This window comes from Urocitellus parryii, chromosome 7 (assembly GCF_045843805.1).
Source record: "Urocitellus parryii isolate mUroPar1 chromosome 7, mUroPar1.hap1, whole genome shotgun sequence".
NCBI lineage: Eukaryota > Metazoa > Chordata > Mammalia > Rodentia > Sciuridae > Urocitellus > Urocitellus parryii.
Window position 1 is genome coordinate 120,701,683 of NC_135537.1, and position 72,089 is coordinate 120,773,771.

A 72,089-nucleotide genomic window follows, 5' to 3' on the forward strand; every position below is an offset into this window, starting at 1 on the left:
TTATCAGTAAAAGAGAACAAAATCCTGGCATTTGGAGTCAAATGAATGAAATTGGATATTATAATGCTAAGTGAATTTAGCACATCCCAAAAAAACAAATGCCAAATATTTTCTCTGACATAGGGAGGCTGATTAATGTTGGCGTTAGGAAGGGGAACATGGGAGGATTAGATGAACTCTAGATAGGGCAAAGGAGTAGGAAGGAAAGGGAGGAGGCCCAGGGGTCGAAAAGACAGTGGAATGAGATGGACATCATTACCCTAAATACATGTATGAAGACATGAATGGTGTGAATATACTTTGTATACAACAATAAATATGAAAAAATGTGCTCTATATGTGTAACTTGAATTGTAATGCATTCTTCTGTCATTTATAAGAAATTAGAATGAAAAATTTTAAATAAGTTTGCACACTTAGCAGCTTCTGTTGTACAATACTAGTTAAGAAAAACATTCCTCTGGGGATGTGGCTCAAGCGGTAGCGCGCTTGCCTGGCATGCGTGCGGCCCGGGTTCGATCCTCAGCACCACATACCAACAAAGATGTTGTGTCCGCCGAGAACTAAAAAATAAATATTAAAAATTAAAAAAAAAAGAAAAAAAAAAGAAAAACATTCCTCAAACAGTATCCAGCTCCATAAAACACTCAATTCAATGAAACACAATATTTTCATGAAGAATTTAAAACATTTGTTTTCATCCACAACTTTCCTTTAATTCCATCAAGCCTTGCAGATCTCTATCCTCTCAAGCTAACTATATTCTAATTAGTTATTCCTCAGTGGGTTTGGTAACATGGGTCATGTGGATCCTGTGTGAAAGAGTCCCAGAAATATCTATTCTCAATCTTTGGACCGTTTTTCACTCTTTTGTGTATATAAGAGACTTTTTCCTTTCTATTAGGCCTTGTGCTGATCAGATTGTGGGACTATTTTCCCAGGAGACTTAGGGTTAAGTTTTCTGGATTCAAATCAACTAGGATGGACAAAGTAGATTATTTCTTGGGACACTCTGGGAGATCTTATGAGGCCACACAACTTCTGGGAGTCTTGTACTAAGCTTTGGTATTTACTCCATCAATATCTGATTTGTTCATCCCATTTATTAAGAATTGTTTAAAGCCTGCTGAGATGAGCCCCTTGAGTCTCCTCTGTCCTTGCTTATTCTCTTGGGAATTTGCCTAGCCTTCTTCTGTCTGTGAAGTTTCAGCATAGTTTCCCCTTTGGAAAGGATTCTGAAGCTAAGAGTTTCATGTAAAGTTTTCTGGAAGAGAAACAGCCCACTGTGAGCATCTTTCCCCACACTCTCCTTTGGTAGGGGTTCTCAGTTAAAGGCTAGATTTTGCTTGGGTCATCATATAAGCTTGGTCCATCCCTTTCTTCCACTGAAGACATGACAAGTATCAATAACCAAAGCATTTTATATTTAACTCTTGTTCCTTTGTATTTCCTTATGCATCCAGCAGGCCAACCTCAGGTGTTGGATTTGTCAAAAGCTATTTATCTATGGAAGGATTAAATAGAGACCTACTGTGAACAGTAGAGGAAATTATAATTTACTAACTTAGAATCTTCAAACACACAACAATTAATAAGGAAAACAAGTAGCTATAGCTTTGATCCTACTTAAACAGAAAGCTTTCATGCTGATGATAGGAGCTTTGTGGGCAGCAATGAGGTAATTCCTGCTGCAAATCCACCAGTGCTTTTTGATCTAGAGAGTGGTGATATACCCTGGAAACAATCTCCAAGACCTCCTAAAGAGACAGGTTGCTTCTCAGCAGTGAGAAGGCACTGTCCTCCAGCTGAATGGCTCTTTGGGTGCATCCCCTGAGAATGACTGACCTTGTTCCCTCCTCCAACACAGGTGCCCACACCATTCAGACTCTTGGATACTGTTTTTGTTAATACTGTTGTTGAAGTGTAACTGTGAAATTAAATTTGTACACATTGATGTTCAAAACATGATGTTTGGATACACTGTGAAATGATCACCACAAACTAATGAACTTAGATCTATCAACTCAGTCACCATTTTCTTCTGAGTGTGTGTGTGTGTGTGTGTGTGTGTGTGTGTGTGTTGAGAATACCTAAGATCTATCCCCTTAGCAAATTTTAAAGAGCCCATATTATTAACTGTATTCACCATGCTATTCATTAGCTCTTTAGAAATTCTCCATCGTGTATAATCTTTACAACCTTTAACCAACATCACCTATCCCTTTTCCCCTCTCAATAGCCCTCATGCCCACCATGGACTCTCTGCTTCTATGAGTTTGACCCTTTTAGGTTCACACAGAAGTGAGCTCAAGCTTTATCTCTCTTTCTGTGTCTGCTGATCTCACTAGCATGTTGTCCTCAGGAATCCATGCTGTTACAAAGAGAGGATTTTCTTTTTTAAGATTGAATAATAAGTAAGTGTGCTTGCTCACTCTTATAATCCCATAAGCTTTGAAGGCTGAGGCAGGAGGATCATGAGTTCAAAGCCAGCCTCAGCAACTTAGCAAGAATCTAAGTGACTTAGGGAGTCTCTGTCTCTAACTAAAATATTTAATAAGAGCTGAGGAAGTGGCTAATGGGTTAAATGCCTTTGGGATAAATCCCCACTATGAAGGAAAAATAAAGAATGAATAATATTCTCATTATCACTCTCAATACCCACCCCCATCATACACACACACACACACACACACACACACACACTCTTCACATTCTTTATTCATCCACAAACAAATGGGGGGGGTTGCTAGATTAATTATATGGTAATAGTTCTTTCAAGTTTTTGAAAAAAAATTATACTGTTTTCTATTATGACTTAGGAACTTCTCTAAGAGAGGAATGCACCAGGACCTATGTCTAGCCCTGCAGTAGTTTGCTTAAAGTCATTATTTCTTCATTTTGTTGTTGTTGCTGTTGTTAGAACACAAACAACAATTTAGAATCTGGTGTGTTTATCCTAAATACAGAAGTTCCCTTGATTTCTCTTGGTGGATAGTCTAGTCTACAGCAAATCCTACTTTAAATACAACAAGCATGTATTTAGAAGTTTAGTATTTGTTAATGTATTTACTATGAAATATAGTAATTTATTTATACATATCTATATAACAAATGTAACACTGAAACAATCATTAGCCCCACAGATCTTTCATTTTCTCATTACTATGATATCAATGATATCTACTTCTACTCATGCATAGATCTGCATGCAAACAAATCAAATTAAGTTTGAAATGAAAATCAGATTACTGACACACTAAGTCTAACAATTCCACATGAATTTTAAAGACAGAAGTACTGTTGCTGTGTGATGGAATGCTTAGCTATCATGTGCATGGCCCTGGGTTCCATTCTCAGCACTTCCAAAGCAAAAACCAGAATCAGTGCTGCTAAATGTCTAGGGCTGACTAATGTTCCTCCTATTCAAGACAGTTTTGCACCTTAACTATTAACCTCTGCTTACATTTTGACCCAGTTCCAATGTTTCATCTTGGGAGATCAAATTTTTGCTGATGAGTTGGAGAGACAGGGTTGAGCCCTGACATTTCTAAAGTTGCAAAATTCATCACAAAAGCACCAGAACCTGCAGCCAGAAAACTGCAGTGCCTTTGAGAGTAAGAGGAAACATGTCTTCTTTTTCTGGAGGTCCCATGAGGTACATGGAGACACTCTGCCTCAGGCAAGAGATCTGAGTATGTGAACAAGCCTAAGAAAATAAGGAAAAGAAAGAGGGCTGTGATTCCTTCTCTCAGAATACTCAAGTTGGAATAACCCTCCATCAGCTCTCTGCTGTCACAGATCCAAGCCCTGGCCAAGCCCTCATGATGAACCTCAGCTCAGGAAGCTCATTCCTTGCTAAGGCAAGGAGGAGGCCAAGGGATATGCTGGGTTCTTCTCAACTGCACCTTACTATTTCAAGTTACCTTTTCCTGGAAGCCCCTGTTCTGGCCTTACCTGCCACTTGTGTTCTGTGAGACTTCTAACAACTCATGAGATTTCCACTGCTAACTTACCCCAGGAGCTGGATGGCTTCAGTCCCCTCCCAGACTGGCATCTTTGGTGCATTATCAAGAAGCTACAAGACTTGAATATCCAAGGACTGAAGGTGTCTCACTGCTGCAGCTCTGAAAAAGAATGGGAGGAAACTGGCATTGGACTCCTCTACTTTCAGTGTCAGGCACAGTTGTTTCTTACTGATCCACTGGACTTGGGAACATTGATTGACTGACAGACACATGGTTATTATTTTTGTTCATTTATCCTTTTCCTGTTTGGAAGTATTGATGATCCTTATAACTGAAAAAAAATGTATTGGTATGCCTCCTAGGAGGCATCTTTTAGGACCTGCCCCTGAGATCCTGTGAGAAAGAAGAAAGCAGCCTGGACCTCCAGCAGTTGGCCTGTCTATCAGTGGGGCCTGCTGTTGCCAGGACCAGGTTTGACACTCACAGCCTGGCCCTGAAATCCTAGTGAAGCCTAAGCAATTCATGAAGCATCAACATGCACCAAATTCAATGTGAAATGAGTAATCAGGACCAAAAATGAAGTCTGATCTCTAACCATGTCTGAACACAGATGAAAGGTGAACATAGATTAATTCACAGACGTGACTAAACATCCCCGATCTGGTGAACTTAGGTGACTGCTGCTTTGCCCCCAATTAACATTCACCTCCCTCCATTCTTCCCTTTTCTGGATAAGATGTAAGACTACCACCAATAGAATTCTCTGCTTCCTGACAGTGTCCACTCTTTAAAAAAAGAGCCCCTCTCTCCTTAAAATGTCCCTCAAGCTCCAAATCTTTGTAACGCTCCTTACCAAAACCTGCTGTTTTCCCTGACTGCTGTGAGGACTACACCAAAGTGATGTTAAACACAGCCATGTTCTTTGGTTTGGTTTTGGTTCTGTCTGCAGGGCCTGCACAGGATGCATGATAACAGAATGAGATTTCAATGCAGGATGATGAATTTTGCCAGGGAAATTGAGGAATGCAGTTATTCAATGTAGTAAGAACTGAGCTGAACCTAACAAGTGAGAAGCAGCCTTGGCCACATAAAAAATAGGTTAATTTCAGAGAAAAAGTTCTTGTCAGGGCCAGGGATCAAGGGCTAGAGCAGGTCCACAGAGGGAGATAAGAACATCCCCCACTTGGTGCACCAGGCTGTCAAGAGAGAGGAGCCAGAGCCAGGAAAGGCCCCCAGAGGAGCGCTCCTCTGCAGGCCAGCAACTCCCCTCAAGGGTGCAGTGGCTATTCCCACTGGAAAGATTGCTCTGTGTATGGACTGACCCTGCCCTACCCGGCACACATCCAGTGGGGTCCAGCCACTGTGATCATGAGAACCAAGCTTGATATTGTTAACACATGCACAAGGTGTGGGGACAATGTTCTCACAGAGATGACATGTTCAGATCTGCAAAGTCACGAAGATAGATGGGACACCGCAGGGCCACGCTATGCTTTGCCCCTTCTGTTTCTAAGGATCCCTAGAGAAGCTTCTCAGGGATATGGGGAAGAGTAAGGATGTCACAGAAGGTGCTGAGGACCCTAGATCCCCAATTCTGCCTTCAACGAAGTAGATCCACTGGTAAATGATTTCTCTGGAAATGCTCAGGGGCTGGGGTGGGGGGGCTGCAAACAAAAGGATCCAATCAAAACAGAACCTAGAGGCCTGAAATCAGGGTGCAACGGATCAGTGAGGGTGTTTCAGGAGAATTCAGGAAACCCTGGACTGAGGAACCTGACTCTGAGGACAGAGGAGGAGCCAGACCCCACGGGGACAACAGGTGAATTGGGCAAGCCTGAGTGACCAGGCACTAAGAGGGAGGGTCCCCTCCCCAGCCTCCTGCAAGACCTCTGGCACTCACTGGGGCTGGACAGCAGCACCTGGCTCCAGGGCGCTCCTGCGGTGCTCACCAGGTGCTGACAAGGCGCTGACTGAGCCCAGGGCTGGGGAACTGCCACACAGCGAGTCCTCAACGGCTCTCTGCGCTCCTGCAGGGCCGTTGCCAGCCTCAGCCAATCAGCGCTCAGCCCCACCGGCTGGACCAATAGCAGTTCCTTTTGCTCCCCATTCAAAATTGTGGGCGTGGAGCGTGGATGCGCGCGACTTCTCAGGCCAGAGCAGAGCCAGGGAGGAAGGGGAGTTCAGGGAAGGTCCCATGATTGGGGCTTTCCTCAGCTCTTCTACTCTTTGGGACCGAGGTGGGATCTTCAGAGACCCCTTCATTACAGCAGCTAGGGCACCCTCCTGGCTTCCTGTTGACATGCACACATATCAGTGGGACAAGGTAAAAGGAGACCTGGCAGATGCCATTATGTGAGCTAGAAGACCCAGGGAAGGCTGGCATGACAGACTCCCATTGTTTCCTCCTTAATCACATATTTATGGAGCACCAGCCTGAGACAGTGAGAGCAACGCACACAGAAGGTACCCCTTCCCTTTCCTCCTGGGGTTGGGAGGTCAGGTGGGGAAGGAGCAGACAGTGTCAAGCTTCCCTGAAGAAGGATGAGGTGATCATACCATTGATCCAGGACTTCCACCCATTGGGACATTATATCAGCATCTCTTCAGTGACCAGAGCTATCTGGGTCAAGGTTGCCATGTTGGGGTTGGCATATGATGGGCCTGACCTCTTGACAGGCAGGGGAAGCAGGCCCAGGAGCTCAGCCATGCAGGGTCGCCCTTCGAGGGCAGCATGGGAAACAAGGCCAGGCCTCTCACTCAGGTGCTGACCCTCCTTTGCCCAGCAATGAAGCAGGACAGGGACCCCCACCCAGAGGACCCTTACCATCATTAAGCAGAAACCCCCACTGTATTTGTGGCATATAATTCCTCTTTTTATCAGTTTTTTCACAGGACATCAGCTATCAGCAAAATCTGCAGAAGACATTGTGGTTTGTAGCTCCCTCTTTGTTCATAAATGCTAGGTTTGCAGAAAAAAACTTGTGAAACCCATATCTGTCTAGAGGGCAGAATGAAACACATTTGTGGTATGAACCTCCTAATCCCCTCCCCCCACACCCTGGGTATAAATATATATATACACTCATTTTTTAGAGGAAGAATGCTTAGGCAAGAACCACCTCTGAATTCTGCAGTCAATAAACCTGCTTTCTGAACATTCCTTAGGTCCTCTTCTGTCCTACTTCAGTACCACCTCCTCCATCACCGGCTCCTGTAGTAAACCCTGTGGACCAGGCCCAGGAAGCCCTTACCCAATGTGTTAATCTGCTTGAAGCACAACACCCCTGGCTCCACCTGTAACACTGAGGTCCCTACTCAGGGCCTTGTGGAAGCCCCTGAAACCCACTGAGTTTCAAGGGAAGGAGGACTGGGGTTGGGGTCTGTGAGCACTGGAAATGAGATGGAGCTGGGTATGCAGAGCAGAGCTTCCAGAAGCTGAGAGGAGCAGGATAATTACAAACAGAGCAAACTCTCTAGGTTTGCTCTGTTTGTAATTCCAGTGGTGGCTTTGTATATAGAGTTTCCTCTGAATGGCAGTGAGAAATAATTTGCCACTGAAAAGAACGTGGTCATTGGGTGATTGTTTCTCTTCTTGCAACTGCAGGGTCACTTTTGATATTTGTGGCACTTCCATCCTCACCTCAAGCCCCAGAGGGAGAGCCAGGACCCCAAACTCCTTCACTATCACCTCCAGCTCTAGAGCTCCTAGTGGCCCCATAGCCAATGCCAGCTCCTGAGCGCCACCTTGGACCTGCTAATGCCCAAGGGAGGCCCCTGTGCTCCCTTACTGTTTCACTAGTTTCCCTATTTTCATTGTTGGATTTTGTTTTTACTATTAATTTTGAATAAAAATGAATATTGTACTTATTTTGAAATGTTTTTCAGCAGTTAATTGCATTTTTGCTGTTGTACAGCCATCACCACTGATTCCAGAACATGTCCCCCAGTCTCACCCCTCCCCCTCACTTTCTCCCCATCCCCAGCAACCACTCATTATTCTATCCTGTGGTTTGCCTACTGTGGATTTATCACATCATTGCATCATATTTCAGTTTGTCCATATAATATTGGAAGGGACAAACCAAGTTTAATTTCTGCTAGAAGGGAACATCCGAGACAGGTCCAAGTCTCCAAGTAAAAAGTAAAGTTTCCTAGGAAATGCCTTCAAAACACAAAGAAAGGGCATGTGGTACAGACTAAAATCCCAGCTGGTTGGTAAATTAAAGCAGGGGGATCAAAAGTTTGAGGCCAGCCAGGGGAATTTAGCCAGACCTTGTCTCAAAATTTAAAATAATAATAATAAAGGGCCAGGCATGGTGGCACACACCTGTAATCCCAGTACCTCTAGAGGCTGAGGCAGGAGGATCATGAGTTCAAAGCCAGCCTCAGCAACTTACTAAGGCCCAAAGCAACTCAGAGAAATCCTGTCTCAAAATAAAAAAGAAGAATCTTTGCTGTAGTTGGATACAAGCTTTTCAGCAGTGTAATGAGACAGAATGATTGTTCTCCTTCAAATGATTGTTGCAATGAAAAGAACAGGCACAAGGCTGACCCAGTAGGACCAGGGTCAGCACCCTGTCTCTCCTCTTACAGAAATGAGCTCCTACAGATACCAGCAATTCTCTGAGACTTCAGTTTCCTCAACTGAAAATGGTCACTCATGTTGGTGACAAGGAAACTCAATCCTCTTCTCTGAATTTCATTCAATAACGAAGACTAAGTTTTGAGAAAAGGGAAAAAGAAGTTTTATTGTTTTGCTAGCAAAAGAGAAAGAAGACTCATGCCAAAGGAGGAATAGAGGGCTTTTAAAGGGGGATACAAGGGCTGTTCTCCAAGTTATCTCTCTCTGTGGAAGTAATTAATGTTTAACTTCTATCATTGGAAGAGCAATTAGTAGGTCTCCAGTTTCCTTATTCATTGAATGGAAGGAAGGGAAGATAACTCAGCTTAGGACATAAAGAACATTCCTCTTGCTTCCCCTTTGCTCGGGAGGGGATAAGGGAGAAGAGGAAGGGGAAAAACATGTCAATTTTAAAATAAGCCACCTGTGTTTGAGCAGCAAGGTTATATTCAAAGTGTATGAAGTAGACCCCTGTTACAGCAAAGGGCCCTGTTACAAGATCACAGATTTCTTCACCACCAGTGCCTTTCCCCATGCTTTCAATCATCTTGCTGCTTTTTTATTTAGCTTACTTTATTTTCATTTTTTTACTTTAATTTGTTATATACCACAAGAGAAAACCAAGGTACAATGAAATTCTATCTATCTATCTATGAAGTACCAGGAAGCCAACCCAGGGCTTTGCAATGAGAGGCAAGAACTCTGTCACTGAACCCTACCTCAACCCCCCCAATGAGTTTTGTTTACACTAAGATGTTGGCATGATCAAAAAGTTCACACTAAATGAAGGTGAACAGAGGAAATCAAAATAATGATAAAAGCATAGTTTTGCTTTACCCAGTTTAGGAGTGTTTTCTAGTGTATTTCTCAGCATGGTTTTTGTTGCAGAGTTCTGTTGAAATGACATCCTTATATGTGATGCTTATTTATCACTGGATGGAGGAGGAGAAGGAGGAGTGTATCTACTGTGCATCTATAACCTCCTTTCACATTCTTTTCTCTGTTACATGTTTTCTCTGCATTTTGGGGGCCTCTTCTCAGATGTGTCCACTGTCTTGGGAGTATTTTTTTTTTGCAATTTCAGTTCTGTTCTTTATGACTACAACTTGGTAATTCTAATTTTAGCTTCCTTATGATGTTTATATGTTTTATTCATCTAGCTTTTAAATTTAGTTGTGCCATAGGATTTTTTTAAATAGATTTTCTTTCTTAGAAAAGTTTTGGGATCATAGTAAAACTGAGCAGAAGGCAAAAAGATATCCCATAAACCAGCTACCCCACATATACACAATTGGCCCATTATCAACACCTCTCACCAAATTTGACATATTTATTATAATTGGTGAATGGAAAAACCACTATCTCTAGTGTAAATTCTTTTACATAGGACTCGATCTTAATATTATATGGGTTTGGACAAATGTGTAATAAACACATATCCACCATTAGAGTATCCCACAGGATAATTTCACTAACCAAATTCAAATAAGGTTCTCCAACCTGTCAGACCATGGATCTCAAGTAAGTGTATTCATTCATCAGTATTCAGCAACTACTCTTGAGATAAAATTGGAACTAAGGCATAGACTCTGCTCTGAGGTCACTGTCTGGAAGGGACACCAAGGATCATAATACAATGGAGAGTGATAAACTCTTGTATAAAAAGTGATTAAAATCATAAATTTCTCTCTCTCTCTCAAATAGTTATCACCAACCTCATTATTCTGACCTGACGTTCTTTCAGAACATAAAGGATTTTAGCAAAACTTTCCCAGGGAAAAGAAAGCTCAGAGCTTTGAGGATAGTGGACAGTGTGTGCCACACCTCAACCATGCTAACCATGAGATCTACCATTTGACAAAGATCCAATGAGAACTCTTGCAGAGGACCCATGGTAGGACCTCGTCATTTCTGTTACATTCCGTCTCTGAGGATAGACCACATTGCACTGAAGATTCCCATCATAAAAAAGAACAACGACAGAAGAAATGTGTGATACTCAACATCTAACTGTGACGAGATGTTTTACATGGATGTTGGTACATGATGGATGGAGAAAGAAGGGAGATGCGACAGAGATGTGGGGTGGACCCATCATTTTTCATGTCTTCATGTGACACGGGTACATCTTCCAACTAGTGGATAACCATGTGTTTGTTTCTTGTAGAGAATTTTCATCAGCTTCCAAATCATAATGAAGAATAAAAGCAAGTAAGTATATGTTAAACAAATGATCTACACTATTAAATGTGTTCTGTAGATGACAAAAATTGCAAACCTTCTCCAATGGGCAGTGTCATGAAGGCAGGAAGTCAGGCACTACCCCCTGGTGGCCACATGAGAAAATGACATGAGAGTGCAGAGCTCCTGGATTGTCAGCAAAAATACACAAGCACACTCAGACTTCTTCAGAGGCCTTTAATTCTGGTGGTTTAAAAAATACATTAGTTGGATCCAAGATGATGGAATAGAGGAGCCAAATATTGGGTGGGTTTTTTTTCTTTGGCCTTTTAAATTTAATTTTTTTAGGTCTTGATCTTAAACATCTAGCCAATCAATTTTACCAGTCTTACCATTTTGGGCTGCTCTGTGGCATGAAACCAAGAAAGCAGACAGGAAGCATCTGTTAGACCATGATGCAAAGAAAAGACCACCAACTCCAACTGAAATCAAATTACTGCAACCTTATAATCTCCCAACAAAAACTGCGGGAACAAAAGACAGCCCCACAGCTCTCTTGGAGCACAGCTTTATAGCACAGAAAGTTACACAAAGCGGGTTTGAGAACTTACAGATAACAAAATTTTGACAAAATTTGCCTTTGTGGCAAGATGGCTCCCAATCTTAAGAGGGAATTAGGCTGGGTTTATTATTCCCCCCTTTTCTTATGTGTCCCTTTCAAATCTTTGATAGGGTAGGGGAAGAGCGCTGAGAGAATTTTAATCCCTCAGGTAACAGTCTCCAACTTTTTGAACTCACCCAAAACCGGTCTCCCTGATCTGACCTACTTAATTTACCCATTTATATTGACTGTCTATCTATTTTTGGCTCCATTGTTGTAAGAAGAGGGGCAGTGCTCATTTTTGCTTCTTTTGAGATGAGGGGGGGCAACATGAGGGACATGAGTTCCTTTTTAGAAGTCAGTTCAGTTTGAAGTCTGGTTGGGGAAGAACAGGTTGTAAAGTCATCTGGGAATGGGTGCTTCAATGAGAGAAACAAAAACCATGAGTACTGAATAAATGTTGCAGCAGCTGTATAATGGAAGTTTCTTCACCAGGCTTTAACATCCCCAGTTACCAGGAATGTAAACATAACATTTAACTTTTAATGTTACAGATGTCCTTTCCCATAAGATATAGTTAAATAATTTAATGTCATCTGATCTTGCAAAATTTTTTACTAGTATGACCTCTGTGTCTAATAGAGAAACCTTTAATTTTGTTACTTAAGGCTGGATAATTGTACTAGCAAACATCAAGCCTACCTGTGTAAGTTAGGAATATCTGTAGGCCTTAAATTAACTAAAAACTTTTTACTCTGGCAGTTTCTCTTGATAATATTTTTGATAGTTATCAGGCATTTCTGCCTGAGAATCTTTGACACAGGTACATCTTCCAACTAGTCTTACTTATTTTGGGGAGTTGACACAAGGTATATACCTTAAGTTTTTATTATTATTATTATTATTAAAATGTCCAGGAATGGCTGTCTTGGCTTTAACTGTTTTTGCTAAGTATTTAAGATGAAGCAGTCAAACTGACTTTTGTTTCTATCTATTGTTAACAGTCAGCTGAGTTTCCATGGGAGTCATTCCTGGGGGAACTTGAGAGCAGCCTTTTAGTTCTGCTAGTGCCACTTGCTCTGGGATGGGTCCAAGTCTTGCTGATCGTGTGGCTTCCCTTGGAAGCATCAGGGATGTCTTCCTTCTCCAATGATCCTCCTCTTTAGAGCAAATGCACTGATTGGCTTTCTGTTCTCTAGGGGTCTCATTAATCTTCTTGATCAGGAGGTTATGTGGCCCAGAGTTGCAAAGCTCTTTACAGAAGTCCCCTGTTCCCTGGATTTAGACTGACTCAAAGGGCAAGAGCCAAATATTGGGTGGGTTTTTTTTTTTGCCTTTTTAATTTAATTTTAATTTTTTTAAGTCTTGATCTTAAACATCTAGGAAATCAGTTTTACCAGTCTTAAATTAAAAGTACTGGGCTTTGGGCTGGGGCTGGGGCTGTGTCTCAGTGGTAGAGCACTCACCTAGCATGCGTGAGGCACTGGGTTCGATCCTCAACACCACATAAAAATAAAATGAAGATATTGTATCCACCTAAAACTAAAATACATAAATATTTTTTAAAAAAAGTATTGGGTTTTAATGTCTACAACTTTACAATCATTTACCTTTTATTAATTGGGGTCTGTATTATCCTATCTGTCCTATAAGTGATGGTTTATTATCTTAAATTAACCCAGCTTGTATGTTCTTAAAGCAATACCTCTGTAAAACATTAACAGGCAATTTTTAGACCATTTATGAGGAAACTACAAAATAAAATTAACAAGAGTAAAAACACATTTAGTTTGTGTAATGGTTACCTTGAATATTGGCTGAGTTATACATTTATATCCCCTGAGATCCTAGTAATCTTGACAAAAAACAACTTTTGAACACAACTTTAAATGAACTGAAATCTGGCCTCATGTGGAGTTATTCTGACATATAGTAAGATGGGACACAGAGCCTTATCTCAGGTAAGGCAGGGCTCTTTATAAATCTTAAGTAAAGTGTTCTAGTTTTGAAAAAGAAAAAAACAAAGCTGATCTTTGTTTTTTAAACATTATTTTACAAAGTTTACATAAATTGTTTGAGGTTACCTGAATATTATATAACACAGGACTGATGCAGTTTATTTAGTAGGGTAAATGCCATACAGGTCTTAAGTTTATTCTTTTTTATTTAAAATTTTTTTGTTGCTGGGTGTTGAACCCTGGGGCACTTTACAGCTGAGTTATATCCCTGGTCCTTTTCCTTTTGAATTTTGAGAAAGGGTTTGCTCAATTGCTGAGGATCTGAGTTTCTAGGGCTTCCCACAAACCTACAATCATTTTGCTGAAACCAGTATTATTTTGAAATAAAAAAATCCTCTATATTCAATGTCTAGAGAACAGATTAAATCAGGTGTGTTACAATTATACCAGGGAATATAATACAACAGTGAAAAATAGTAATGTCCTCCTCCATGTCATTGAGCCAGTAAATCTCAACAATAGTACTGAACTAAAGAGCACACAGAGAAATCATTTGTGATAACAGCAACAAGAAGCCAAGCAAAAATAATAAAGCACCAAGAAACTTGTTCTTACCATAAACTGTAAAGAATAGTGAGGACAAGAGTGGACAAATCTTCAGCTAATGACAACCTCTATGGGAGGTTGCTTCATGGCCTTCTCAAGTGGAGCAGTTAGTCCACAGGTGCTCATTCTTGTCCTCTTTAAACAGGCAGCAAGTGTACTCTTCGTGTGCATTGGTTTTATGAAGTATGAGAAATTCTTTGATTTCTGGGAGGTGAGTAGAGGTGGGAGGAAGAGAGAAAGATAGACACAGAGAAATCGAGTTTGTGCATGTGTGTATGTGTGTGTGTGTTTGTTTGTTTGTGTGTGTGTGTGTGTGTGATGATGGGCCACAGGCCTCCTGCATGCTAACATATTCTCTGTCCCTGAGCTCCACTCCAGGCTCTGACGTGTGTTTTGAAGTCGTTGTCAACTTTGTACCCTACTTTAATTGTAAAACAACGGTCTATATTAGCACCAATGAACAGCTGCACATTACTTAACTGAGCAGTTACCAATCTTTTAATAAATGACCAAAGTAGCATTTTTTCAGTTTGGAAGCCAAAGTCAACATTTAACACAAGGCACCAACTCATGTGAGGTTCATATGGCCACACCATTACCCCCAGGCCATTAATATGCACACAGTTAATAAATAAGTCAACCGCATAACAGTGGTACCTTCCACAATTGATAATAACAAAAAAACGTAAGGTCACCATACCACAATGATGGCAGTCCCTCCAGCATCACCAATGACTCTGATTGGAGCCCTTGCTTTAGAATCAGCACCAGTCACAATAGAACACACACACCAAAGTTTCTACATTAAAAAGGAAAACAAAGCCTTTCAGAAATTAATGTCTCGGGCTGTGATGTGGCTCAGTGGAAGAGCACTCGCCTAGCACGTGCAAGGCACTGGGTTTGTTGTTCAGCACCACATACAAATAAATTCATAAAATAAAGGTATTGTGTCCAACTACAAATTTAAAAAACATTAAAAGAAAAGAAATTAATGTCTCATGATTAAGAACTCCAACACAGTACAAAGGGAAGGAATTTTCCTCAATCTCATAAAGGGTGACTAGGAAAACCCATTGTTGAGCTAACAAGACCCTCAAAGGTGGAAAACTGAAAACTGTCCCTGAAGAGGAAGAAGAACAAAAGGACACCAACTCAATCCACTGCCCCTCAGCACTGTACTGTCTGTGCTGGCCAGAGCACTTAGGCCAGAAGGAGAATGACAGGAGGAATGCAGACCCCAAAGGAAGAAGTAAGGCTCTATTAGCAGATGATATGACCTTACACACAGAAAATTCCCCCCAATCCACCAAAACACTACCAAAGCTAGCACCTGACGTCAGCAAAGTTGCAGAGGACCCATTCAACACACAGAAATCAATGGCCTCTTCTATATACCAGGCTGAATGGAAATTTAAAAAGGAATCCCATTTGCACCAGACTTAAAAAGAGAAAAACACCTAGGAATAAATTTAACCGAGCAGGTGACAAACTTCTGGAAATGACAAAACATGGCTGAGACAAAATAAAGAAAGTTTTTTCTAACACAAGTGTTGAGTCCTACAGATTTCTCCTTGGAGTGACTTCAAAGGCTTATCACAAATTTTGAAGTGCTGTTTTCATCTTCAGTTCAGTGAGCCAGAGGTGTGTAACTTGTGCCAAAATAATGCTAACCAGCAGCCAACCCAGCATCAGGGGTCCAGGCCATTGGGACTTCACCTTTTGAAGACAACAGAGACTTCATGAAAGTCATCCAAAAAAGGGATACTGATACCTGATGGGTGGAGGCCATAACCACCTGAACAGAATTGGCCAGAGAAGTGAATAAAGCTCTGTTAAAAGAAATAATTCCCAGATATCACCTGCCCCTGTTCTTCAGGTCAGACCATGGGCCCACCTTCTTCTGGAAGTTACCCAGACCATCACTAATATGGGCAATCAAATAAAAGCCACATGCCACCTACTGACCACAGGGTTCAGAGAAAGTTGAATGGATGAACCACACCCTAAAGACCACCCTTGCTAAACTCTGTCAGGAAACAGGGATTTCATGGGTAGATTCCTCCCTATAGCTCTCCTCCAGGTCTGCTGTACACCAGGAGGCACAGGGTACTCTCCATTTCACATCCTGTTTGGGACACCCCCACCTGCAAGTAATACACTAAGAAGGGGTCCCTGTCAGATAGATGAGCTTAGCCTGCCCAACAGCTCCAGGTCCTAGGAAAGACTCTCCACCAGACATCTAGAGATGTTCAGGAGAAGGCTTCCCTCTCACTCCAACACCAACTGCACCCACACCAGCCCAGAGACTCTGTATGGATTAAAACTGGAAGGAGCCGCCATTTCAACCCACCTGTGGGGACCCCATATTGTCACATTAACCTCTCCCACTGCCATTAAAGTTGCAGGAATAGGCCCGTGGATACAAGGCAGTAGATACTGAGAAATCCACCACCTGCACATCTGAGGCCAACCCCAGAAACCCACTCAGACCCACACTCCAGAGTCCACACCCAAACATTAACCTGCCAACTCACAGGACCCAAGGAAATTAAAGCCCTGCCCCAGTCACAGACCTGAAGGCTGACTGGCCAAACCACCCTGGAAGCTTCAGGAATTTAATGGGTGTGGTGACAAAGGTCACAATATCACACTGCTGGACTAGGACTGATAACATTAGTTGCCTTGCTGTTATCTATAGTTCTGACTGCACAGCCCTAAATCACTAAATTGACTGCTCTAGCCATATTTGACTTAAGTGTGGTAAACTTACTAGGGGGAATCTGCTGCTTTTTGTAGTGGCTTATGTCTTACTGAATCCTGAGACAATGAGTCACAGCCCTTTTCCACTATGAACCTGTCAGAAATGCATCCCTCAAGGAGCAACAGAATGGATACATGCACTGAACCATTCCCTGTTGGTTTTTGCATCTATGAGGAACAAACCTATGCAACAGGACCACCATGGCCTCCCTGCTATGCTCCACTCCTCCTGAGGAATATGTTCCCCCACCTGTTCCTAGTCCCCCAGGTTCTGCTTCTCCAGACATAAAAGGAGACTGTGACTGGTACCTCTATTTACCCTGCAATGCCACTGTGACTGGTACCTCTATTTACCCTGCAATGCCAAGCAAGTGTCACCTGGCAGAAAAGGGTTTTCCCTATCACAAATGTAGGAAGATACAGGACAGGAAAAATAACAATTTGAAAATATTGGGGATTCTCAGACCAGGACTGCCCCAAGGTTTCAGGCCCCACTTGTTGGGAAACCGAACTAGCCACTGATCCCTATCTAGACTCAAATCAAGTAAGACATGATTTAGACCCTCAGCTCTATCAGATGCTAAACAAAACTTCCCCCCTTCTCAATGATCTAAACCCCCATGTAGGAAAAGACTGCTGGCACTGCTTACCCCTGAAGGCTCCCCAGTACCTGGCCACATCAGCACCCCTAATGAAATTGACCAGCAAAGGCCCTGTCCAGAACTCTTCTTTAAGAAGGACTATTCTGCATGGAGTGGTATTGTCTCAACAATTACCAAATACATATTCACAATATTGACACTTTCAGTTTATGGACATGCTGAAGTTGAATTTATTGTAGATATTTTAATATCACTAATTTTTGCTTTAGCTTTTGTTTCAATTTCAGAATTTTTGCTATATTTTCATTCATAGTTTTGTTAGGTTAGCCTTTATTGATGTTTTTGATATTTTAAGGCTTTTTAAAAAAATTTCATTTTCTGTTTTTGCTAAAATATGAACATATATGTACATGTTTTTTTAAAAAGCCAGCCTTATAACCAGTTACCTTGCTAAATTCATGTCTTAAATTATGATACTTTGTTCACTCTTTTGGACTTTCTATGTTTCAGATTGTACTTTATCACAGATAGCCTGTGTACACACAGAAATCACTGTTACTTTATCCATTATTATCTTCATACATTTTTTTCCTTCATTGCACTGGCTAGGATCTCCAGAAGTGGAGATAGTAGACACTTTTGCATTTTTGCATTTTTTTTCAAATTAAAGGAAAATGAATCATTTTATCATTAGTATGAGATGAGGTAAACTTTAGATAATGTCTATCAAATTTTAAAAATTCCTTGAAATCCTAGTTTTCTGAGGTTTATTATCATGGAGGTTGTTGAATTTCATTGAATACTTGTTCTGCAACTCTAATAATAATTTTTCTCATTCTGTTACTGAAACTGACTTCTATGCATTGATTTTTTAAATTTCCTTAAATTGTGGTGAATGCATATAACATTAAATTTTGCCACTTAACTGTTATTTTTATACAATTCAGTGCTGTTAATGACATTAATAGTGTTGTTAACCACTCCCATCCATGCCCAGAATTCTTTTCATCTTGCAAAGCCAAAACCCATCACTCATTAGATAACATCATTTGCCATCTCCATCCCACTTCCCAGCCCCTGGAGATAACCATTCTATTTTCTGTCTTCACAATTTGAAGACTTTAGCTACCTAATGTAAGGAGAACCAGACACTTCTTGTCGATATGAATTTATTTTTACTCTAGTGGAATTGGACACTGGGGCAATCGCCATTGAGCTACAACTCTAGCCCTTTTTTAAACATTGAGACAGGGTTTCTTTCATATACCTGAGGATGGCCTGCAACTTTCAATCCCCCTGCCTCTGCCACTGAAGTGTATGCACACCACTATGACCAGCTATGTGGACATGTTTTTGGATGATAAAGCAACATTGCATTCTTGGATTAGATTCCACTCAGACACTGTATGTTACCTTTTTAATATACTTTAGAATAAGATTTGTCAAATTTTAAATTTTTATATACGGTTTTATGTCTCTCCATAATTTCTGTGTGTTTGCTTTTTTATTTTTTGGTTTTTTATTAATTTTTTTAAAAAAATAAATGACAGCGGAATGCATTACAATTCTTATTACATGTATACAGCACAGTTTTTCATATCTCTGATTGTATATAAAGTAGGTTGGCACCAATTTGTGTCATCATACATGTACTTTGGATGATAATATCTATCACATTCCACCATCCTTGCTAATCCTCTGCCCCTCCCTTTCCCTCCTACTCCTCTGCCCTATCTAGAATTCATCTATTCCGTCCATGTTACCCTTCCATACCCCACTATGTGTCAGCCTCTTTATACCAGAGAAAATATTCGACATTTGTTTTTTGGGGATTGGCTAACTTCACTAAGCATTATCTTCTCCAATGACAGCCATTTATCTGCAAAGCCCATGATTTTCTTTTTTGTTGCTGACTAAAATTTCATTGTGTATATATGCCATATTTTTTATCCATTCATCCACTGAAGGGAATCTAGGTTGGCTCCACAGTTAAGCTATTGTGAACTGTGCTGCTATAAACATTGATGTGGCTGTGTCCCTGTAGTATGCTGTTTTTAAGTCCTTTGGGTATAGTCCGAGGAGAGGGATAGCTGGGTCAAATCATGACTCCATTCCCAGATTTCCAAGGAATCTCCATACTGCTTTCCATATTGGCTTCACCAATTTGCAGTCCCACCAGCAGTGTATGAGTGTACCTTTTCCCCCACATCCTGCCAACACTTATCATTTGTCTTCATAATAGCTACCATTCTGACTGGAGTGAAATGATCTTAAGAGTAGTTTTGATTTGCATTTTCTAATTGCTAGAGATGATGAGCATTTTTCATGTATTTGTTGACTGATTGCGTATCCTCTTCTGAGAAGTGTCTGTTCAGGTCCTTGGCCCATTTGTTGATTGGGTTATTTGTTTTTTCGATGTTTAGCTTTTTGCATTCATACTCTAGAGATTAGTGCTCTATCTGATGTGTGAGGAGTAAAGATTTGCTCCCAGGAGGTAGGCTCTCTGTTCACCTCACTGAATGTTTCTTTTGCTGAGAAGAAATTTTTAATTTGATTCCATCCCATTTATTGATTCTTGGTTTTAATTCTTGTACTATAGGAGTCTTATTAAGGAAGTTGGGACCTAATCCCACATGATGAAGTTTAGGTCCTACTTTTTCTTCTGTTAGACGCAGAGTCTCTAGTTTAATTCCTAGGTCCTTGATTCACTCTAAGTTGAGTTTTGTTCATGGTGAGAGATAGGGGTTTAATTTCATTTTGTTGCATATGGATTTCCAGTTTTCCCAGGACCATTTGTTAAATATGCTATCTTTTCTCCAATGAGGAAAACTACCCCAGTAATTTATAATAACCTCAAAAAAAAAATAAGACACTTGGGAATCAATCTAATGAAAGAGGTGAATGAACTATACACTGAAAACTACAGAACACTAAAGAAAGGCATCAAAGAAGACCTTAGAAGATGGAAAGATCTACTGTGCTCTTGGATAGGCAGAATTAATATTAACAACATTACCACACTAAAAAAAGCACTATTCTGATCAAAATCCCAATGGCATTCCTCATAGAAATAGAAAAAGCAATCATGAAATTCATCTGGAAAAATAAGAGACCCAGAATAGCTAAAGCAATTCTTAGCAGGAAGAGTGAAGCAGGTAGCATCACTATACCAGACCTCAAACTATATTACAGAACAATAGTTACAAAAACAGCATGGCATTGGCACCAAAACAAACTGGTAGACCAATGGTACAGAAGAAAGGACACAGAGAATACCCCACAAAATTACAATTATCTTATAATAGACAAAGGTGCCAAAAACATGGTTTTTTTAAGAGTGGAAAGTAGAAGCTTTATTAAAGGACAGCAGAAAAGACTTTTTCCCAGAGGAGGAAGGGGACCCCAAAGGTGGAATCCATGGAAGGGGAAGGTCTTCCCTCTTTTATAGCTAAGGTCTACTTTCAGCTTTCCCACATTCCTGTCCTTTGTTCTCTATTATCTTGTAGTGATGAAATGTAGGTGGGAAGGCCCAAAGGGTGGGGGAGAGGTGGGCTGAAGGAGTAATCTGGGCAGGAAGGGCCTGGGGCAGCTTTGATTAGCACCTCCGTTTTCTGGGAGCTGCTTCATTAACATTTCCTTAGGATGGGCTCCAGGACTTGGGGACATTAACATTTCAATTTCCCCAAGTGTTGCTCTGGTTTCCTGGATTCCATTCTGAATAATGGCCTTCATCTTATTCATCTTACTTGATATTAGACCCAATTACTACACTAACTATACTAACTACCTATCTGTAAATCTGGCTTCATTTCCCCCCTCTAATTTTGGGAACTCCTTACTGCTGTAAGGAAAGGGGGCGATGACCATTCTAGCTTCTTCAAGCTGAAAGGGGACGGTGTTGAGCAAGCGGTTTTGGAGTCCCCCTTTTTTAAAAATCAGAAGTCCGATTGAGAAGTAATAGGCTGGAGGGCCATTTGAGTGATGGGTGGTCTCGGTGTAGATGTCGGTGGGGAACCTCCATTTGTTACTGTTGTTTACCAGTGACGAGTCCTCGCTTCCCAGAATGCTGAAGTATAACATCAGAGAAGCACGTTGAGGCAAGTGTAGAGTGGAAAGTAGAAGCTTTATTAAAGGACAGCAGAAAAGACTTCTCCCGGAGGAAGAAGGGGACCCAAAAGGTGGAATCCCGCTTTTTTTTTTTTAATTTTCAAATTTAACCAAAGGATAAAATTTCTTCATTTCTCTCAGATACCATGTAATGTTTTAATACTGTTTCCTTTAGTGCCATAGCTTTACCAGACTTTGTTTTCAGATTATAGTGGGCTCAAAAAATGAATTGAGATTTATTTCATTTTGGTTTTTTTTTCCTCTTTTTTTTGTGTTTGGTTTTGGTTCTCTGTAAAAGTTTAGGTAAGATTGATATTATTGATATTATAGGTGACATAAATGAGCCAGTAATTTTCTTTGTAGAAAAATTTTAACTTTGAATTCAACTATTTTAACTACATAAGACTATTGACATTTTCTAGCCCTGTGTAAGATTTTTGCTTGCCTGTTTGTAATTTGTCCATATTTTATCAAATCACATAATTTGGGGCTTTAAGTAGTTCATGATATTTTATTATTGTAGTTTTAATATCTTTGTGATTTGAGTAATAGTCCCCTTTTCAGTTCTCATACCAATAACATTTAGGTAATATTTGTGTACTCTCTTTTTGTGACTTTAAATCTTGCCGGCACTTAATATTTTAATAATCTTTGCCAATATCAGTTGGTTTGTTTTCCATTAACTTATATTATTTTGTTTTCTTCTATTTGGATATGATTCACAGCTCTTTTTCTAGCTTCTTGGAATAAAATCATAGATTATAATAATCACAGATTTCAACATTTCTTTTTTACTAAGATTTATATTTAACACTGTATATTTCTTCATAAGTATGTATTTAGCTGAACACGATTGTTCTTGATCTCCTTTATTGAGAAATAGTTTATATATCACAAGTTGTCCCAATTTAACCTCATATTTTGGTGAGTTTTGGCAAATTTATACACCTGTATAACCATCACCAAAACCCAAGCATAGAACATTTTTATCATCTACAATCATTTCTTATCCTTTCCAGACAATTCTTCTAATTCTGTCTCTAAGGAACCAGAAATCTGACCCTTGTCAATATAGATCAGGATTTTCTTCTCTAGGCTTTCATACAAATGGAATTATCCAGGTTTCATTTCCTGATTCTACCTTCTTTCAGACACCAGTTTTGGGATTAATTCCTGGACTATATGTCAGTATTTCATTCTCTTTTATTGCTAAGTAGCATCCCATCACTATAACACCACAATTTATTCACCCGTTGGTAGAAATTTCAATTATTTTCAGTTTGAGGTTATTATGAATAAGTCTTCTATGAATATAGACCTTTATTTTATATTGCATAAATTTTAAGGTTTGGAACTGCTGGTTCATATAGCAAACACATGTACAACTTTTATAAGACTCTGCCAAGTTGTTAAAGTGTCTATATCATTTTGCAAATCAGCTGAAAAACATAAATTTTCCAATTAGTCTTGACCACGTATGGTATCATCATCTTAGAATTTTTAGCATTTCTAATGTGTATAGCAGTGCTACACAGTGGCTTTAATTTGCATTTCCCTGACGATGGCTTTCAATATTTTTCATGTTATTGATGGTCATTTCTCTCTCTTTTGTTAAGTACATGCTTAAATTTTTTGCTCACTCCGAGACTTAGGTGATCAGGGCCCACATCCCTGCTACCATAAGCTGCACCTCACAGCATACCAGCAAGGAAAGAAGCGGCTACCTTTCACAGCAAAGAGACTGATCCCCACAGCCGGGGGTGGGTGGTAGAAGTCATGCCTGGTGTTCTGTAGTGCCAGCAGAACAGGAGAAGGATCCCATTTCTCTGAAGAGAGTTTGAGGTGGCAGTAGTGGACTGGATGGGCTAGGAGGACCAGTTGTACCACTAGAAGCCTACATAAGAAAATATACAAGACAAATACATAGTGCTTTTTGATCTAGGAGTGTCTGAGTATGTTCTACCGCCAAATCCAAACCCTTGACAAGCTAGTGACTGCTAATCCATTTGACAGCAACTGTAATACAGCATAAGTGAAAAGTTGAAGAAGTGGGACAAGATCCAGGAGAATGCTTATTGCAACACCAGGTGACACACATTGTTTCTGACTAGGCAGAACCCCTCAGCTCCTAATGTAGGTAATTCTAAAGGCTCTTCCAATCCATAAACATAATTTTTCATACATGTGTGTTCAGATTACTGCTCTGGAGTAGCCTCATGAGCTATGGGTTAATGACACTTTTTCTTTCTTTCCTGATGTGCAGCCTGCCAACATAGCATGTGGATATGTTCTTCTAAAGTATTTCAGAAATCCTTCTCTAAGAATCCATGGAATCTGCCCCCATGAAAAACATACAGGATTTGAAAAGGGTTGTTTTATTTTTCACATTTGCATCTAGTAAAGAACTTAAGTTTCCTATAGCTCTTTCATATCCTTCTCTAGAATCAAATTGGAATTAACCCAAAGCATGATAAAGTCACAGAACTCCTATGTATTTAACAAATAAGGCTTGGAACATCTGACACATAAAACTTCCACACTGAGGAAAGGAGCTTTGTGAGGAGCAGTGATGTAATTTCTGGTGCAAAATCCACATGAGTGCTTTTTGATCTAGGAGTGGTGATGTTACCTGGAAACAATCCCCAGACCTCCTAAAATGACACGCTGCTTCTCAGCAGTGAGAAGGCACTGTCCTCCTGCCAAATGGCTCTGTGGGTGCATCCCCTGAAAAATGTTGGCCTTGTTTCCTCCTCCAGCACAGGTGCCACACCCTGCAGACTCTAGGTTACTGTTTTTGTAAAAACTTCAGTTGAGGTATAACTCTCAAATTAAATTTGTATAACCTTAAGGTACAAAATTTGATGTTTTGACATATATGCACTGTGAAATGATTCCCATAAACAAAGTAACTAACTTACTTTCAACTCACAGTCACCATTTTCTTCTGAATGTATGTGTATGTGGGGGGATGAGAATACCCAAGATTTACCCCCTTAGCAAATTTCAAACAACCCATATTAACTATATGCACCATGCTATACTTTACATCTTTAGAAATTTTCCACCCTGTATAACACATTTTTATACATTTTAACCAAAATTACCCCTTTCCCCCTCTCTCTTCCTGACACCTACCTTTGACTCTGTTTCTATGAGTTTGATTACTTTAGATTCCACACAGAAGTGAGCTCAAGAAGTCTTTTTTTCTGTGTCTGCTGTTCTCACAAGCTGATCTCCTCAGGGATCCATGCAGTTACAAAGGATATGGTTTTGTTCTTGAATCCTGAATAATATTATGCATAAATGGAGTTTACATTCTATTCTCATGTGTAACTGGTATGAACAAATAAAAAATGTAACAATCAAAAACAAAGCCCAGGCTAGAGTTATGGCTTAGTTCTTGCCTCGCATGTGTAAGGCAGTGGGTTCAATAACCAGCACCACATAAAAATAAGTAAAATAAAGGCATTGTGTCCATCTAAAAATATTTTTTTAAAAAAGACTGAATAATAACCAGGTGCAGTTGCACACATTGTATAATCCCAATGGCTCAGGAGGCCAAGGTAGTAAGATTTTGAGTTCAAAGCCACCCTCAGCAACTTAGCAAGGTACTAAGCAATTTATCTCAATTTAACAATAAGAGATAGGAAGGATAGTAGAATGAAACAGAAATTATTATTACTGTGTGTATATATGTGAATGCATGACCAATGTGATTCTGCAACCTGTATACTCAGAAAAATGAGATATTATATCCCATCTGATTCAAATGTATGATATGTCAAGGTCATTGTACTGTCATGTGTAACTAAGTAAAACAAATTTAAAAAAATAAGAGCTGGAGATGTGCTCAGTATTTAAGCACCCCTGGGTTCAGTCTCCAGTACCCAAAATGAAAAGACTGAATAATATTCTCATTCTCATATTCATTCCCCCCAACACATATTTTTTATTCATCCCTCAACAGATCATCAGATACTTAAGTTGTTTCCATACACTGGCTAGTGTGAATAACCCTGCACAAATGTGGGGTTCCTAGATCAATCATGTGGCAGTTCTACTTTAAAGTTTTTGATGAAATTTCATACTGTTTCCACAATGCCTTAGTAACTTTTGTATGAGGGGAATGTGCCAGGGCACATTACTTTATTTGAAGTCTTTATTCTTTCTTTTTGTTGCTGTTAATAGGACACAAATAACACTAGGCTATAGATCCTGAATACAGAAGTTCCTTTGATTTCTCTTCATGGATAGTCTAGTCTACTATAAATCCTAGTTTAAGAAAACAAGCATGTATTTACCAGTTTGGGATTCGTTCATGTAAATGTTTAACATGTTTTAATATTTTTATTGTGAAATATAGTAAGAAAATTATTCATATATATCTATGCAATTCACACTTCTAAAGTTACATCAGATCTTTCCTTTTCTCTTTATATATTAACATCTAAAGTCTATTTCTATTCATACATATATCTATCTACATAGAAACAAATAAAACTATATCTGAAAAGGAAGTCAGATTTCAGACACACTGTGTCTAAGAAGTCCATGTGAGGCTTTAAGAACAAAAGCACAGAGCTGGTGATGTGGCTAGGTGGTGGAGTGCTTATCTACCAAATTTTTGGCCCTAGATTCCATCACCAGCACCATCAAAAACAAAATCAAAAAACAGATTTAGTGTTGCTAAATGCTTAAGGTTTACTAATGTTCCTCCTATTCAAGACAGTTTTTGAAACTTAATTTTTAATCTCTGCTTACATTTTGACCCATTTCCCAGGTTTCATCTTGGGAGGCCAAAGTTTTGGTGGTGAGTTGAAAGAGAGTTGAGCCCTGACTTGTCTACAGTTGGCAGATTCATCACAAAAATACCAGATTCTGCAGTCAGAATGCTGTAGTGTCTTTGAGGGTCACAAATCTCTGTGACCTTGGGGTCACCTGAAGCAACTGGGGAAACTCTGCCTCATGCAAGAGATCTGAGTATGTAAACAAGCCAAACACAATGTGGAAAAGGAAGAGGTTTATGATTCTTCTTCTCTAAATACTTAAGTTGGAATAACCCTCCATCAGCTCTCTGCTGTCACAGATCCAAGCCCTGGCCAAGCCCTCATGATGAACCTGAGCTCAGGAAGCTCATTCCCTGCTGAGGCAAGGAGGAGGCCAAGGGGAATGCTGGGTCCTTCTCAACTGCACCTTACTATTTCAAGTTACCTTTTTCTGGAAGCCCCTGTTCTGGCCTTACCTGCCACTTGTGTTCTGTGAGACTTCTAACAACTTATGAGATTACTACTGCTAACTTACCCCAGGAGCTGGATGGCTTCAGTCCACTCCCAGACTGGCATCTTTGGTGCACTATCAAGAAGCTACAAGTCTTGAATGTCTGAGGACTGAAGGTGTCTCACTGCTGCAGCTCTGAAAAAGAATGGGAGGAAACTGGTTTTGGACTCCTCTACTTTCAGAGTCATGCACAGCTGCTTCCTTACTGATCCATTGGACTTGGGAACTCTGATGGCTTACTGACCAAAACAAAAAACAGATTTAGTGTTGCTAAATGTTTACTAATATTCCTTCTATTCAAGACAGTATTGGGGGCTGCGATTGTAGCTTAGTGGTTGAGTGCTTGCTTTGCATGCATGATGCACTGGGTTCGAGCCTCATCACCAGATAAAATAAAGAAATAAAACAAAGATACTGTGTCCACCTATGACTAAAAAAAAGAAAATTAATAAAAAAGTATTTAACCTTAATTTTTAACCTCTGCTTACATTTTGACCCATATCTCGGGTTTCATCTTGGGATATTCATGGTTATTATTTTTGATCATTTATCCTTCTCCTGTTTGGTAGTATTCATGATCCTTATAATTGAAAAACATGTATTGCTATGGTGAAGTACATAACAGTTTAGAAGTGGGTAAGTTAAATTCATAACAGACCTGATCATAATTCATCCTTCCTCAGTCCCTGTTGGAAAAATGTGCTGTGACAGAATCTCTCAAGTAGTATACCAGGTAAAAAGGTTCTGAATTATCATAAATAATAATTAGTAACAGAAATTGTATAATGGAAGTGAGATAATGAGGAGTAAATGTCACTCCTGCATGGTCTTGTGTTCACCAAGTAGCTGTTAGAGATCAAAGTCTTCTTACTATAACTCATAGGACATCTACACCTTGCATCAAAATCTGTTAATTCGAATTTTGTTACTTCACATTCCCAACTTATTTTCTCATGAAGCAAAGTTAATTTGCATCTCATGGTGTATTAAATGTTTCAGTACCTTATGGTTTAGATTTTAAGTGTCCCCCACAAGCTCATGCGTGAGATAATACAAGAACGTTTTCAGGAGAAATGAGTGGGTTATGACAGCCTTAAACCAATTAGTGCATCAGTCCCATCACAGTCACTAACAGGGTGGTCACTAACCCTACAACAGGCAGGTAGGATGTGCCTGGAAGAGATGCATCATGGGGAGGAGCATGCCTTTGATAAACATTTTGTGAGCTGAGCTTATTCTCTCTATGCTTCCTGATCATGTCCTGAGACACTTTTCTCAACCACTCTCTTCCAACATGATGTTCTGCCTCACATTAAACCCCAGAGAAAGAAAGGCAGCCATCTATGGAGTGAAACCTCTGAAACTGTGACCACTCCCACCCAAAATTTTTTCCTCCTTTAATTTTTCATGTCATGTCTTTTAGTCATAGCAATGAAAAGCCTAAAATGCACCAGTTCCCTCTTATCAAAGATTTCACTTTTCCATGAGTGTACAATATATTAAAATATAATCTACTGTCATATATATCTAAGATCAAATAAAATAGTGATTTCACTTTCTATTCTTTCACTTATCCATGAATTACCTATGTAATTCAAGATTGTAGAAATAAACAATGTATACATTTTAAACTGCTCACTATTCTGAACAGAATGATGAAATCAGGCAATATTACTCTCTGTCCTGACCATGAAGTGAATCATACCTTTGTCCAATGGATTCATGCTCTATAGGCTACCCACCCATCAGTACCTTGACAACCATCTGGCCATGAGATAAATTGGGGGGAATTGCACTGCTTGTAGATAGGGGTCAGTACTATCTAGTTTCAGGCATCCACTGAGGATGTTGGAACAGATCCTCCAGGATAAGGGGTGACTATGTTCCTAAAATTAACAATGAGCTCTTCAAACTTTAATTAGTATTTGAAGTCTTTCTTTTGGAACCAAAACAATATTGGAACATGACTTTCTAAGAGGAAATTTCTTTTTCATAGGTTTCTCTGATACCTCTCAGCTGTGGAGACACAGGATTATCTCATTTCTACTTTTCCACATAAACCACTTCTTCTGCTAGGTACCATTGACACTGTCTGCCTTTTGCCCCATTCCCAACTCTGTGGAAAAGGGCATTCACTCACATCTCTCCCTCTTCCTGATAAGCTGCACACCACACTGGAATGTCTCCTTCAGTTCCCTGTCCATGACCCCAGAAGATGGTTCCAGCACTGGTTCTGACTTTCATCCTAGGCTTAATTTGATTGAGACTCTTCACACCTGTGTTCATCAGAGGACAGCAGAAAGATAATTGGACAGAATTTGTGTGTTCATTCTCAGATCTCTGCTCTATGGGATTCTACTGGCATGTTTTAGTGACTGGAGGTGCAAGGAAATCACTTGATCTGGCAGAGATTTACAGGATGGAGAGTGCTCAGGGATTATGAGAGGCTGGGATTTACCCAACTGTGTGGCACCAGGAGACAGTCACTGTAATCAAAACATTTTTCCCCCAAATTAACAACACTGATCCATGCTCATATACATGAAATATATATTAAACATCTGAAATATATATTAAATCCCATCTAATTGTATGGAATAACATTAGACATATCAATTGAAGAAATTCCCTACCCCAAAATCGATTCCTTCTTTGGGCAAATAAATTAGTAATTTCTACAATTCATCAATATGGGCTGGTATTTGGGAGGAAAAGTAGAGGAAGTCAAATAGACTTTCCAATAACAACAAAATAATTTCCAAAAAATAAATCTGCATTCCATATTAGAAGGCTTTTGCTAACAAGAAAAGAAAGTAACTTCAAGAATGTTTGAAGAACTGTTATAATACATAAATATACTTTCCAAATTAGAAAATGAACAAAGACAAATGTAAATAAAATTTAATAATGTAGGATCCAAGGATGAAAATTCCAATTATTTAGGGAGATAAACATGATTTTTCTTTTTTCAAATTTCTTCTATTTAGTTATACATGACAGCAGAATGCATTTCAATTCATTGTATACAATAGAGCACAATTTTTCATATCTCTGGTTGTCCAAAATGTAGAGTCATACCATATGTTCAATCATACATGTACCTTGGGTAATGATGGGAGGGGACGGGGCATGGAAGCAGGAAAAATAATGAAATAGATAAACATAATTTTTAAATTTTTTTTCAGTTGTCGATAGACCCAATAACTTTATTTATTTATTAATTAATTAATTTATTTATTTTTAATGTGGTGCAAGGATAGAACCCAGTGCCTCACACATGCTAGGTAAGCATTCTATCTCTGAGCCACAACCACAGCCAACAATTTTTGTTTTTGCATATACCAAATTTTTAAAGAATGTTACAGGCATCCAAATTTCCCCCACTGTATTGGAGATATACAAAATTAAAGTATCTTCAAATATGAATAATAAAAAGAAAAAAATTAGTTCAAAAAAATCTCACGCAAAAAAACTCCACCACTGGATTTTGTATTACATTCTAAACACACGTCATATGAATGGCCTTTATCGCCATAAAATATCAATAGTTGTTATTAAAGTATCACCATCATTTTGGGAATCTTCTAAAAGTGATTGACAAATTTTGCTTAGTGCAATAACTTCCACACTTGGAAGTCATTCTGACATATTACTTTTGAGCACCACCAGTCACAGCAGTGTCCTGAGAAAGATGCTTTTTACCCAGTGCCAATTAATATAAAATTATTTAAAGTCATCACAGGGTCATGAGCAATTGTCAAAAATGACAATTCTCTCCATTGAAAAGGAGAACTAATAAGTATCCTTTTATTTTTATTTTTTTTAAAAGGAAAGGTTTATTTTATTTTTTTTATTGGTCGTTCAATCCTTTTAAAATATATTATTTGCTTTCATAAAAGCCAGGAAAGTAAAATTGTATTGAATTGTAGTTTTGATATAAATGCAATATTGAAACAAAAAAAAATGTCATGAGTTTTACTTGACCCCCTTTAAATTCGCCACTTGTTTTTCAACTGCTTTCACCTGGGGGACGTGATTAAACACTAATTAATTATAAAAATATGTGGGTCACCACCCACTGACACTTCCCCCTGGCCTTCCTCACCCCTGGCCCTGGAAAGTCCTATGTCCCCAGCTCATCAGTACAGCTAGGAGAATAGGTCCATTCTGTCCCCAATTGTAGGCATCCCTTTCTATGTGTATGTCCTGGGGATTTCTTCCCCAAACCACCTGCATCTGCACAAAACCTCACCTCCCTCCTCTGCTACGACGAGCCTCCACCTGCAATAAATGGGTCATTTTGTCCAAGTCCTGCTGAAATACAGTGTGAGGAAGGAAAGAACAAACCTTTGGGAATGGCCTACTTAAGAAGACATCCACGAGCAGCGGTGAACAAAAGCACCTTCCTGAGGCATCAGAGCCTCCAGCAGACCTTCTACCCGGCATAAATGAAGCTCCCTCCACCCAAGTGGAAGACAAGCTTCCAGGGCTGGGTTCTGAGGAAACCAGGCCCAGGCTCCACAGGCCTGTGCACCACCTGGGGCAGAAAGCAGGATTCGGCGCCCTCTAGTGGCCCTAAGAGCTCAGGACAGGATCCTTGCCTTCATTGTGCAAGGTGACCTTGTGCTCTAGTGGCCTCCTGCTGATTCACTGGCAGAAAACTGGACCTTTTCATCTAAATTATTCACTGTCCTCTACTGGGATGCCTTTTCTTTCTGTTGGGCAGAATGACCTCATGTTCAAATCTTATATTTTGGGTCTTGTCTTTTTTTCTTGTTGTTACTAGAGGTTGGTTAATTTTGCCGATCTTTTCAAAAAATCAAAGTTGTGTTTTATGGATTCTATCAATGTTTTCCTAGTCTCTATTTCATTATTTCTTTTCTTTTCTTTTCAGTACCAGGGATTAAACCTAGGAGCACTTGACAACTGAGACACATCCCCATCCCTTTTTTTATATTTTTATTTAGAGACAGGGTCTTGCTAAATTGCTTAAGACCTCGCTAAATTGCTGAGGGTGGCTTTGAACCCACAATCCTTCTGCCTCAGTCCCCCAAGCTCCTAGGATTACAAGCGTATGCCACTGCACCTGGACATTATTCCCAGTTATAATCTTTATTATTTTCTTCCTTCTTCTAAGATAGTATTTAGTTTGTAGTTTTTCTAGGTCATAATCTTTAATTGGATTACTGTCATGAAGAAAATGCAGAGTCCAACAATCAAAGGTAAAGATGCACAACATCTTTAACCATTATAACAATGCAACTTAAAATCCCAATGAGAGGGGCTGGGGCTGGGGACAGGGGTAGAGCACTGCCTTGCACATGTGAGGCACTGGGTTTGATCCTCAGCACCACATAAAAATAAATAAACAAAAATAAAGGTCCATTCAACTAAAAAATATATTTAAATTTTTTTTTAAATCACAATGAGTTAAGTGAGGTAGGGAATGTCTGTAATCCCAGATACTCAGAATGCTGAGGTTTGAAGATCATTAGGACCTAAGAATAAGAGAAGAGACGAGGCAACATAGCAAGACCCCATCTCAAAACACACACACACACACACACACACACACACACACACTCAGTATACACCTCTAACAGTAGCACAAATGATGGTTATTTAATGATTTTCTTTACACTGAAAAAAATATTTATATACTTATTTATTCATTTATTTTCAAGATGGATTTCTCTGTGTTGTGCAGGCTGGCTCATGATCCTGTCTCGGTCTTCCAAACTACTAGGGTTACAGAGGTGACCCAGCATACCTGGCTTTAACAATTAATTTTAAAATAAGATGGTCATTCTGCCACGACACCATCCTGAGTCATTCCACCAGCATAGAGTCAAGGGTGCTCAGAGCAACCATGATGAACAACAGTGACACCCATCATTAGGGAAAGTTCAAGTATGTAGAGAACATCCCCTAGCAGTTGGGAAAAGTCCACGTAATTCTTTTGAATACAACAGGCCTTTGGCTATGTTTCTTTCTCTTGTCAAACACTGCAGGGAAGAGGTTGGGAACTGTGCCAAGAGGCTTTCAACTCTACCACCCTGTAAACATGATTGCATTATCAGTATATTAAGACGTCACAAACATGGCCAGGGCTATGGTACCTCTCAGTATGGCAGGGGTGGCCTGATAAAAAGAGTCAGAAGACATGGGCACATTATAGACTCCCACTTGGTCATTACTGATCAGTCCAGTTCATTATCACATCAAATGTATAAAATGTCTCCCAGGGCAAGACCTCCAGATTTTCTGGCTTCCACTGGATTTGGGTTTTAAAATAGAAGTTGTCCAGCCATATGTGGCCTCACCATTTGGGGTAACTGGTATGACTTAATTAAGAGACAATAGCATATCTTGCTTTGAGATTTATTCAAAATGTTAACATAATATTGGATCTCCCAGATGGTATAACCCACTCATTCATCCCTTTGCTCTCAGCTATTAGATATTTTCAATCCTTGTGAGAGATACAAAGGGAAAATACTTTGCTGGCCTCTATTCCTGGCATCAGAATTCTAGTTCAGCCAGTGGCTCCCCATGAGTCCCTTCCCGTTTATTCAGTGTGGGAATATGTGGTGCAAAGCAAGTGGGCTAGCTCAGCCACTATGTAACCACCATATTGACTACAAACCCCTTTTTTTCCAGATGGGGTGAAAGCAAAACCCACTGGATCAGACCCTATGAAATTGTAACGTCAAGGTTTAAAAATCAAAAGAATATAAGAACAATGAGACCACTTGGTCTCCACATGAAAAGAATGACTCATTTTACCAGAATCCTCTCATGCAAAAAATTCCATATGCTTATAAAATTATTCCCCAAACCCTCCTCACTGAATCTCCCATATAAGACCCCTCAGTGGAACCCCTGCTTGGCCCCCTCATGTTGAATGAGAACACACAAATGACGGTGTGTAAACTAGCACTTCCCACCTCTACCTCCCAACATTTCCATGGCTTCTTACACTTCTCTACCAAACATAACTTAAAATTTTTCTCCTGAGAAATTCACAGGACATTAGCATGTGTTCACAAAGAAAGGCCAGAACTCAGGATAGGGGAATGAGAATCTTGGAGCACAATTTATCCATCACAAGCTTCTCATGAAATCACAGGGAGTAATTTATTCAGATCCTGACACACCTTATTAAATTGACTCCCTCATTTACTGCCTTCATCGTTTTCCTATCCATAAGTTAGAACTTTAGGTCAGTAGCCACATTCCCATGCAGAACAGAATGTCCTGTCAGTTCCTTTAAACCAGATTGTGCACAAGTATGTTTTTACATACTAGAGCAATTTAGTACATTTAATGCAAAACCAGTCTTTCCTTTTGGTCATGACCAGTCTATTGTGTTGCTTTCCCCCTATGATTATGACCATGTATAGTGATTTTCTCAGTTAGGCTAAGGCAGGGGACAGACTCTCCCCAAAGAACTTGAAGAATGCAGATAAGCTTGTATTGTATTTCAACTAGTACTTCAACCACTGACATGAACCTTATCTAAGGTCCAGAAGGGATTTTTATGAAATACTTATGTTCCTGAAGGAATGTTGAACAGTGGAACAAACTGGTATCTCTATAACATGGAATACCACACAGCAATAAAAAGGAATGCACTGCTGACACATGTGTCCACTGGAATGATCGTAAGCACCTGAGTGAAAAGATGAATCAGTCTCAAATGACAACTGTTATATAAGCAGAACTGAATGGCTTTTGCTCCTGGATTCTGGGAGGAAGTCTAAATCCTTAGAATTTCCCAAATTATACAACTATCATTATTTGTATCATAATTATGATTATGCTAACAGGTTGGATGTGATGGAAGAGAGGGAAGGTTGTTCACCACTCCTGTGAATAGAGGGTTAGGGCTTTGAGCCAGCCCAACCTCAGGGCACTGAAGGGAGATGGAGGCTGAATTCAACCCCACATCCATTGATTTAATCAATCACATCTACATAATGAAACCCCAATAAAAGTTCTGGACACTGAATCTCAGTGGACATTCCTGCTTGGTGAATACAGTGATGGGCCAAGAGAAAGGTGTGCTGGATCCCACAGGGAGAAGGTCCTTGCTCAGACCCTCCTAGACCTCACCTGGTGTATCTCATCATTTGGCTTGTCCTGGTTTGTACCCTTTGTAGCAGCACTTTAATTACCAGTATTCCATGAGTTCTATGAAGGGGTCACAGGAAACCCCAAATTAATAGCAGTGGGTCAGAAATGTGGGGCTCCTAGGTATCCCTGAAATACAGCCAGCATCTGAAGTAAAGGCAGCCTTGCTGGGGACTCTGCCCTTGGACTTGTGGAGCCTGAGCTCACTGTGTTGGTTACTACCAGAGTCACAATGCAGTACACAAACTGGTGACAATACACTCTCACACTATATCATTACATAATCACAGAGGGGCCAAACAGACTCATAATTGCTAACAGTGAGGATAAAGGGTGGAATTATAAGGGCAGATCTGTGCCTCGTAAACTGGACTTCTGTATGTCTGTAACAGGGTGTTTACATGAACCTACATATCTGAGAAAATGCAATAGAAGTTGTGATACATTGTTCCTATTTGGGGTTTATGGTTGGGATATTCTTCCATGAATATGTAATAGAAAACCTTAAAAGAAGATGGAATGACGTACACAAGGTCCTCTCTGTACTATCTGGCAACTTACTGTGAATTTATAATTATCTCAAACTAAAAAAGATTTTAAACAAAATTAAATACCAACATTCAGGACCACGCAACAACTTAAATGGTGTATAACAGCATTTGTTAAGTATGTCTCACTCATTTCCTATTAATATCATTCCTAGGCATCCTATTCCTTTGGCTTTGTTTTTAATTCTATCAAATACACTCTCTTTACAAAAATATCAACTAGTTAATATCAAAAAGAAACAATAACACCTGACTATATAATTCATAGATAAAGGTACCCAATACATACTCATTATTAATCAAGAAAATGTGCATTAAACGTCAACATCATTTTTGTCTACTACATATTTATAAGCAGCATATTTTGCTAGTGGGTGAACAGGTGGCCCTGATTTTCAGGAAAAAAATGTGGCACTGTGGTCCAAGGGACTTGAACCCTTCATGGGCAAATTCAACAATATCTGCTTCTAGGCAGTCACTGGAACATATACCAGTAATCACAGCTACCTGGGTGACTAAGGGAGGAGGATGGCAAGTTCGGGCAACTTAGTGCAAACATGCCTCAAAACATAAAATCTGGGTGTGTAATTAGTGGTGGATGTTTGCTGAGCATGTGCAAAACCCTAGATATAGAAAAAAAAGAGAAAGAAACAAACAAATTAGACATCTACTTCCAGGAGGCATAGAAGGAGAGAAGGTCAGTCAAAGAGTTCAAGGTCTCAGAAGGAGGAAGAAAATTTATTGACCAACTGTGCTCTATGACGTCAAAATTGTATATTTCAAAATTTCTAAGGGATTGAAATGTTCTCACCACACAAAAAAAGTTAAATCATGGAACTATTGGGTATGTAAATGAACTGCATCATTTACAATGTATACAGAGGTCCAAAACCACATTGTGTGCCATAAGTGTTACTAAAACACTGTCAATTTAAAAGTAAGTAAATACATTGAAGGAAAAGAATAATTTTCCAATTCCCCAGTATGAACTCAAGTCCTAAAGGAATACATTCAGCTGCATATTGGAAGACATCTCATTTTGTAATCTAACATAAAAAAATGAAAACAACACAAATATCTCACAGTACAGTAATGGCTGAATTATGGTAAAATTCTATATGATACGTGGACTTATCCTACATGCAAGAAAAACTTCAAAACTTTAGAGTGGTATGATTAGAGGTGATTTTTTTTCTGTTAAATTAACTTGAAGACAAAAGAAATTGAGGTTTATGCAAGAGAAATTGCCTTGCCTCAGGCTCACTGTCTAAAACCAAATGAGAAAAGGGTGAATATACAAGAATAGGGATTAAGAATTCACTCAACAAACCTGAAACTCTACTTTGAACAAACACACACCTCAACTGTATGATCCAGCAATTCATACTTATGTTTTCCCCAGGACAACGAAAGCATATATGCCCACAAGGACTCGTACAAAAATGATCACAACAGCTTTATTTGTAAAGGTCAAAAACTGCAGACAACACAAATGTCCACCAGCAGAAGAATGGAGAATCAATCTGTGGTACATACGAAGGACAACACACACGAAACTGAAACTCACTACACTGAATGAATAAGCCCTACAAGAAGCACACACTGAATGACTACAGGGCCAGAACATAAACCAGATGAGTGGTTGCAAGGGATGGGAGGACAGAAAGTGATGACAAGTGGCCACAAGGAAATTTAAGGGAATATAAACGTGAGTTCATTATTATGCATGTATGAGTTCATGTTCAGGTGATGGTTTCCAGGCTCTTTATATATTTGTACATTTTTATACTTTAAATATGTGCAGTGCATTGTATGTTAATCTGCCTCCTCTGACCAAAAAGAAATCAACTCATGTAACCCCTACTCACCCACCATCCTCAGCTCTAACCACTGATTAACATTTTGGCATATTAAAGTGTAATATTGATAAACTCAATGAGTAGTCTCAAGTAAATGAAGACCAAACTTTAGAAAAACAAACCAAAGAGCAAAATTTGAAACCCCAACTGACAGAAAGGAGGGTTCTGACCTCTGGACCAGGGTTGTTCCATCTTCTACAGGATTCGCTTTATCAAGAGAACCGCTAACATTCCAAGGATGTGTGAACAAATGTGTATGCACACTCACACTGAGTGTGGAAGGAGGAGAGATGGCAGGATTTCAGGGCTGGGAAATCCCTAAAGAAAACAAGGGGTATGCCTGTTCCTGGCTCCTCTACCACCAGCCTGGGAATGTTTCTCTATGATAACCTGCCTATTGTGGAGGGGATTCATGAGAAGCCACAGTTTCCTTCCTGACATAAAATGGAGTTTGCTGTTGTTCACTCCAAGGATCACAAGACTCACCAACCTCTAGCCCCTGGTGCACACAGGTCCTTGCCAAATGCTGTCATCCTCCTGGAAGTCCTTCAGAGCCAGCCAAAAACTGGGCAAGGACACAAAGTAGCAGAGCACTGACCCACTCATCCTTGGACAAGTCAAGGACCACCTTGTTGGAGCTGCAGAATCTGTTGGACCTCTGCACAGTGTGCCAGAGGGAAGCCCTGCACAGTGTGCCAGGGGGAAGGAACAACTGTTCAGGAAGTCAAAGTCAGAAGTGAGTTCAGACAGAGAGGAAGTTACAAGGGCAACCAGTGGGGCTGGACAAAGCCCAGGAGGAGCGGGACGGAAGGACAAATTCTAGGGCCTTCTAGACTATACCACTGACCCACTACTCTGGAAAAATGCTACCCCAAACTTAAAGGATGCAACAACAAACATTTATGGTCTCACAGTTCTACGAAACAGAAATTTAGGACTCAGCTGGAGGCTCCTGATGTCTCTCAGGAGGCCTGGTCTATGGACTCACCTGAGGTTCAGTTATTGCAAGATCTGCTTCCACACTGAGTCCCACGGTTACTGGAAGGACTCAAGACAGAGGCCTAATATCTCCTCATGGGTTGCTCTCTCTGATCTAAGACTCATAAGCCTCTCTTTGGGCATCATGAGAGAACATCAGTTTCCCCAGAGCCAGAATTCCAAGGGAAGCAGAGAAGAAAATAATAGAGACAGAGCAAAAGTGTTAAGTAAATCATGGTGAAGTGACACCATATGCCACTGGTCATGTTCCATAGCTAAGGAGTGAACAACTAAATCCAGTCCACAATCAAGCACTCAAAGGGAGGGGATTGCTTAGGATGTGCACACCAGGGGTGAGGGTAACTTGGAGCTGTTAACCACAAGGTCCAGCCTCAAAGGCCAAGTTGAGGCCCTTAGGTCTGAATCTAACTATAATGGGAAGCATTCAGAAGGCTTATGGACCATGAAGATATCCGAATTAACTGAATTTCAACCTTCTCATGATGCAAATAGAAGGCCAAGAAGGGAAGCAACATTTCCAAGGTCACAAGGTAGGAGCCCAGACTTATTTTTAGCTATATTCTATGCCACATCCAAAACCTTCCACTATTTCATCTCCAACTTTGTGCATTACCTACATGTGACAGCAGCCCACAGTGTTTCTCACACATGCCTGATGATGTCACTAGGAAACAGATGCTAGGATGACCACCAGTGTGCAGGGGAGGCTGGGGAAGCCCTAAAGACATGATGCCTTGAACAGGGTCACAGGAGAGGTCAGGAAGAGAAGGTGTAGCTGGGACACTGCAGGTACCCAGGTCTGTCTCAGAAATTCGAGGGCCAAGGATGGAGATACTGTGTGTGCATACAAAAATATACAGGGGCATGAGAAGAGCAGACAGAGGCCAGAGAGACATAAATGGAAGCACGTTAGGGTCCCAAAGAAATGACTTGACATCAGTAGTGACAGATCCAAGCAGAACAAGAAACCCCAGTATCCAGGCACATGTTACAGCATCAGTCATCTCCCTAGCTCACTCAGCCAGACACTGGGGATATAGAAGGATATCAGTTACCTCTCAATTTCTAAGGCCAAAGCCTTAAGATACCCCACAGCCAAGCAGTCTCTGGTGCTACATTCCCCTATCCCAGGACTCAGCCTTAGGACGTCTCAAAGCCACAACCTAAGGCACAAAGTACTACCCTGGTTCAGCAGCTACCCAGGAAACATCAGGGTTTTCATAGAAAGAAACCAACATATAGTGAAGGGAGTGACATGCTCTGCTGTATCCTGACTTCCCATGGTCATGGGTGGATTCAGGAGGCCCCAGAATGAGAGCTGCATTGGGGGCTGTATCCCACCTCTCAAGGACCAGACTCAGGATGATCACAAAGACAGATTCCACAAAGGGTCCTACGCTGGTTCTGACTCTGCTCTAGACATTAGGGTATCTATGAGGAGGGACCAATGGGTGATACCCATCAGCCAAGGACAGGTCCATCCAGGCCAGTCCACACAGTAAAGGCCCCTGAGTAGCCCCACACCTTTCCTTTTGAGTGTGGGCAACATGAGGCAGGAATAGGTGGTGGGAGATTATGAGCCTGGTGTCTTGTCATGGTCACCCAAGGACAAAGGTGACATATGGGGAAAGGAAGTACACAGGTGAAGCCTGGGCCCCCAGTGTCATCTCCTGTTCTCCCAGGACAGAAGCCTGTGTGATAGAGGGTCTCTATTGATGTGGGGAACAGAGTTCACCAGGGGCAGAAACGGCCTAAACAACATTCAGGTAGGGCTGGGGGCTTCCTGCCAGCTGCCAGGCCCTATCTTAAGACTCTGTCCTAGGACTCATAAGCGTCTCTTAGGGCACCATGAAAGAACAGCAGCTTCCCCAGAGCCAGAGATCCAAGAGAGGCAGAGGGGGGGAAAATGAAGAAAATAACAGAGACAGAGCACAAAAGGTCAAGTAAATCATGCTGAAATGATACCACATGCCATTTGTCATATTCTATAGGTTACAAGTGTGTCATTAAAGCCAGTCCACACTCAAGCACTCACGGGGAGGGGACTGCAGATTACCACTGAGAAGATGTAGAGTGCAAGTTTGGCTCAGTGAGGAGGAGGCACCAGCTTAACCTCAGGGTGACAATGGGTACAAATGGGATTCCACATGCAGGGCACAGAAGAACAGAGGGGTATCTGGAGCCAAAAGGCCACCTCCCTACAGTGCTTGAGGGATGGAAGGACCACAATCCTGTACTCTATGGAACTAGGCTTCAACTCGTCATCCATCCCCATACTCTGTGCCCAGCCTTGGCCTTCACCAAGTGCAAGGTCACCGTCCACATATTGGTGGAAACCTCTGGAAAGCCACATGTCATCATTTCACTTCGCTTCCTCTCCATTCTGACATTTCACCTCATTTTAACTCCAGTGCCAGTTGTCCACATGGCAGTGGCCTGGCTGTCCTGCCACATTCTCTCCAAATATTACAAGGTTAGCTGTACTGAGCCAAAACATCAGGGGACTCTTGCTACACTGTCCAATAAGAACACACCGCAGGCTGGGTGGACAGGAGCTCCTCCCTGAGCTGCCCCACATTCCAGAAGGGAACCAGTTACCACCATCATCCAGACGCTCAGAGCTGTGTGATGACAGCCTGGGTGACTCACACAGGACCCTCTTGCTGAAGATAAACTTCCATCTACTCCCCTAGAATAGACGGTTTCAGTTACTCCTGGGATAACTCTCCTAATGCAGGGAGCTGCCGCCACTTTTGAGGCCTCTCCTGCTGTGGCCCACCCACATCCTCCTGGTTCCTTCTGGATCACTGTCCAGCAGCAGAGTCAACAGCCAGGTCCCCATGCCAGGCCCACATGAGCAACACGGAGGCCACTGATTCCCACACCTGCTGGAGTATCTAGAAACCACTGAGGCAGAGCCCGAAGGTGAGGAAGATGGGGGCCTGAGATTGGGTGATGGACTAGACCTGGCCAACTAGTACAGACCCTCCAGAAGCTAGTGCCAGTTTCTGAGCTGCATCTTGAACCTGCTCACATCTCACAGTGACCCTTCCCCTCCCTTGACATTGTATTCCTTTTCCTTTTTATTTGACTAGTTTCTTTTCATTTTATCATTAATTTTAAATAAAATTTAACATTTTACTCACTTTGAAATGCTTAGTTCAGTGCCGTGAAGTCCATTTTCAATGTCAGGCAGCCATCACCCCTGTCTAGTTCCACAGCCATTTCCTCATCCTCTACCCATAAGCAGTCCCTCTCCCTTCCCCTCCTCTGGTCCTGGGTGATCACTCATCCTTCTGTCCCTGTGAGATGCCTATTCTGAATTTTTCACATCAGTGCACTAAGATTTCTATTGGCCACATACTATTGAGGGATTGGGTACATTTTTGTTCTGTTAGAAGTGGAAAAACCAGATATGTCAAAGTTATATAAAAAGTAAAGCCCTACAGTAAATGCTTTGATAACATTGGGCAGGAAACTGCTTTTCTGTGACATAAGTGTCACATGCCACAAAGGAAATGACTACTGCTCCTAGGGATACCCAAACCTCCTGAGTACACTTTCCTTCTAGGACAAAAACAAACTCCTGCAATTCAAAACAAAATCACCACATTGGTTAGAAAATGTCAGAGACATTCAATCTCCCAGTGAACCCATACAAAATACATGATACTGAGGTGGCATTTGCCTCCTTCAGACTGACTAGTTGAAGACCAGAACTAGTGAAAATGTGGAGGCAGAGATTCTGGTAGATTCCCTGGGATATGTGGCCATGGACACAGAACTCTTTGTCAACAACCATCAAAGTTCTAAAAGTGTGTACCTTTGCCTAGCATGGCTAATGCCAGGGACTAATTCCACCTATGGAGCTGTAGCATTTTCCAAAATGTGTTTGAAAGACTCCTTCATAGCACAGTTGGAACAGCAAGGAATTGGAGTCCTCCCCATGTGGAGGCTTTTGGTGGAAAAATCTGCTGCAGAGATGCTGTGCACCTGCTGAGGTGGTTCTGTCTGTGCCCACAGGAAAAGGGGTCAAGGAATCTGTTACCTGGAAAAAAAAAGATGCATTCATGATGTCTGTACCGAGGTCACCATTTTTCTATGGTGTAAACAGCCACAGAAACATATGTAAATGCACCTGTGCAGGAGAATGTGAGACAGACTGAAAGGGCCACAGAGAGACTCATGACAGGGACCTTGAGTGATCTGCCCAGTCATCAATGATGCTCTCATGGGCAAAAAGTGGGGAATTTTTTATTTCTTAATAAATTGATAAATAATTTTATAATAAAATAATATTTAATTATATAAAACTGCATTCATTAAATTTTATCCCTTTCCAGTCACACACATAGTAAGTTCTGAGGTTTCATTGTTAAGGGCATTTACTCAAAAAACAGTAACATTTTTTAGGAGTAAACTGCAGGTCTGTATTGGTGTTGCACACCTGTGATCCCAACACTACAAAGGCTGAGGCAGGAGGATGGTTGGTTCAGGACCAGCCCCAGCACAGTAGCTAGGCCAAAAGCAACTCAGTGAGACCCTGACTCAAAATTACAAAGAAAATGTGCTGGCAATTTGGCTTTTGGTACAGTACCCCTGGGTTAAATCAGCGCCAAAAAACAAAATAATACAAAACAAACTAAAAATGTGCAGAATTCAACATGCATTAAGAATATGAAAGACAAGTCTTCTTATCATGAAACAATGCACTCCCCATGAAATATTCATCCTTCCTATCCTCTTCATCCTGTGCAGGTCTGTACGTCCTTTATTATTATAAAAATTACAATAACATGACAATATATAACATTATAATGTTATAACAGTAGTAAATTGTACATGTTTTAGTATATCGGCCACAGTGTTCACACCTGAAGTCTCTTTGTGGAGTTGAAGCCTTCATGGGGAAGGCAGGGCTGGCAGCACCAAAGGGCACTAAGCTAAGAGTAGATCATGTAGTATTGGAGGCCATCATGGTCACTGGTAAGGAACCAAGGGACAGGGAATGACTGGACCAGCCCCCTTGAGGAAGCACTTCCAAACTCATTTTATGAGCAAGGAATTATGAGATGCCAAAGCATCTTAAAATTTCATGCAAGGGCTGGGGATGTGGCTCAAGTGGTAGCGCACTCACCTGGCATGCGCAAGGCATTGGGTTCGATACTCTGCACCACATAAAAATAAAGATATTATGTCCATCTAAAAAAAACAAAATATAAATATTAAAAAATAGTCTTTAAAAAATTTCATGCAAACTGAAAAAAAATTATGCCAAAAATATTTTGTATGCTTACATCTCTATGAAATCCTCAGAATATGTCAATTGAAAGAGATAGAAAGTAGATGAAAATTTGCCTATGCATTGGAATTTGAGGATAGGGATTAATAGGTAAAAGGTCTCCTTTAGACACACCTACCATGACTGAATCATGAAAAAAAGAGAACAGGTGTAAAGACCAATAATGAACAAAGACAATTAATAATCAAAAACCTCTCCAAAAAGAAAAGTCCAGAATCAGACAGGTTTACTAGTGAATTCTATCAAGCACTTAAGGAAGAATTAATAACAATACTTTTTTAAACCTTAGAGAAATTGAACTGGAGTAAGCACTTCCAAACTCATTTTATGAGCAATGAATTATAAGATGCCAAAACCAAATGCAGATAGTATAAAACAATAGCAACACCTACATGCCAATATCTGTCATCTCCTTAGACATAAATATACTTAACAAAATACAAGGAAACCAATTCACAGCACATTCAAAGAATCACACACTAGGACTGTGTGGGATTTACACCAGGGATGCAAGAATGATTCAAAACACACAAATAATTCATGTGATAAACCATGCTGACAGGATAAAAGATAAAATCATAAAATCATATTATCTCAATAGGTGTAGAAAAATGATTCTGAAAAGATTCGACATTCTTGCATGATGGATGTCCTCCAAAAATTTGGCAAAAATGAAATGGACTACAAGGGAACAAAGGTCATATGGGACCTACCATATCAAACAAGTGAAAAATGAAAGAAATACCTACAGATCAGGGCCAAGGTGAGGGTGCCTACACTTCAGCGACTTCTTCTCCAAATAGTGCTGGATGTCCCAGCTGGAGGAGTCAGTCAGAAAAAAGAAATGACAGGCATCCAAACCAAAAAGAAGAAGAAAGAGTTGTCTCTGTTGGCAGATGATAATTCCTATTCATAGAAAATGCTACCGTTTCCACTAAAAACTGTTAGGACTAATTTACAAGTTTAGTCAAGGTTCAGGAGACAGAATTCACCTTCAAAAATCACATCAATCTTAACACCAGCTAAATTTACAATAGCCAAGCTATGGAACCAACCTAGCTGCCCCTCAACAGATGAATGGATAAAGAAAATGTGGTCTTAAACACAGTAGATACTCCTCAGCCATAAAGAGGAATGAATTATGGCAATTGCTGGTAAGTGGATGGAACTAAAGAATGTTTCATGAAGTGAAGTAAGTCAATCCCAAAAAATCAAGGCCAAATGTTCTCTCTGATATGTAGATGCTAAGCCACCAGGAGTGGGGCAGATAAGAAGAACGAAGTTCATTCAATTAGACAAAAGGGAAGAAAGGGAAAGGAAGAAAAATGGAAATAGGAAAGCCAGTGCAATGAAGTAGGCATACCTTTCCTCTCCTTATACACGAACACACAACCAGTGTAGCTCCACATCATGTACAACCAAGAGGAAAGAATCCTAATTAGAATAAGTTGTGCTTCGTGTATGTATGATATCTCAAAATATACTCTACTGTCATTTATATCTAAAAAGAACAAATTTCTTAAAAAACTAAGGGCAGCCCACTGGGGCAGAAAGCAGGGAGTAGGCAGTGCCAGGGCTGTCCCAGGAAGGTCGGCCTGCTGGGAAGGGTGTGGCAAAGTGCACACCGCCTTGAGTTAGGTACCAGCCACCAGACAGCAGGAATGCCCAGCCCACCTAACCCAGGCAGAGCCCACCTGAGGTGCTGCCTGGCCCCATCCAGCTGGAGACCCCTCCACCCGCTAGCCTATGCTCCTGCATTGGGCAGAGCCAAACAGGCCAGAACATACCAGGACATGCTTTAGTTAACACTGCTGATCAGCCTGGGTTTGATCAGTAGTTGAAAATGCTTATCTGCCTAGGTTTGAGCAGCCCCATCCTGAATAACAAAAAACAAGTACACCCTCATAACTCAAGAAATATGCACTCAAAAAAATGGAAACATTTCTTTCTTTGCCACAATCAGCTAGATGTCAATTAGCACAGAAGCAGAAAGTCATACACATTTTAGCTCAGGCATTTGTCACACTTAGCTGATGTGCTCCTTTCTTAACACATCAGCATCTCATGAATACTCCTCTGTGTGTCCTGATGTTTTTCTAACATATGTGTGACATACAAAAAATGAGTAGAAACATACACAACACATTGTGGATTGTCATGGTTCTGAAAAGGGGTCTAGTAGGTGATGTCTTCTCCTCATGGTGGTCTGTGGATGCCACTATGGACAGTGCCAAGGTTACGATAAGTGCCCCCAAAGGCCCAAGGGTTTTTACCTATCAGCCTGAGGTATTATCTGGACTTGGTGGAATCACCACCAGGGAGTGCTTACTGGAAACAAGTCAGTAGAAGTGTTCAAAAGAAGGGAATATTATGACTCCTGCCTTTCTCTTTTGCTTCCTGGCTATCATTATGTCAGCAGCTTCCTCTGTCCTTGTTCCTGCCATGGTGGACTGCAAAATCCTCAGGGCCAACTGAACATGGACTGAAACCTCTGAAATCATGAACCAAAACAACTTTATTTCTTGGTAAAGAGACTTATCTCAGGTATTTCTAACAGTCATGAAAAACTGACAAACAAAGCCAATAATACCAATGGCTCAGCAGATTCCAGGGGGGGGGGAGAGACAAAACAAATGGGGCATTATCACACTTTTCTGAATCTTCTGTTCCCACTCAAGGGTGAGGGGGACAAGCCCTCCAACACAGCTCCTCAGTCAACTCCATTCCATCTCCTAGCTGATATCAACGTTAATAATGTGCAACAGGCATGTGACCACAATGTTCCTTGCTCATACAACAATGTGCTGCCAGTTTTTGACACAATGTCATAAATACCCTTGAACTTACTGTTGTTTTTATTTCTATCTAAGAGTTTCTGGGATACTTGCATTTTTCATTTTCCTGATGCTGCCACATGGCTTTCCACCAAGGGTGGTCCTGTCAGCCTGTCCTGGCTACACATGGCCTGCTGGGTGCACGGTACTGTCTGGCATGTCTTTAATCATCCTCTTGCCCACACATGCTCTGGATCTGTACTTAGGTCTCCTTTCTCATGCGTCATCTCCTATGTGTCTGTGACTTCCCTCTTCCTTTACAAGGAAAGTACAACTAGTGATGAGATGGAGTTTTTGCTATTTAAGACAACCCATGGTGGGATTGCTCACCTTTCTTCCATAATTGTAAATATACACCCATCTTGATTTCCCAGCTCAGTAATTTGTTTGGGTCTTTATCAGTTACTTCCTCCCTGTTTCCTTTGGTACTTAAACATGTAGGTCCAGCTGTTTTGTCTTGCTATTTCAATATGGAATTCACGTGGGTTTAATTTCTCTACTAATTACAGTTTTGTTATGTCCCAAGAGTTTGAGAATGAAGGGCTTTTCTTTTCAGAGCTTTCACAACAGATTTTAAAACTGCCTAGTCAGTCCTCTTTAATCCAAGTGTATTTGAAACATGTACTTCTTGAATTCTAAATGATAACTTACTGGTCATGTTATTATTTATTACTAATCTTATCAGACCTTGATAAAAATATATCTTTTTCCACTATTCTATGTATTGGTTAAGGTTTTTCTTGTAGTCAAATACATAATTAACTTTTGCAGTGATTCCATGGACATACAAATAACATAATGCTTTCTATTTATATGAGCAACAACCTACATACTAAATCCAAGATATTATTCTCTCTTTACTTCATCTTATCTTGATAGAGACATATTGAAGCCACTCCCTGTCGATGTGTTTTTACTGAGCTGCCTGCCATTTCTAGCAGCTTTGGCTTTGGGAATTTGGCCATCATCTGGCTTACTCCATGTAGGCTCCTCACTGCTTTATTTCTGCTGCAACTTTGCTTTCCACCACTGCATCACACCACATGTTGGACCTGTAGAGTCCACCTTTCTGATGGTAATATTGCCCATCCTGCCTTTATTTAATTTGTAACTATCTGCAAACTTAATTACTGCCAGCCCTACTTCACCATGACGGTTCATGTGCATTTTTTGTAAAAGAAACTATGGCGAGCATTTTTTTAATATTTATTTTTTAGGTGTAGATGGACACAACACAATGCCTTTATTTTTATGTGGTGCTGAGGATTGAACCCGGGCCCAGCCCATGCTAGGCGAGTACTCTACTGCTGAGCCACAATCCCAGCCCTGAGCATTTGTTTTTACATAGCACACTGACACACTCTGTGCAAAGGAAGATATTCTTTCCATTTTCCTTTTGCTTAATGGCACCTCACATTCACTCTGGGGATCCACTCCTCCCCCCACATCCATGCAGTGAAGAGAGGCTAATTACACTTTCTGACTCTGGGGAGATGAGACAAAAGGATCTCACATTTGAAGAAGGATGGGAGACCCGGCATGTGGTGTGTGGCACTGTCTCCATGCCTGTGCCAATGGTAGCATATACATGCTGGGAACACAAGGCCAGGCTGCACCAAGCAAGGCACACCTGCACCTACCCTGGGAAGACAGTAACATGGGACCATGAAGCACTGCCCTGCCCAACCCTGCCCAGATTGGGGAACTATACAGTATATACCAAAAGGGCCTGTGTTAGTTCCCCTCTGACCCTTCAGTGGACATCTGGGAAATTGAGGCCCAGTGTCACGCAGGGACTGGCCCAGAGAACAGGACCAGGACAGACTCCAGAGGAAAAGGAAGGGTCCTGACTTCCAAGATCAGGATACAGTCATCTCCCATGGGGTTTAGAAAAAGAACTTCCATGATCCTGGGGACACCTACCTGTCTTTGCCATGTGTCAGTATTTCTTTTCAGCCTCCCAACAGGTACAAACACAGAGATGCATACACGAGGAGATCCTGGGCCTAGTCATTTACCAGGAAGGAGAAAGATAAGAGGGAAAGGCAGGAGAACAAAGGAAGGCTAGGACATATTAAAAGGGCAAAATACCTAGCCTCTTGGTTTACCAGGATACCAGCTATGGCCCACTTCCCCCTCCGGGGAGAAGTCCATGTTACCCCTTTTTAAATAGACCCTGCTTCATATGCTTGCCTCAGCTTGCTTCTCTAATGTTCAAACTTCAACATGTGGGGAAGTAAGACTCATCACCAATAACCAGCAGTATCACTTCCATACAGAATAAGGAGAGAATTTTAAAAGCCACAGAAGAAAGAAATTAGATCACATATAGGGGGAACCAGTTAGGATCTCTGCAGATTTTTCAACTCAGACCCTCAAAGCCAGGAGATTCTGGAACAACATATACTAAGCTCCGAAAGAAAATGGATGTCAACAAAGAATCTTATATCTAGCAAAATTAAGCTTTAGACTTGATGACAAAATAAAAACCTTCCATGATAAGCAAAAGATAAAATTAACTTACAACTAGAAAGCCTGCACTACAGAACATCCTCAGCAAAATATTCCAAGAGGAGGAAACAAAAAACAACAATGAAAATCAGCAAAGGGAGGTATTACACTAAAGGAAATACTAATCAAAGGAGAAATAAAGTCAGGGCTGGGGTTATGGCTCAGCAGTAGAGCGCTCGCCTCGCATGTGCAAGGCCCTGGGTTCGATCCTCAGCACCACATAAAAATAAATGAAAGTTACTGTGTACAACTACAAAAAAATAAATATTTTTTAAAAAGGAGAAACAAAGTCTAGTTAAATACTAAAACTAAACAAATATGACTAGGAATACTAATCATGTCTCAATAATAACCCTGAATGTTAATGTATTAAACTCACCAATCAAAAGACATAGGCTGGCAGATCAGATTTTTTAAAAAGACCCTACAACATGCTGCCTTCAAGAGACTCATTTCATAGGAAAAGACATCCACAGACTGAAAGTGAAATATTTGGAAAAAAACATAGCACTCACATGGAGTGCAGAAACAAGCAAGGGTTTCCATCCTCATATCAAATAAAGTAGACTGTAAGCCAAAGTTAATCAAAGGGATAAAGAAGGACATTTCATATTGCTTAAGGAACCATACACCAAGGCATAACAATTACAAATATATATGCCCCAAACAATAGAGCATCTACGTTCATCAAACACTCTTCTCAAATTCAAGAGTCAAAAAGACCACAACACAATAATCCTGGGTGATTTTAACACACCTCTTTCACCACTGGATAGATCTTCCAAACAATGCTAAACAAAGAAACTAAACTACTCAATAATACAATCAATAACTCAGACTAAACAGATACATATAGAATATTTCATCCATCAATGAGAGAATACACTTTCTTCTCAGCAGCACATGGATCCTTTTTAAAACAGACCATACATTATGCCACAAAGCAACTCTGACTAAACACAAACAAATAGATACTACCTTGCATTCTATCAGATCATAATGGAATGAAATTAGAAATCAATGATAAAATAAAGAATAAAAGCTATTCCAACACCTGGAGACTAAATAATATACTACTGAATTAACAATGGGTTGCAAAAGACATCAAAGAGGAGATTAAAAGATTCTTAGAGGTAAATGAGAACACTAATACAACATATCAAAATCTCTGGAACACTATGAAGGCAGTACTAAGAGAAAATTTCATTGCATTGAGTTAATTCCTTAAAAGAAGAAAAAGTCAACAAATAAATGACCTAACAGTACATCTCAAAGCCCTAGAAAGAGAAGAAAAAATTAACACCAAAAAGCAGTAAAAGACAGGAAATAATTAAAATCTAAGATGAAGTTGAAACAAAAGAAACAACTAAAAAAATTGACAAAACAAAGTTGGTTCTTTGAAAAAAATAAATAAAATTGATAAACCCTTAGCCATGCTAATGAAGAGAAGGAGAGAGAAAAACCCAAATTGCTAATATCCATGATGAAAAAGGAAATATCACAATGAACACTACATAAATTCAGAAGATAATTAAAAATTATTTTGAAAATTTGTACTCCAATAAAATAGATAATACTGAAGGTATCAATAATTTTCTTGAGTCATATATTAATCAGGATGAGCTACACAAGTTAAACAGATCAGTTTCAAGCAATGAAATAGAAGATGCCATCAGAAGCCTAACAACTAAGAAAAGCCCAGGACCAGATGGCTACACAGCAGAGTTCTACAAGACCTTCAGAGAAGAAATAATACCAATATTGCTCAAAATATTTCATGAAATAAAAAAAGAGGGAATACTTCCAATCTCGTTCTTTTTTTTTTAAAGGAGAGAGAGAGAGAGAGAGAAAGAGAATTTTTTTTAATATTTATTTTTTAGTTCTCGGCAGACACAACATCTTTGTTGGTATGTGGTGCTGAGGATCGAACCCGGGCCGCACGCATGTCAGGCGAGCGCGCTACCGCTGAGCCACATCTCCAGCCCTCCAATCTCGTTCTATGAGACCAATATCACCTTGATACAAAAACCAGGCAAAGACCCAACAAAGAAAGAAAACTGCAGACCAATGTCTCTAATGAATATAGATGCAAAAAGTCTCAATAAAATTCTGGCAAAACAAAGACAGAAACATATCAAAAAGATAGTGCACCACAATCAATTGGAGTTCATCCCAGGGATGCAAGGTTGGTTCAACAAACAGAAATCAATAAATTCATCACATCAACAGACTTAAAGATAAGAATCATACGATCATCTCATTGGATGCAGAAAAAGCATTTGACAAAATACAGAACCCTTTCATGTTCAAAACACTAGAAAAACTAGGGATAACAGGAACATATCTCAACATCATAAAAGCTATCTATGCTAGGCCTAAGGTCAACATCATTCTATATGGAGAAAAATTGAAGGCATTCCCTCTAAAAACTGGAACAAGACAGGGATGCCCTCTTTCACCACTTTTATTTAACACAGTTCCTGAAACTCTAACCAGAGCAAATAGACAAATGAAAGAAATTAAAGGGATACAGATAGGAAAAGAAGAACTCAAGTTATCACTATTTGCCGACAATATGATTCTATACCTTAGGAGATCCAAAAAATTCCACCAGAAAACTTCTAGAACTAATAAATGAATTCAGCAAAGTAACAGGACATAAACTCAACACCCATAAATCAAAGGCATTTCTGTACATCACTGACAAATCCTCTGAAAGGGGAACAAGAAAAATAGCCCATTTAAAATAGTCTCAAAAAATTTAAAATGCTTGGGAATCAACCTAACAAAATAGGTGAACGATCTATACAATGAAAATTACAGGACACTAAAGAAAGAAATTAAATAAGACCTTAGAAGATGAAAAGATCTACCCTGTCCTTGGATAGGCAGAATTAACATTGTCAAAAGGTAGCATGCTCGCCTGGCATGCATGTGGCCAGGGTTCAATCCTCAGCACCATATACAAACAAAGATGTTGTGTCCACTGAAAACTAAAAAATAAATATTTAAAAAATTCCCCCCCCTCAAAAAAAAATGACCAAACTACAAAAAGCCCTATACAGATTTAATACAATTCCAATCAAAATCCCAATGACATTCCTCATAGAAATAGAAAAAGCAATCATGAAATTCATCTGGAAAAATAAGAGACCCAGAATAGCCAAAGCAACCCTTAGCAGAAGAGTGAAGCAGGTGGCATCACTATACCAGACCTTAAACTATAGTACAGAGCAATAGTAACAAAAACAGCATGGTTTTGGCACCAAAATAAACTTGTTGACCAGTGGTACAGAATAGAGGACACAGAGATAAACCACATGAATATAGTTATCTCATGTTAGATAAAGGTGCCAAAAAACATATTTTGGAGAAAGGATAGCCTCTTCAACAAATGGTGCTAGGAAAACTGGAAATCCATATGCAACAAATGAAATTAGGCCTCTATCTCTCACCATACACAAAAATCAACTAAAAGTGAATCAAGAATCTAGGAATTAAGCCAGAAATCCTATATCTAATAGAAGAAACAGTAGGCCCTAATCTCCATCATGTTGAATTGGGCCCCAACTTCCTTAATAAGACTCCTATAGTGCAAGAATTAAAATCAAGAACCACTAAATGGGATGAATTCAAACTAAAAAGTTTCTTCTCAGCAAAAGAAACAATCAGTGAGGTGAATAGAGAGCCTACAGAATGGGAGAAAATTTTCGCCCTTCACACTTCAGATAGAGCACTAATCTCTAGGGTATATAAAGAACTCAGAAAGCTAAACACCAACATAAATAAATAAATAAATAACCCAATCAATAAATGGGCCAAGAACCTGAACAGACACTTCTCAGAAGAGGATATAAAATGAATCAACAAATAGATGGAAAAATGTTCATCATCTCTAGCAATTAGAGAAATGCAAATCAAAACTACTCTAAAGATTTCACCTCACTCCAGTCAGAATGGCAATTATTAAGAATACAAGCAACAAGATGTGGGGAAAAAGGCACACTCATACACTGCTGGTGGGACTGCAAAATGGTGCAGCCAATATGGAAAGCAGTATGGAGATTCCTTGGAAAACTGGGAATGGAACCACCATTTGACCCAGCTATCCCACTTTGGTCTATACCCAAAGGAATTAAAACATACTACAGGGGCCTGGGGATGTGACTCAAGTGTTAGCACATTCACCTGGAATGCGCAGGGCATTGGGTTCGATCCTCAGCACCACATAAAAATAAATAAATAAATAAATAAAGATGTTGTGTCCACTGAAAACTAAAAAATAAATATAAAAAATTCTCTCTCTCTCTCTCTCTCTCTCTCTCTCTCTCTCTCTTTAAAAAAAAACACACTACAGAAACACAGCCATATCAATGTTTATAGCAGCACAATTCACAATAGCTAAATTGTGGAGCCAACCTAGATGTCCTTCAGTAGATGAATGGATAAAAAAAAATGTTTATATATACACAATGGAACATATACACCATAAAAGAGAATAGAGCCATGGCATTTGCAGGTAAATGGATGGAGTTAGAGAAGCTAATGCTAAGTGAAGTTAACCAATCCTAAAAAACCAAATGCCGAATGTTTTCTCTAATATAAGGAGGCTGATTCATAGTGGGGTAGGGAGGGGGAGCATGGGAGGAATAGAAGAACTCTAGATAGAGCAAAGGGATGAGAGAGAAGGGAAGGGGTCTGGGGTTAGAAATGAGATGGACATCATTATCCAAAGTACATATATGAAAATATGAAAGGTGTGAATATATTTTGTATATAACTAGAGATATGAAAAACTATGCTCTATATGTGTAATATGAATTGTAATGAATTCCACTGTCATATATAACAAATTAAAATTTAAAAAAATTTTTAAAAAGTGTCAGCCTCATATCCCTATGTTATAATCTATGGAAATTGGAACTATTACAAAACCCACTAGGCTTTAGAAGCTACGCCAAATAAACAGAATGCTATTAATTGTACTTTTTAAACAGGCTCGGCTACATGACAGCCTTAAATGGGAGTTACCTTTCTGACTTGAAACAGGTAAATCTAGGCTTCTCAGCCCTTACAGGTGAGCAGTAAGAGCTGTGCTAGGCTCAGCATAGGACCTGTACAGGAAATGACACATTCATTCATTTGACCCAAACAACTCAGAACTCAGGAACAAGATGTATGTACACTATAATAGAAAAGAGAAATGAGATCTGATATCAAAACATTTGTGATCAGCTGGAAGGGAATAATTGGATAAATCTATATAAGACAACTTCTTCATCAGACAATGTCACAGGAAGAAATAAAGAAAACATGAGGGGACTATTTTAGACTAGAAGAGACTAAAGATATATAAAACACATCACTTAAACTAAGAGTCCTGGTGTGTAGTGAGTATGACAGCTGTTGGGATGGTGGTTTAGCTCAGTGGTAGAGAACATGCTAGCAGATATGAGACCCTGAGCTCCATCCCCAGCACCAGATTCTTTAGGAAAACTGTGGAAATCTGAATATAGAATGATATTACATGATTAAAGGAATACCATTAATTTCTTAAATGTGACAAAGATATTGTATTTATACAGGAGAAAGAATTTATTCTCAGGAGATTTGTGGTCACAAATCTAGCACCAAGTGTCTCAATGTCTACAATTTACCTTCAAATGATTCCACAAGTACATATTCAGATGGCAAAATGTTAACTGTTGACTCTATCTTGTAGATATACATATGGGTGGGTACTTAGGGTACCATCTTTTTCAATCTTCATGTTACAAAAAATAGTACCCTAACACATGTTCATGTGTTTGAAATTTTTTATTAAAAATGTTGGAAAAGAAAAAAATGTTGAAAATGGCTGGGGTGTAAGTCAGTGATAGTGTACTTGCCTGGCATATGTGAGATCCTAGGGTTTATCCCCAGCACTGCATCAAATAAATAAATATCAGAATTTAATTTAGAAATGGGGAAGTTTAGAGATGAAAAACCTTACTCAAGCCTACATGGCTTCTCAGTAGCAGACAGAACTTGATCTTGGGCTGATTTGTAGGAGTTGTTAGTATGCACAAACTTCCTCAACTTACACAGAAAATGACTTGCCACCCTGCTTTATTCCACATATGGTGAGCAGGACTAGACAAATATCCTGATTTGGAAAAATGTCTATTGCAAAGACTCCTTGTTTAGAAAACAATTCATATCGAGTGCTAAAGAAAGAATCCTTATTTCAACTCTTAGAATTTACCCCAAGGAAAGAAGGACAAAACTTTACGCTTAATGAGGGAAACTGCAAGATTTTTTTTTTTAAAGAGCAGAAATTCCAGCCATATGCAAAGGTTCCACAGTTGGGTAATCAAGTACAATTGAGACTATACATTCTATAAAATAAATGTTCAATACTAAATATTTTTTAATGCTTAGGAATAAGGCAGAACTGGGCAATAAAGGTACATACCAGGGAAGAGAATGAATGTGGACAAGAAAGGTATTGGGGGAATCAATAATATGGATAAATTATTCAATTAATTAATTTGTTTTAATTAGGTATATATGACAGCAGAATGCATTTTAATTCATTGTATACAACTGTTGCAAACCTCTTTATTTCTGATTGCATTTGCGTATTTAAATTCTTAAAAAAATAATTAGAGATCATACTTCCTATTGCCCCAAAGCCCCTCTCCACATTTCCATATGCCTTACACACCTTAATCACCCAAATTGAGCCAACATTAAAAGTAGAAAACTAAATCTTTTTCATCAATATACAATATCGGGGATAAAACATTTTAAAGTAGAACAGTAGCTTGGAAAGCTCATCTGGGTGCTCCCTCAACCTCCGCGGGGTTGAAGACGGAGTGGAATAAAACCACGTCCACGACTAGCAAGGCCAAGCAAATTCGAACTCAGGGCTGCGCGTACATTAGGGATGGGAGATGAGATCCCCTGCTGCCTGGGGACCTGCTTTCTGAAGGGCTCTGCCTCAGGTCTCACGGTCAGGAATTGCCTCCCCCAAGGCGCCTGGAGCGGGCGGGGGACCCCGGGGCAACGCGGCAGGTCCCGGTCCCCGCCAGCCCACTCGAGAAGGAAGGAGGGAGGGGGAGGGGGCTCCCTGGGGGCGCGACGCTGGAGTCTCCCTCGGTACCGCAGCCTCCCCCGCGGGACCCGGACCCTTCAAGCCGCGGCGCTCCCGCCCCGTGCACCTGCCGGTAACGCCAGAGCCCGCCAACCCGCACAGCCCCTCGACGCTGGCTCGCGCCCGCCTACCAGCCCCCGACCCCAGCCCCGACCCCAACTCACCCTCCGTTGTGGAAAGAAGAAGAAATAGAGGCTCTCCGGGGACGGCGTCTCTAGGAGCAAAACCACGGATCCGCGCTCAAAAACCGCAACCACAGCGCCTGAGAGGCCAGGATGGCGCGGGGCGGGGCCAGAGGACTCACGTGGCTGGGGCTTGGGGCGTGGCCTACCCCGAGGGAGGAGGATCTTAGGTTCATAGGGGTGGGACCAGGGGGCGGGGACCAAGAACTATGATCTGGAGCTGGGACCAATGAGATGGCTGGCTTGATTTGTGGGCGTGGCCCTCCGAAGGGAGAAGAGGCAGTGGGCGTGGCCAGAGTGGAGGGGCGTAGCGAAAGACAGGGCTATGCCTGTTTGACCCTGGGGGAGAGTTTCTCAAGGATTATGTGGGAAGTGAGAGTGGGGCTTGGAGTTATAGGTGTCTGAGTTCAAGTCTTTACTGGCCTGCAACTGTCCTAGCCCGTGTGAGGCCCTGGGTTTGATCCTCAGCACCACATAAAGTAAATAAATAAACTAAATGTATCGTGTCCATCTACAACTAAAAGTGTAAAATAAATAAGTAAAATAAGTTTATTGTGTCCACTTACAGTAAAAATGTTTAAAAAAATGACCTTTTCATGGCATAAGGGCCCTTGGCCTGCTGGTTCGCTATTAATCACTTCATTTGTTTGTCATGCGAGCATCCAGGGTCTTCTAAGCTTGTCTCAGGCTCTTTCTGTCTTTCTTCCTTTACTTTTTAAATTTTATTTTTATTTTTTTGCTACCAGGGATTGAACCCAGGGGTGCTTAACCACTGAGCCACATCCCCACTCTGAGACTATTTCTTTTTGTATAAATCAGAGACAGAAGGTATGGATGGATGGATAGATAGATAGATAGATAGATAGATAGACAGACAGACAGACAGAGGGGAAAAAGAGAGAGTTTTTTTGGTGGAATTGGCTCATGTGATTTTTGGAGGCACAGTGTCCTGCAACAAGCTGTCTTTGGGCTGGAGACCCTGGGATGCTGGTAGTGCGGCTCAGTCCAAGTCCAAAGGTCTTAAAACAGGGAAGTCAGTGATGTAATTCTCAGTCTGAGGTGAAGGCCTGAGAGCCTGTGGTTCTGCTGGTGTGATCCTGGGATCCCAAAGCCAGAGAGTTCTGATGTCCAAGGCTGCAGGAGAGAGACAAAAACCCTTTTCTCTGTTTCTGCTCTGTCTGGGCCCCCAGTCAATTGCATGGTTCCACGTGGAGCATGGAACTTCCCCGGTCAATTGCAAGGTGCCCACCCACATGGAGGGTGGACTTCCCCACCTCTTCCACTTTGACTCACAGGCCGTCTCCTCTGGAAGTGTCCTCAGGGACACACACCCACAGATACGCTTTCCCACTTCTCTAGGTATTCCTTCATCCAGCCACACAGACACTAAAATTAAACATCTCCCCTCTGTGTGTCCTCAATTTCTCCTTGTAGGGTGGACATATTTCCAATCCTCCTTCCAGGCTCACTTTGTCTCCCTTCCTCAGTGAAATTTTCCTTGTATTTTTCCCTCTCTCAGTCCAAATTAGGTCCCTTTCTGCTGTCCTGTGATGCCCTGTGCTGATTTCTACAATCCTCACCTCCCTGTGTGCAGAGGTGTTTGCGTCTCCTCCACCAGCTTGCAGGGCAGGGTCCTGGTCCAGTTCCTCCCTGCCTCTTCCCCTGCTGAGTTCACACTGACCTCCCAACCCTGACCATATTTGAGTTTTGAGAGGAAAACTGGCTTGAGTCATCCCAAACATTGTTCTAACACTTCATAGATTTTATTAGCTCCTTGGTACTATGTTTGTGTAAAATTTATGGGTATTTTGGAAATCTACTGACCAGGTGACCATTTCTTTATTTGGAAATGAATTACAGGGTAGTAAAGACGGTGTATTATAAGAAGTCCTCCATCCAAATAATGTGCCATGTTGGAGAGTACAGGTTCATATGTAGTGATCCCAGTTCTTTGCCTGTGGACCAACAAAGGGCAGGTTTACTGGATTCCCAGGATCCCTAGTTAGTGGGCTTGAAGGAGTCAAGGTGCCTGTGCAATTTCCCAGCTGTCACCACAGCAGAGACCTGCGCCTGCAGAGCCTATAGAGAGCAGGCTTCTCTGCCCACAGGCTCCTGTCCTGTCCTCCCTGTGGGTGCCTTGTCTTTATCTCCTGCCCTGGGTTCAGGGCGTGAGGGGCTGCAGCTGGTCTGGGCAGAAGCCCCTCCTCTGCCTGCCTGAGGCTGCCTGAGGGAAACTGGCAGCAGGCTGGGAGCCCCAGGTCTCCCCGAGACCTCTTCCTGCCCCGTACCCCTGGTTCTGGGCCTGACTACAGTTCTGTGTGTCACTATTGCTCCCAGGAACCTGGTCAGCGCTGGCGAAGGGACATGGAACTCAGGAAAAACGGAGCTTCCAAGAGTGTTTCTCCACACCGTTCTGCTTGGATCTGAAAAAGAAAACATTTTTGTAGTTTCTTCCCCGCCCCCCCCATATTTTTCAAAGAAAACTTGGAAACAAAACTGTTGGAGTCGATTGGCTCATCAGTGCCACGAGTCTTTTAGTAGACTGGTGTGGCAGCTTCATTCCTCTGCCCGTCCTCACCAAAAATTTCTGTGCTGGAATCTTGGCCCACAGCATGGTGATCATTGAGATGTGCTGGGATCTTTAAGAGTTGGCACCTTGTAGAAGGTGGTTAGGTTATTGGGGGCACAGATTAATGTAGGTATTGTGGGAGACTCGCTAGTTTCCAGAGAACAGGTTCTTATAAAAAGAGCAAGCCTGGGCTGGGACTGTGGCTCAGCAGTAGATTGCTTGCCTCGCACATCTGAGACCCTGGGTTCCATCCTCAGCATCAAATAAAAATATATAAATAAACAAAATAGTGATTTATGTCCATGTATAACTATAACTATATATATATATATTTTTTTTTTAAGAGCAAGCCTAGCTCTGGCAGCTTCCTATTTTTTTAATATTTATTTTTTTAGTTTTAAGTGGACACAAGATCTTTTTATTTTATTTTATTTTTTTATGTGGTGCTGAGAATCAAACCCAGTGCCTCACACATTGTAGGCAAGTGCACTACCACTTGGGCCACATCCCCAGCCCTGGCAGCTTCCTATCTTGTCCTGTGATCTCGTCTGCAATATGCTCTGACCACTGCAATGCTGCCTGCCAGGAAGACTCCACGAGAGGCCAGACAGAAGGGGCTGTCCAATCTTGGGCTCTCAGCCTCCAAACTATGAGCAAAACAGATTATACCATTCATCCTCGCATGGTAGTACTGGGGATTGAATTCAGGGACTTGTGTGTGTGAGATTGACAGTGCTCACATATTATATTATAGCAACAGAAAACTGACTAATTCAGGCAGACATTCATGCTCCACACTTGCTGTGAGAGATTGATGATGGGTGGCCATGTGCAGCCTCTGCTGGGTTCTGCATCACCAGGACCCGGGCTAACACAGTCCACCTTTACGGAAAAGGGAGAGAGGTAGAAATGTCATCAGTACTAATACTCAGCGGCTGCAGTGCACTTTCCTTTGCTGTGATAAGTCATGTTAGGCTTCGTTATAAAAGCACAGGTCCCCAATCACATGTACTTTACAGAATGCTTCAGAGCACACACTCTGGTGAAGAGGGATCTGAAGTTTTGGGAGGCCCTGTTGTGCTAGGGCAGCAGGAAAGGTTGCTGAGACACCCAAGAAGAAACCCGGACATGGGGTATGAGATATAAAGTTCATATCATTTTTGAATAATTAAAAAAATTTTTATAGTTGTAGATGGACAGAATGCCTTTATTTTGTTTATTTTTATGTGGTGCTGAGGATCCAACCTAGTGCCTCCCGTATGCTAGGCAAGTGCTCTACCACTAAGCTACAGCCTCAGCCCCTAAAGTTCATATCTTTACATAAGATTTATTCAGCAATGCTTATGAAGGAGAGCCAGCTGTGCTGAGCTGGACAGGTGCTTTCCAGAAGGCCTAGGGTGACTGGCTGGACAGGTGGGCCTGCCCAGTGTTTTACTGTGCTCCTTTTCATTGAGGATGACACGCACATGGAGGGAGCTGAAACTGCTGAGGGCCCACCAGTGTTTGTCCCTCTTCCCAGTCTTGGACCTGGTCATGGAAGAGGGCCCAGATTGCCAGGATCTTATACAATTCCCCCTCTTCCTCTTGTAAAGTTTTTTGTTTGAGAGTTTTTATTTGATTTATTCCTGTGTAAACACATCTGAATGAGCAGATTGCAACACAAAGCACTGCACACACTTTAAAGCCTATGACTTGGCAAGCATTCACATGTGTGCACAACAATAAAGACAGTGAATGCTATAATTTGAATCTGAAATGTTCCCCAAAGGGCCATGTGTTACAGGCTTGGTTCCACCACAATTAGGTGGCGGAAACTTCAGGAATTGGGGCCTAGGGGCAAATGGTTTGATCCCCTAACTCCCCTTGCCAGGATAAGCTGCCTTGCCACAGCCCTAAAAGCAAAGGGTTCACTCAGCTATGGATTGAAACCTCCACACCTGTAAGCCACAATAAACTTTTCCTCTTTATATGTTGATTATCTCAGGTAGTTTGCTGCAGTAATGGAAAGCTGACCATCAAAGTAAACATATGCATTCATCATCTTGACATGTACTGGTCCTCTGCAGTCACTTTCTGCCTGCTATTCCTACTCCCTCTAACCCAAGCAGACACTCATCTGCTTTCTGTCACTCTCTTGATTAGTTTGCATTCTCTACAGTTTTTTAAAAAATAGATGTTACTATAAGGTATATACTCTTTTGTGTCTAGCTTCTTTCAACATAATAGTTTTCAGATTTGTCTATGGTATTCTTGTGTCCACCGTTCATCCTCACATGGCAGTGTGTAGATACTTTATGGTTTGTTCCAACCTTAATCTGCTAATGGATATCTGCATTGTTTCCAAGTCTTCAGGAATTATGAGAAATACGTTCGTATGTACATTCCTCCAAAAGTCACTTTATGGACTTACAGTTTTACTGCACTTGGTTTAGATTAATTGATAGCTTATATACAACTTAAAAAAAAAAGCAGTGCTGGGAATTGAATTCAGGACTTGTGTGTGTGAGGAAATTGCTCCACCACTGAGCTACATCCCCACCCTGGTATCTTTCCCTGTATATCCAACTTATAAAGACATTTTCTATCTGTTTTCCAAAGTGGTCAAATCACTTTACACTCTCACCTGTTAAGTTTTCATTTCATAATGTGTGAGATTTCTAGTTTCTCCAGTTGGGATTCCTACTTTCTGCTGTTTGGTTTTCAGCCTTTTGTTTGTTTTTGCAGAATCACAATGAATAAATGCTGTTTGCATAAGTAAAACTAATGAAGCTTGCACTGATCTTTTAAAATGTGAAATAAAAGCTTAAAATCACCTATAATCATATCACCCTAATTATTTTTTCAGAAAATAACAGACATGTGCACAAAACTGCAAACACCTGACTTTAGGAGATACCATTAAAAACAAATACTCTACTGTTGGGCCAATGGGTGCTGGGGATGAACCCACGGCCTTATGTGTGCTAAGCAAGTGCTCTCCCACAGTCACACCCCCAGTCCCTGGGTTGTTTCTGTTTTTAAATAAACATTTTCATTTATAAGCATAAAGATAACAGATCTTGTGTACCTTTTATTCACTTTTGCCCAGAGGTAATAGCTTGAAAAATCATAGTTCAATATTACCAAGGATGACACTGATACAGTCAGGATGCAGAGCATCTCCATCTCTGTAGACAGCCCACGCCTTGTCCTTTAAAGCCACACCATGTTTTTATCCTGTCCCCAGCCTCCATTTCTCCCATTTCTATGATTTTATCATTTTATGAATTTTACATAGATCAAATAGACCCTCCAGTATGTATTCTTTTGTGATTGCTTTTTTTAATCCATTCAGGACAATTTTCCTTAGATTCATACAGGTCATTGCATGTATCTGCTTTTATTCCTCTTTACTGCTGAGCAGTTTTCCGTGTTATGGATGTAGCACAGTTTGGGTGTACAGTCATCTAGAAATGGACATTTGGGTTGATTCCAGTTTGGGCTCTTACAAATAACAAAGCTAGAAAAGATTGAATATAAGGGTATTTTTGAGAGGTGTGAATATTAATATCCTCATGGCTCTGCATAAATTCTCAGACATACATTTGATACATCAAATGATATTTGTTTTTTAAAAAAACTGTTTTCCACAGTGGCTATGCTATTTTAAATTTCTACCAGCAACATGTGAGTGAACCGGCTTCTCTGCCTCTTTACAGCTTTCGGTGTGGTGACTATTTTTTATGTTAATAGCTGTGCAGTGATATTTCATTGTGGTTTAAGTTGAACTCTGTGTATTGTCTTCAAGGCAACTGTCTGTTGACTTAATTTAATTTCCATACCTTAATTTACATGTTAACAGCCTAGAAAAATAATTATGATCTAAACCCAAGTTAAATGAAGGAAGGAAATAACACAGATTAAAGATGAGGATAAGTGAGAGAACAAAAAATACTGTAGATAGAATTTCCATAAAATCTAAAGTTGTTTCTTTGAAAAGATCATCAAAACTAACAAAACATCACCTAGAGAGATCAAGGGAAAAAAAAGGAAGATTCTTGGTTTTAATTCTTGTGCTATAGGAGTCTTATTAAGGAAGTTGGGGCCTAATCCCACGTGATGGAGATTAGGGCCTACTTTTTCTTCTTTATTTTTTAAAAAATTATTTTTTTAGTTGTAGTTGGACACAATATCTTTATTTTATCTATTTATTTTTAAGTGGTGCTGAGGATCAAACCCAGGGCCTCACACGCACTAGGCGAGTGCTCTTCTGCTGAGCCAAACCCCAGCCCCCCGACTTTTTCTTCTGTTAGATGCAGAGTCTCTGGTTTTATTCCTAGGTTCTTGATCCACTTTGAGTTGAGTTTTTTGTATGGTGAAAGATAGGGGTTTAATTTCATTTCATTGCATATGGATTTCTAGTTTTCCCAGCACCATTTGTTGAAGAGGCTATCTTTTTTCCAATGCATGTTTTTGGCATCTTTGTCTAATATAATTGTAATTTTGTGGGTTACTATCTGTGTCCTCTATTTGTACCATTGGTCTGCCAGTCTGTTTTGGTGTCAATACCATTCTGGTTTTGTTACTATAGGTCTGGTATGCCACCTGCTTCACTCTTCCTGCTAAGGATTGCTTTAGCTATTCTGGGTCTTTTATTTTTCCAGATGAATTTCATGATTGCTTTTTCTATTATGAGGAATGCCATTGGGATTTTGATTGCAATTGCATTAAATTTGTAAAGGGCCTTTGGTAGTATGGTCATTTTGATAATATTAATTCTGTGTATCCAAGAGCAAGATAGATCTTTCCTCTTCTAAAGTCTTCTTTGATTTCTTTCTTTAGGGTTCTTTAGTTTTCATTGTATAGATCTTTCACCTCTTTTGTTAAGTTGATTCCCAAGTTTTGTTTTTGTTTAGGATATTGAAAATGGGGTAGTTTTTCTCATTTCCCTCTCAAGAGGATTTGGCACTGATATGCAGAAATGCCTTTGATTTATGGGTGTTGATTTTATATCCTGCTACTTTCCTGAAATCATTTACTAGTTCTAGAAGTTTTCTGGTGGAATTTTTTGGTAAAAAGAATCAATAAATGGGATGGATTCAAACTAACAAGTTTCTTCTCAGCAAGAGAAACAATCTGTGAGGTGAACAGACAGCCAACATGCTGGGAGCAAATCTTTTCCCCTCACACATCAGATAGAGCACTAATCTCTAGGGTATATAAAGAACTCAAAAAGCTAAGCACCGAAAAAACCAAATAACCCAATCAGTAAATGGGCCAAGGACCTGAACAGACACTTCTCAGAAGAGGACAAATATGTGAAAAAATGTTAATCTTTCATGTCTAGCAATTAGAGAAATGCAAATCAAAACTATTTCATCTCACTCCAGTCAGAATGGCAATTATCAAGAATACAAGCAACAATATAGACTCCAAGGGCACAGCCCCAATGACCCACCTCCTCCATTCACACCTTACCAGTCCATAGTGTCCCTAGGTTCAACCCCCAGCATACACACATACACACACACACACACCTGACAGGTGACTAATTTACTAATTGGGTTAAGGCAATCTTAACCCCATCAGTTTACCTCTAAACCTTCTTGCATTGTCTCACACATGAGCTTTTGGGGGACACCTAATAACTAATATTTTATCCGTCTAGGCTTTGTTGTTTTTTTTTTTTTTTCAGCCTGGGTTTTAAAGGAACACTTTGCTGGTTATGGTTGGTCTTTATAAGTATCTATCTTCTTTTTGTTTTTCCACCAGAAGCCAGTATTTCCTTTGTGACTTCTGACTCTTCAGTCACAGAAAAACATTTTCAACTTCAATGTAATGAAAGTATTTTCTAAGGAGCTTTACTTTTTTACATATAAACATAGGCCTGCTGCAGGTAGTGCATACTTGTATCCCAGTGACTCGGGAGGATGAGGCAGGACAATTGCCAATTGGAGGCCACTTTCCCCCAACTCAGGGAGATCCTCAACAACTTGGTGAGACTTCATATCAAAATTAGAAAGAAAAAGGACAGGGGATGTGGCTCAGTGGTAAGGCACCCCTGGGTTCAATCCCTAGTACCAATAAATAAATAAATAAACAAAAAATCAAATAATGAAAAATAAAACCTTTTAGACCAATATGGGATCTACCATTCAAAGAAAATTCAAACTTAAACAGTCCCTTCCAATATTATGTGGCCAAACAGAAGTCACCCTGCACTGATGTGAAAAAAACCCAGTAGAGGCAAATCAAAGGGAGAGAATAATGAGTGTTCCTTGGAGACTAGCAGGAGAAAGAGGGGGAAGGAGTGGGTGTGGGTACCAGATACAGGACAATGGGATGCACTTGAAGCCAATAAGCTGAATGTTTTAAAAAATACAACCTTAAATTATAAAATAAACTAGTTGTAAAAAAAATAAATACATAAAATGAAAAGGAGAAAAAAATAAGAGAAGGGGGAAAGGGAGCTCTGGGGTGGGAGCAGGTGCATGGGGCCCTCAGTGGGTGGGGCTGGCTGTGGGGCCACTAGGAGCCACAGGCCTGAAGCTGCTGTTGAAGGTGTTTCTGACCCTGGTGCTCTCTCAGGTGGCAGAGGTGGTAATGGAAGTTGAGCTGGGGTTTCTTACCTTTTCCTGTATCTTAACTTACATATCCTTACAATCTAGTCTGAGTATGTATGTTTCTATGTGCTTTATTAATTTGTTTGACTTGTTGTTGATATTACCATAAATGACATCTCTGCATACTCTTTTGTTCAGCACTGGGTGGAGATTTACTTGCCTAATGACAAGGAGGTGGACACTGTTGTATTCCCTGCTGGATGGCATTGCCTGGTGCAGCTGTTACACAGATGATTTATTTGTTCTCCAAGCTTTGAACATAGAGGTTTTTTCCTATTTCCAAATTACACTGCCTTGAGCAAAAGGGTTCAAGTTTGAAGCCAGCCTCAGTAATTGAGGAGACCCTGTCTCAAAATGAAAAAGGAAAATGACTATGGATGTAGCTCATTGGTAAAGTACTCCTGGGTTCAACCCCCAGCAACCCCCAGCATACACACACAAAAAAAAAAAAAGAAAAAGAAAGAAAGAAAACTTAGACCTGTATGGCGTTTACCGTTCTAAAGAAACTTTATTAAATAGTCTCTTTCCACATTATGTGCCCCAGGAGAAATGAGACTGCGCTGGTTTGAAAAATGCAGACTAGGCATATCACGGGACTAGAAAGCTGAAGGGTTGTTGGGGACTAGTAGGAGGGTGGGGGAGGGAGTGGTTCGATATCCACCAAATTCAGGAAAATGTTCTGGAACGACATAGTGGTGACTAGTGCACAGTTTAGAGAATGCCCTTAATGCCAATTAACTGAATCTTTTCAAAAACAAATAGAATGTTTCATTTTAAAAGAAGCAAAGCATACATAAAAAATAAAAACATAAAATAAAAAGAAGGAAGAAAAGAAAAGTAGGGGCAAGGAATGGAGGCTCTGGATTGGTCTCGGTAAGAGGCGCTGCCTGAGGGTCCAGCAGGAGTTCTTGGCCAGGATCTGCCATTGCAGGCCTTTCCAGGTCCAGCTCTCTCTCAGGTGGTGGAGGTGGTGGAATTTGAGCTGGAGTGTCCCCAAGCACTGGAGGTGGCCCTGCAGCTGCAAGAGGAATAAAAGTCAAGAAACTGTCCATGTTCCTTCCAAGGGACAAAATATTTCCCACTGCCTTTCACACGGTTCCACACACAAACCCAACCCTGGCAGTGTCCCCAGAATGCATGCAGACAGTGATAGCTCTGCTTCTCATTGTGCCTGCCCCACCTCACCCCAGTTTCTGGAAGAAACGCTCTGCATCTCAAGCCCTATCCCATTCCTACATACTCATACCCCCACCTCAGTCCTCCTCACCTTCGGCCTCTTCCTCCATGGGCTCTGAGTTTTCTGTCAAGTCTGGGACATGGTGGCCTTGGTCCTCCATTTCAGCACCTGTGACCATGACCTGGCTGTGGACATTACCAAGTGGGTAGTGAAGCAAGTGAGAGAGTGAGGAGACCACCCAGGAGGGAAGGGGGCAGCAGTATGAGAGGCCTGGCCTTTCCTCCATGAGGTCAGTGTTCTTGGCACCCCACAGTTCAGAGAAGGCTGAGGCTGAGAGGCCCAGGGCCAGTATCAGGACTCACAGCTGTATGTGACCCTGTCACCCTGGGTGGGCTTACCTTTCTGACATTAGGTCCATCTCCTGTTGGATGGAAAAACTGGAGACAGGGAAGAGAAGGTATCAGAGATGAAGGCTGTCTCCAGGGTCTCCACCAGGCTCCTCGGGGAGTGTGCCTGGAACACACATAACATGCTAGTGTCATCCACCTCTGAAACCACCTGTGCCTCAGGGATATCGACAAAACAGACATCTGAGGTTCTTGTGGTGGTAAACATGCTGGCACCCGTGCCCCAGGCCCTGCCCAAAATAGGTGCAGCCACGGGGTACCAAACCTGGAGCCTCCCCTGCAGCAGGCAGCTGGCCAGCAGCGGTGGCGGCAGCACACAGCCCGGCTACCGCGGTGGTGCAGCTGTAGGGACTGCGTCACCAGGCATCTCCTGGGGTCAGCAGCAGGCGTCCGCAGCCACGTGGTCCGGGATAGCGGTATCTTCTGTGGCTGCAGCAAGTGGTTGCTGGGGGGGGGCGGGGGGGTGGAAGATCCAGGATGCGACATCAGAGCAGAGCAGAGGGAGCAGCACGCAGCCGGATGCTGATTGGACAGGAGGTCTCCGCTCCTCGGCGGAGTCACCTCAGAGGTAGCCGGAGGTTTCCGTGGCCGCGAGACCTCTGGGCACCGGCAGCGTCTGTGCCGAGTCCTCTATTTCTGTTCTGACATTTCGTCTAGTTGTTCCACCAGTTTTTTTTCACTCTTTTTTTTTTAAACTCTAACAATTTGTCATGTATGATAGCAGAATGATTACGGTTCATATCTCTGGTTGTGGAGAAGATAGGGTCACACCTCGTGTCTTCATGCTGTTTCATCAATTATTGAGAGCTGGGGTATTCATGACTCCAGCCCTTATTTTAGAACGGTCTTAAGTCAACAATTTAACTTTACACATTAAGGAACTCAAAAAGAAAAAGTGAACTAAACCCCAAACCAGGAGGAAGAATGAATGTAGTGAAAGTTAAAGCAGAGGTAAAAGAAGTAGAGAATTAAAACTCCTGTCAGTAGGATCAAAAGTTGACAAGGTGTTTGCTAGCCTGTTTGGAGAAAGAGTGAGCATTACTACCAACCTTACCAATATAGAAAGGGTGATAAGACCAAACTGTGAACGGTGTGCAAGAAATTAGAGAACCTAGGTGAAACAGACGAGAATGTGAGGAGACAACCTACAGTATGGGTGAAAATACTGCAAATCATATTTCTCAGGGTCTAGTATTCGTAGATATTGAAAACTCATAACTCAACAAACAAGAGACAAATAACTAAAAGTGGAAAATGACTGTAGTGGTCATTTTGCAAACAAGATATACAATGGCTAACAACTCATGAAAGGATGTTCAGTAACATAAGTTAGTATAGAAATGCTCATCAAAATCACAATGAAATATCACCTCTCACCCAATAAGATAGATGTAATTTTAAAAAATAAAAACCATAAGATAACTAGTGTTGGCATGGATGTGGAGAAATCAGAACACTCATACATTAGCTAGGAGAGTTGTAAAACGCTGTGTGTGTGTGTGTGTATAATATATATACTGCTCATTCAGCAATAAAAGAGAATAAAATCATGGCATTTGCAGGTAAATGAATGGCATTCAAAAGATAATGCTAGGTGAAGTTAGCCAATCAAAAAAAAAAAAGCCGAATGTTTTCTTTGATATAAGGAGGCTGACGCATAGTGGGGTAAGAAGGGGGAGCATGGCAGCACTAAAAAAATAACAAGATCATGGCATTTGCAGAGAAATGGATGGCATTAGAGAGGATTATGCTAAGTTAAATTAGCCAATCCCTAAAAAACAAATGCTGACTGTCTTCTCTGTTATAAGGGGGGGGGGGGTGACTCCAAATGGGATATGGAGGAAGAGCATGAGAAGAAGATTACCTCTAGACAGGGAAGAGAGGTGGGAGGGAAAGGGAGAAGGGGAATTGCACGGAAGATGGAAGGAGACCCTCATCATTATACAGAATACATGTAGGATGATGTGAGGGGGAAAAAAAAGAAAAAAGAAATGTGTCACATTAGATTGGGTAGAGAGAAGTTATGGGAGGGGAGGGGAGGGGAAGGGGAGATAGGAAGGGCAGCAGAATAATAGTATTGCTGTATGTATATAGGTAACTGTATGACCAATGTGATTCTGCAACCTGTACAATCAGAAAAATTAAAAATTATACCCCATTTGATTCAAATGTATGATATGTCAAGATCATTGTATTGTCATGTTTAACTAATTAAAAAATAAAATAAAGATAAAAAAGAAGGGGGAACATGGGAGGAATAGATGAATTCTAGATAAGGAAGATGGGTGGGAGGGGAAGGGAGGAGGCAGGGAATTAGCAAGGATGGTAGAATGTGATGGACATCATTATCCAAAGTACATGTATGAAGACACTAATTGGGGGTCAACCTACTTTATATACAGAGATATGAACAATTGTGGTATATATGTGTAATAAGAATTGTAATGCATCCCGCTGTTGTATATTTAAAAAAATAGAATCAATTAAATAAATAAAATACATGTTTGTTTAAAAAAAAAAAGCTGCTCAGACAATCTTGCATGAATTTTCCTGGCAACACTTTTCACAATAGCCGAAAGATGGAAACACTGCAGATCACCATAAATTGATGAATGGTTGAACTAAACATTTACACAATGGAATATTATTCAGCTCAATAAGGAAGACATTCGTACAGATGCTACAAAATGGATGAACCCAGAAAACATTATGTTCAGAAAAAAGAAGCCAGACAAAAAAGACCATATATTGACTGATTTCATTTAATATGAAATAGAGAATAGGCAAATCCATAGAGAGAGAAACAAGACTAGTGAGTATCAGAGGCTGGGCATGGGGAGTGGAATGACAGGTTTTTTGGTTTTGTTTTTTTTTTGATGGTTTGTTTGGTACAAGGGATTGAACCCAGGGGTGCTTAATCCCTGCACCATATCCCTAACGCTTTTTTAATATTTTGTTTTGCGACAGAGTTTTTCTCAGTTGCTTAGGGCCTTGCTAAGTTCTTGAGGCTGACTTGGAACTCATAATCCTCCTGCCTCAGTCTCCCAAGCCACTAGGATTAAAGGCATACACCCAGCTGGGAATGACAGTTTAATAGGCACAGGATTCCATTTGGGGTGGCAAGAATGTTCTTGACTAGATGATGGTGATGGTTTTATAATTCAATGATGCCATTGAATTGTATACATTAAAATGGACAGATAGTAGGATATATAAAGAACTCAAAAAAAAAAAAAAAAACCTAACACCAAAAAAAAAAATCAATAAATGGGCTAAGGAGCTGAAAAGATACTTCTCAGAAGAAGAAATAGAATTGATCAACAAATATATGAAAAACTATTCAACATCTCTGGCTGTTAGAGAAATGCAAATCAAAATGACTCTTAAGATTTCATCTCACTCCAGTCATGAGAGGATGGCCTTAGATCTGAGCCTAAGCAACTCATTTTAAAAACCCCAGTTTGAAACCTGCAGTCTCACCAGGCAAAACCCACAGAGCCCTCCAGTATGGCCTCAGACAAGTTACTTCCCCTCACCCTGATAAACAGGGTGAAGCCCCTGGCAGGCTGTCCTCGCCTGATAAGAGGAAAGGAGAGAAGATCAGGGCGGAGACCAGACCAGGTGTTTCTGACCCCAGGGTAAATGATGTCATGAAGAAATCCAGTGATAGCTGATAAGGATTAAAAGGGGGGTTTAAAGCCCCCAAAATTTAGTATAAATAATTAAGCAAATGAATAGGGATTTGGCCAGCCGAAACAAGGATACACTTGAGCTAGAGAGCCTGATGAAGGCCTGACATCCTATCACTTGTCATCATTTCCTGAGCCTCTGGGTGATCCTCACTGCTCTCAAACTCTACCGCCTCGTCTGGACCTTGTGGAGAGCTGCAACTTCTCCCTACGACCCTCTCCTCAACGGGTCGTCCACTCCACATCAGGAAAAGCCTGCCTTGGTTCCAGATCTGATCACTGTGGTCTGAGTGAGTGCACATGTGTTGAACATAAGGCCTAAGGCTTAAGACTTTTGAACTTAGCATGCAGAGGGAATGTCTGTCAGTAGCCTGTCATGATTAAGTGTGTTTTGCAGTGCTTAGAATTAATCTAGAATTATTTGCTGTGAATTAATTAATCTAGAATTGTTTGCTGTGAATTGATTATGTCTATTGAAGTGCCTAGCATTAAGGATTGTTGTTTTCTTGATTAAGAGCCTACCGAGTGAAACTGTATTGAGTAATTTGAGTGAGTAAAGCATTGAAAGGGGCAAAAGCATGTGGACATTCTTTATTTCTCCCCTCGACTGCATATGTCACAATTTTGCCCCCTCATGACAAGTCAGAATGGCAGTTATCAATAAAACAAGCAACAATAAGTGTTGGTGAGGCTGTGGGGAAAAGGGCACACTCATACATTGCTGATGGGACTGCAAATTGGTACAACCAATCTGGAAAGCAGTTTGGAAATTCCTTAGAAAACTTGTAATGGAACCACCATTTGACCTAGCTATCCCACTCCTCAGTCTATACCCTAAAGACTTAAAAACAGCATACTACAGTGCCACAGCCACTTCAGTGTTTACAGCAGCACAATTCACAATTGCTCAACTGTGAAAGCAACCTAGATACCCTTCAATAGATGAATGGATAAAGAAACTGGTACATATACACAATGGAATATTACTCAGCATTAAAAGAGAATAAAATTGTGACATTTGCAGGTAAATGGATAGAGTTGGAGACTATCATGCTAAGTGAATTAAGCCAATCCCAAAAGACCAAAGGCCGAATTTTCTCTCTGATAAGTGGATGCTGACCCAAAAAAGGGGATTGGGGGGCATGGGGAGAATGGAGGAACATTTGGGCAAAGGGGGGTGGAAGAAAGGCAAGAGGGCATGGGGGTAAGGAAAGATGGTAGAATGAGATGAACATCATTACCCAAGGTACAATATGGCGGCACATGTGGTGCGACTCTACATCATGTACAACCAGAAAAAAGAAAAGTCGTGCTCCATTTGTGTACAGTGAATCAAAATGCATTCTGCTCTCATGTGTAACTAATTAGAACAAATTTTTAAAAATGGACAGATAGTGAAGTTTACATGTGCTTTTTACCTTAATAAATCTAAGACCTGAAGGGGAGGAATCCCCAGCCATGAAG